General features: G+C 47.3%; 2 non-coding genes across 2 annotated transcripts; both read left to right on the top strand.

Annotated features, from left to right (window-relative positions):
- Positions 1–17,348: 17,348 nt before the first annotated feature.
- On the top strand, positions 17,349–17,428 carry LOC119035092 (small nucleolar RNA U2-19). The gene has a single exon (XR_005079710.2). It is a non-coding gene; the product is annotated as a small nucleolar RNA U2-19 (small nucleolar RNA).
- Positions 17,429–17,593: 165 nt separating this feature from the next.
- LOC119035091 (small nucleolar RNA U2-30) lies at positions 17,594–17,663 on the top strand. The gene has a single exon (XR_005079709.2). It is a non-coding gene; the product is annotated as a small nucleolar RNA U2-30 (small nucleolar RNA).
- The last annotated feature ends 54,426 nt before the right edge of the window (positions 17,664–72,089 follow it).

Here is a 72,089-nt window from a genome sequence, read left to right on the forward strand (position 1 = left end):
CTCATCTGAAGTCAGCCTGGGGAGATCTAGTTGGAGATTTGCTTGAGCCATGGAGGGAGGACATTTTCTCACTTCTTTTTTTACATCTCTCAGAGTTGACCCTGGTTACCAAATACCAGGAATGTTCTTCTGATGTGATTGGGGAACAGGATGTCCAGGTTAATGAATTGTCAATAAAGAGCGACCATTTGGATACTAAACGTACAGAACACGTGCTTCACACCCAGTTCTGATGCCACAGAACTAGGCTTTCTGAGATGGCCAGGACCTCAGCACTCGGGCTCTTCCAGCTCCTCAGGTCATCGCTGAGGGGCAACAGTTAATCTCGCGGAAAGTGGATAGGTAGTAAATTGGACAATCTCAGAAGACCAGAAAAACAAAGCTTTCACAGTATAATTCGGTGAAGTTTCTCTTTAAATTGTTAAGTCAGAGACATACCGTTTTGGAGAGATTATAAGGGAAGTGCACGATTTCCCCTCATTCCTAAACTCTAACGGCACAGCCCCATGGCCATCTCAGATGTGAGGGGAGAAGATGATCACAAACCTTATCTGCGTGTGGCCGTCATCTCCACTTTCTGTTCCCCTCCACCCGCACCATCATTGTCTGCACGCCTAGACTCTGGTATCCACAGTCTCTCATCCTCTCGGATAATAAACTTTTAATGGCTTTTGTGCTAAGGAGTGAAGATGAGAGGAGATAAAGTCCCTGCCCTCAGGGGACATTTATTTTAGCTGGGAGACATAAGCAAACTTAGATTCAGGGAGGCAGATGCTTGGAACAGACCCTGCAGCCCTGGGTGGGTTTTCCTGGCCGGAGCCTGGAAGGACGGACGGGCAGAAGGACCCTGGTCAGTTACCCAGAACGTCACTCCAGTGGATGCAGCTGGGCCCTTGGCTGAAATCTGGAAATGGCTCTGTTTTTGTCACATCTGTTCTGATGGTCCCCCACCTCTGGACATCACGAGGACAGATCCTGCTGCTTTTCCAGTCTTACTTAGGTGTTACTCAAGAGCCTCCTGCTAGCCCGACATCCATCACAACTTCACTCTGTCACTCAGTTTAAAGCTTCTCTCCCTCCCCTCAGGCTTGAAAATTCTAAAGGGTTCACATTTGTTTCTCTCTCTTCTTCTGTCCCTCTTCCAACTTCAGGCTCAACAAAGTCTGGGGCCATCGTCAAGAGCCATGGGAGGTGGCAGAGCTGACCCCACAGGCTTTGTTAGGTTCTCTAACAAAAGGGCACAGGCAGTGGGCGTGCACTCAGTGTTCCTTGGTGAGGGCAGTGCCCTGCAGCCCACCACTTACACCCCACCTCAGCTCCGCACACAAAGGCCACCCCTGCCCCCACCCCGTGGTCCTCTGCCCCAGCAAGTAGAGTTTAAAAGATCTTAAAAGAAATCGAAAACAACTCCAGCTAATTCTTTTCATCTATGTCCATTCTGGTCCCACTCCGCTGGAGAGACCCTCTGAGACCCTCAGAGGGACATAGGATTGTTCCTCTGCAGCACACTCCTCGCCCCACGGGCAAGAGGAGAGGAGGCCAGCACCTCCCCTCTGGCCTTTTTAGTCTTCCCAGCTCTAGGAAATCCACGTCAAGCAGTCTGTGTCCACCTCTTGGGTCCCCTTGCTTGGTCGGAGGGAAAGGAAAATGGCCAGGACTCCAGGACAACTGTCTCCCTACTACCTTCATCACCAACATTGACAATGAATCACTTAAAGCTGCGTGAGTGATACATTCAGAAATGCAGGACTTTAGTTTTGGGGGTTTTGTTTTGCTTTTTTTATTTAATGAATCCTGCCCCAAAGGTCCATCACCTTTCTTTAAGAAGAGGGTGTTCTTATCACCTATTTATTTCAATTGAAGGGGCCTCAGCTATGCCTGAGCTATACCATAACTAGGAAAGTTTGGTATTACCTCTCTGTTATTCTTTTTTTTTTAATATATTAATGATTTTTAAAAAGATTTTATTTATTTATCTTTAGAGGGGAAGGGAAGGAGAGAGGGAGAGAAACATCAATGTACGGTTGCCTTTCATGCGTCCCCTGGTGGGAACTGGCCTGCAGGGAACCGGTCTGCAACCCAGGCATGTGCCCTGACTGGGAATCGAACCGCAATTGTCTGGTTCGCAGGCCCGCGCTCAATCCACTGAGCTACACCAGCCAGGGCTACCTCTCTGTTATTCTTAATAAAAGTAATGCATAAAATTTGTGTAGAGCTTTCACAGGACACATGACCTTGTGTTCCATGTGGACAGCACCCCCTGGAAGTGTGTAGAGCACAGCTTTTATAGCTGAACTAGCAGTCTTGCACTTTATGTTTTGGAATGAAATAGTCCCTTTCACATATATAATAGTAGTAATTACTACGGAAAATGTAACAACAATTTGTTTAGCACCTAGTACGTATCAGTATATATTATACAGCATAAAGTATATATTAAATTTAATCTTCACAAGATGCCTTCTTTCAAATGAAGAAACTGAGACTCAACTTCTCATTCTGAGATAAGCAGCCAGAGTTTTAATGCAGCCGTGTCTGTCTCCCTAAGTCATGCTCTTTTTCTTTTTTGCTTTTGGATCCAACCTTGTATTTTATAGATGAGCAAACTCTAGCTCAGAGAGGCTGCAGGGCTCACTCTGAGTCACACAGGGTCTTCCGCTTTATTTCACACAAATTTCAGGAACTTGACATATCTTCAAGAAGGCGGCCTTAAAGGACGGTCTCAGGGAGAGATACCATAATGTTGAAACACACACACACACACACGCACACACACACACAACATGGCTCAAGCTCATTTGGACGTATTTCTGTTTCTGTTCCTTCCTGTATAGTTCTCTGGGCACCTCGGGAGCCCTGCATGTGATACCACAGGCAAGTGCTTCGGTTCTCTTATCCTGCACTGACAGGGAGAAAAGGGGTTACATGTGACATGGCCTCGATACCAAGTGAAATTGAAACCTATAGTCTAATAGTTGCACATTTGCTAAAATAAATATTTACTGATATTTTCTGGTTACAGGTAACACATGCCCATGTGGGAAATTTACATGATACTGAAAAGTATTAAAAATTTTTTTAAAGTAGCCCTGGCTGGTGTGGTTCAGTGGATTGAGTGCCAGCCTGCAAACCAAAGGACTGACGGTTTGATTCCCAGTCAGGGCACATGCCTGGGCTGTGGGCCAGGTCCCCAGTAGGGAGAGTGTGAGAGGCTCCCCTTGCAAACCACACATTGATGTTTCTCTCACTCTCTTTCTCCTTCCTTTCCTCTCTCTCTAAAAATAAATAAATAAAATCTTTTAAAAATTTAATGTTTTTAAAAAAGTAAAATATCATTACCCATATTGACTAATGGGGTTTATTATTTTAAAGCTGACAAAGGAAAAGTATACATTTATTTGCTCCATGTGTCTTCAGCCCCTAATTGGGGCTGAAGTTATGGACATTTTTAAATCCTTCTCAAGAAGTAAGCAATAGAACAGAGAAGATTGGCCTACAAAACCCAAATTCAGTGCTGTTCTTAGTCAAAATGACTCTTTTCCCTCAATCCTCAGTTGAAAGTCAGGCTCTTCACTCTTAGTCCAGAGCTAAAAGTGATTTACAGATTAAAGAAAACAATTCCTCCATTGTATTGGGGTCTCAGTAAATGCTCTGAGTTAAAATGTAACGAAACAGATGGACAATGTCATCAGGGATCACCAGGGGTCTTAGATTTTATGGGATGGCGTCTGACTGAAGAATTGAGGCAAACACATGGGGCGGGGCAGACGGCTCTGAGTCTGCCTTCCTAGTTGTGTGACTTGGAGCAAAGATTCTGATAGAAGTTGGCACCAAATATAAGGCAGCCCTAAATTTTCCGATGGGGAATCCTCCCATAATATTTTGGTCAATCTGAGCACGTGAAGCTTTTAGTCACAGAGTTAAAATTATGATATGCTTATTCAATTTATGAATTTAGTTATACATACATGTTTAAAGCCACTTATATAATATAGTAAATTAATTCATAAATACTGTTTTTTTCTACTCTCATACTTCATGAAACAGATCCATTCAAACTCTTCACATGCCTCTTGGTCATCAGCGTCCTCATTGTCCCCAGAGCAATTAATTAGGTGCTCTCGCTTTCGTTTGGATTGTTGGAGATTCTCTGGGACCCTGGATGGGATGCTGTCACTGGAAATTTTATCCCAAACCACAAAGTGCCCATTCGCATAGCATTAGTCAGTTCATGTTTTCATTGGTCTTTCCAACATAACTACTCACTGTTCTGCTTTTTAAAGTGATCATAAAAGGCTTGTTTATAGCAACTTACAGCATTGCAAATGTGAAGTCATATTCCCAGGAATAACTAACAAACTGTGTTACATTTTCTTACCTCCTTTTGTACTGAGTCCATGATCTCCCTAAGCTTCCAGCACCAGCATTAATTGAGGTCATTTTAGGCTAATGTCATCCTCAATCTGTACTATGTTTGCTGAATATAAAGAAATTTAGATAGCATTGGTGTAACAGGAGGTTGACATAATGCAAACATAGCAAGGACCCTGTGATACTGTGATTTACAGTAAGAAATAAATATACTGGGTCTTCATCCCATTTCTGGCACAGAGTTCCAAAAACCCTTGAAATTTTCTAAGTGGTAAGAGCCATAGAGATTAAATGGGTGTCTTTTGTTATTTCTATAGCAAGCCCCTTTCAAACACGCCAGAGTTTATTTTAATAAGGTGAATTTTGGAAAGCCCCAAAATAACCTTAGGATGGGAGCTGGTTGCCAGGAGAATCAACCAGGGGATTAGAGAGTTGGAATTTTTAGTCCCTCCCGCTTGACCTCTGGGGAGGGCAGAGGCACTGGAGGTTAAATCAATAACCAGTGACTAATGATTTAATCAATTATGCTCAAACCGACTGGTTACTTAGGCTAATGTGTCACGCCCACAACAATACTCGCGTGCTTGGAGTCATGCTCCACATGGTGATTTCAAAACGGGCAAATACATTCTGACATATTCAGACAAGATGCCACTCCACGGGGCAGAGCCTTGTAAGTTTCTGGTCCCGGTTCCAGGCCTGCGCTGTGTGAAGTCCAAACTGAGGCAGAGCTGAGGTTTGCTCTGGGAGACGGGTCTGGGCCTGGGGTGGGGTGGGACTTCTGGGGCTAAGGGTCACGCAGAGAGGGGAAGGGGCCTACACATTACTGAGACAACGTCTGAGAATAAGGGCTAACAGCCAAAAGTGGGCTGAGCCAAAAGAGCCAAAGAAGTGTAGAAGTTGGGTGGTAATTCCATGGGCAGGCCAGGACTCAGTTAGAGAGAAATCACAAGAAAACTAGTAATAAGTCAGGACACAGTCAGAAAATCAAAACAGAATTCATATTGATTTAAATGGGTTTCACTCCATCATCCTGTTCATTAAGGGGACTTGATCACAAGCCCTGAGGTGCAGGTGAGTATATGTGTGAGAGAGACTCCTGTGTATAATGGGGTACCAGAGGTGCCAGCTTCCTGCCCTTAAGGGGCTGAAGAAACAGGATCAATGGAGAAAGACAAAATAAACATCTGCTGAGCACCAGGCTTGACGGGAACAGCAGGGCTCCGGCTCAGCTACCAAAGGGCCTAGATTGGAAGCCTAGCTCTCCCGCTAGGAGAGCCCTGTTAGTAATACCTGTGCTCCCGGTTTCCTACTTTCAAATGTGGATACTAGTACCAGCCTCTGGGGGTTGTTGTGAGGACTACACGAGTTAATGCATGTCAGGTGGGTTAGAGAAAGCCACCAACGACTTACTATCCCCCTCCATTAAATAGTGGAGTGTATTTACCCTCCCCTTGAGCCTGGTCTGTTCCTATCACTGGTTTTAATTACGTGATTGGCAGAATAATGACTCACCCTGCCCAAAATGTCCTTGTCCTAGTATCCAGAACCTGTGACTATATCATGTTCATAACGAAGGGGAATTAAGGTTGCTAATCCACTGACCTTGAGGTTGGGAGACCCTTCTAGGTTACCCAAGTGACTAAGTGAAATGACAGGGGTCGTTAGAAATGAAGAGGGAGGCAGGAGAGTCAGAATCAGAAGAATGGAGGGTGAGAAAACCTTGACCAGCCATTGTTGGCTTTGAAGATGGAAGGAGCCACTAGCCAAGTAATGCGGGCAGCCTCTAGAAAACAGAAAAGGCAAGAAAATGGATTCTCCTCCAGAACCCCCAGCAAACACCACAGCCCTGATGGTACCATGGTTTTAGCCCAGTGAGGTTTCTTTTTAGATTTCTGACCTCCAAAACTGTAAGATAATAAATTTGCATTGTTTTAGCCACGAAATTTCTGGGTTTTGTTTTTTTCATCAGCAATACAAAACTAATTCAGGCCAATAGAACAGGACAGAGTTATGCCATATAATATCTAAGACTGGGTCTTAAGAGATCTGCAGCTTCCGATTTCATCCCTCTTGGAAGTCAGCTATCGTGTAAGCAGTCCACCTGTGCTAAGTCACCATGCTGTGAGGAAGCCCAGCCCTCCTCATGGGAGAACGGCAAGTTGCCAGACCAGCGAGTGAAGCCTTCTGGTCCTTCCAGCCCAGCCCAGCCAGCAGATGAATGAAGTGGAAAACGTGACCCCCAGCTGGCACATGTAGAACAGAACCACCCAACAGTGCCCGTCTGAATTCCTGACCAGCAAAAATGTGAGCAAATAAAATGGCTGTTGTCCTAAGCCCTCCAAGTGTCATTAGCACTGTTCTTTATGCTGCAATAGATAACCGGAACTGTAAAACGCTTAGAAAGGTGCCTGCCTCGTCATAGGCATTCAATATATATATTGATTGTTATCATACTAGTTAAGTCACACCTGTATAAACTTCCCAATAACCCTGCTAAATGAGTGTCTTAGCCCCTTTTGGCTGCTATAACAAAAACACTACAGACTAGGTGGCTTAGAATCAAAAAGAAATTTATTTCTCCCAGTTCTAGAGGCTATGAAGTCCCGTATTAAAGAATCAGTAAATTCCATTTCTGGTAAGGACGACCTTCCTGATTCACTGATGGCCATCTTTTCACCGTGTGTTTACCTGGAGAAGGGGTACGGAAGCTCTCTGGGGCCTCTTTCACAAGGGCACTAATCCCATTCATAATGACTCTACTGTCAGGACCTAATAATCTCCCCAAGGCCTTAACTCAAAATGCCATCACTTTGGGGATTAGTTTTCAACATATGAATGGAGGCATGGGGGCAGAAACATTCAGTCTGTAGCGGTTGGTATGACCCATCTGTGACAGTTGGGTTATTGTTGAACAAATACTGCTCCTTTTCCCCTCTCACGATGAGCAGAGTGTACTTCTCATGCCATTAATGCTGGGCTCAGCCTTGTGATTTGATTTACCCAATGGGATGTTAGCAGATATGACACTCACAGGGGCTTTAAATGTGCTTACACAGTGGGACTTCCCAACTTGGACTTTTGCCATTGCCATTAGAGAATGCCCAGGAGGCCTGTAAGTCACAAAGAGCAAGGGACACAGAACAGAGCCACCTAGTCACCCCCACAGACTTGTGAGCCTGGTAATACAACTTATTGTTTTATGCCAGTAAGTTGCAGGATGATTTTAATGCACAGTAGCTAGCTGAGACACAATCTTTAGATGAGAAAATGGAGGCCCAGAACCTTGTTTAAAAACAAGACAAAGCCAATGGAAATGTTCATAATAAAGGAAACTTTTTACTTAAAGAGACAAATGAGATTTCCTATACTAGTTCCTAAGGGCTACCATAATGAATGACCATGCACGGGTGACTGACAACAAGAGAAATGTGCTCTACGCAGTTCTGGAGGTTAGCAGTCTCAAATCACGGTGTCAGCCAGACTGCACTTCCGCTGAAGGCTCTCGGAGAGAACCCTCCCTTGACTCTTTGTAGCTTCTGGTGCTGCCTGGCAATCCTTGGTGTTCCTCCATTTGTAGACACATCACTCCAACCTCTACCTCACTGGCACATGGTCTTATTCTTTGCCTGTATCTGTGCATCTGATCCTCCTTATCCTTTCTCTTTTGAGGATACCAGTCAAGGGATTTAGGGCCCACCCTCATCTTAACTAATTATATGTACAAAGACTCTATTTCCAAGTAAGATCACATTCTGTGGTTCTGGGTAGACATGGATTTTGGGGGCACACGACTCAACCCAATGCAGCCTCTCCGTTTAACTGAAAAACCACAGATGTCATCAGACAGACTACGCTCAAATGAGAGCGTCAGGCACAAGATCCGAGGGGCAGCAGTGTAAATGCTGAGAACAGGTTGGGAAGACTTCAGGCAGAGGTAAGACTGAACCTTCACTTAGACATGTCATAAATCTCTGACAGTGTGGGAGCTACAAAAGAGTGTTGTTGAATGCCGTTTCTCTGGGCCAGCCATGGAGGTGAGCGTTGCTTGCTTTGAATAAAATTCTTAAGCGATTTTAGAAGGCCCCACAATGGGAGGCTGTGTTCTATTCCCTGGGTTTCTTGTTGGCACTTTTGTTCTGTGCTTCTGTCCTGATGGGCCCCTCCCTGCTCTAATGCCTGCTCTCCACAAGGAGACTCGTGTATGGAGGAATGTAATTCAGAAGGTGGGTGCCTTGTGAGTCTCAGCACAACTACTTTCGAATGCCTACAATCCGGCTATTTCAAAATCAAATCTACGTATGGACAAGACCAAGCCTGCAGTCCTCAGTTAAGACATTGTGCATGCCAAGTTCAAAAGAAGAAAACACTGCATCTTGGGCTAGTTGATCCAAATGCAAAACAGCGTGTAAAACCTCACTATTCAAAATCCCACTGATTCAAATTTTCTTTGACATCCATGGGCTCTGGGGTCAAGCAGACCTGGTTAAAGTCCCATTTCTGCTCCTTAAAGATGATAAGGCCTTGATATGTACCAGCTTTACTCCTCAGTTTGAAAATCTACAGACTAGTCCTAATACCTACGTCAGCAGGCTGCTGTGAGGATTAAATGAAGGAGTAAAATGCAAAATACTTAGAACAGTGCCAGGTCTGTAGTAGGGCCTCACTGTGTTAAAATGTTCAGTTCTGGGCCCTTATCTTTCTGGATTAGCTGTCACTGATCTCAGGAGAGTCTCCAAGTGTCAGAATTGTGCATTCTTCTCTTCTATCACCAGTATGTCCTGGGTACACAAGAAGGGTGGGGCAGGGAGACCCCAGAGTTGGAAGTTTAGAAGATTGGACAATGTGAAGACTGGGAACAAAAGAAACAAGCGCTAGTAAAGGATGCTCCCTCCGCCCCATCCTCCGTTGGTGGCAGTGGGCTTTTTGTCCCTGATGAAAGGAGGCTGAGGCAGTGGTGATCCTGCAGAGGAACAGGGGAAGAGTGAAGGCTTCCTGACCAAGGCAGCAGACATGAGGAAGGGGCGCGAAGGGGTCTGCAGAGACTTGGCAAGTGGCTCAGGCAGAAAGAGCCTGCGCTGTCCCCTGGAACCCAGAAAGGAGAGCAGACCAAGTCAGACAAGTGCAGTGGTGACAGAGCTAATCTGGAAGTGGGGCCGCTCTGTCTGGCCCACCTCGCATGGTAATTAGAGCTAACGTTTACAGAGCCCTTACCCTGGTTATATATCAGCTCACTTCACCTTTATTACAGCTCTAGGAGGGGTGAGTGTTATTACCTCCCCTGAGCCCCAGAGAAGGTGTGTGGTTACCAGTTCCAAGAGGAGATCCTGTGACCCTTGACCTTCTGGTGTTACACCCCTGAGTTTTCTTCTGTCCCCCTGAACCCTGGGTCTCTGACACTTAACTGTGACCCTGCCACTGGAGGACAAGTTTCTGCAACTCAGCCTTAGCACCCCTTTGTGCAAGCTGGTGGTATTTGCCCTTCGCTATAGGTAACGGATACTGTGACACTCCAACCTCACCCAGAGGTCACAAACCAGCCAGGCCTGCCCTCTGTGGCCTGTTTTCTGGGAGCTGGGAAAGGACGGGCAAGGTTCTGGTAGTAAAAGAGGGAGGTGAGGAGATTGCCCCAACCCCCAAATATACAACGTCTCCTGCTGTCAGGGAATCGAAAAGTCTTAAGGAGACAAATCTTTAGTTCTATAATTACAGTAATAAATTTAAAAGGCAAATACCACTAGAAGAGAAAAGTTGGCACTGTCTTGAACTCACACTAAGTCTGAATGATTCTGAGATCTGAGTTCAGAGCACAGAGAGAGCAGAGGCTGGGGCCGGGCTTGGCAGTAAGGACGAAGAGGACCCACAGGAGGAAGAAGAGGCAGACAGAAAGGGAAGGCTTGGTTTGATCAAAATGAATGGTAGTTCCCCCAGTTAGTCCTGTCTGGAAGAGCTCATGCGACCCGGCTTCTGAAATCTCCAGATTTCAGCCAGAACAATGCTGGGTAAGCAAGCAGCTGCCTGAAGGTAGTGGGGTGGGTGAAAGTGGTTGCACTCATTCACCGGACACCGATTGGCCGGAAAAGGAAGTGGGGGTGTCAGGGACATTATTTCCACTTCCTGGATACATAGTCAAACATGGAACAACTGAGTTCTAACCGGACAAGGCAATAAAATAGGCGACCACCGCAGGTGGTACCACACCCAGCACTCCGAGGGAGAGAGTAAGAGCTAGTAGTAGCGTTTTTTAAGTCTCCCAAAGAGCAGTGCCTCCTTGCCACCTTAAATCTAAAGGACTAAAAAGGCGCCCAAGACTACTTTTTTAAAAAAGCTAGTTCCAAGAGGGTTGGACACAACCTCTTTGCCTTTTAATAATATTAAATAAATGTGGTACGCTTAGTCAATAGGACACTACATGACCACTAAAGGAACCTGGCTGCTTCCCATGTATGGGTCTGAGATGACCACCAAGATAAATATGAAAAAAGCCAGAGGCAGAACATCTGGGTAGCATGCTACAGAGTGTACAAAATACATTTTAGTACATTTGTACAGAATAATAACATGTGCCTATTCTTCTAGATGTGTAAAATGTATCTAAAAGAACACACACGAGTGTGTATGAGCTACTAAAAATAACAACAGAGTTTGAAGTCAGGATAGTGATTCTCCCTGTGGGGGCCCCTGGAGAGTTTCTAGGGCGCTGCTCTTCACCTAGGGGCTGGCTACATGAGGCGTTCAATTGCTGAATGCTCACTCATCTGTGTTTATGACTTGTGCACTTTTCTGTTATATACTCTGACACAAATTTTTCAAAACTAATTTGGGACAACAAATATAATAAGGAAATAAATTATATGAAATACTGTTTTAAAATAATTTTGAAAAAAATGAATACAACTCCAAATTCACACAATCGAAGAGGTTCTCAGCCCCTTTCCCAACAGATTAGTCCTCACACACCCAATCCAGGACAGGGGATAAAAGAGGCTTAAGTTTCAACGTTCCCCAATCTGGCCTCATTTACTCTTCCTTCACACTGACCTCAGCCTCTTGTTTATCAATTGCTTCAGGACGGGTTTTTTTTGTTTTTGTTTTTTTTAAAACAGATTAAGCCACAGTTGTTCATCTGTTCAATGAAGTCTGCCCGCTGTGCAGTCTGTGGCCCCCCAGAGGTGGGGGTGTTGAAGAAAACCTGCCGGCTGGAAAACAGAAGGGGAGCTGTTTTATTCCATGCTGGTACTTTTCAGTGTCAGCAGGCATATTTCTTGTTATTTAAAAAAATATTTTTTTAAAGAGGTAAAGACAATTGCTTGATCCTTTTCATTAAAGGGTAAGAAAAACCAATCTTCCTAATACAGGATGGTGATATTTTTTCCTAAGGGGATCGCAGGTTGCCCCAGAAAGAAAAAAAAAATCCCATCTCTCTAATCCCATTTTAAAATGTGGTCCTAGGCATTCCCTTTGAGGGAAGTTGGGTGTTGGCCCAGCAAGTTCAGAGCAGCAGCCAAGATTCACTCACACCTGGGATGCATAACCTCCTGGAGCAGGGGCAGGAAGGAACCTGGCATTGATCGGTGGCCTCCTGCGTGCCAGGCACTATGCCAGGCACTTCCACCACTATTATATTCCTATCACGATAACTAAGAAGTAGATCTTACTTTTTTGCCCATTTCACAGAAGGAAACCCAACCTCTGAGTGGTTAAGGATCTCACCTGAGGTCATGCTCTATACATACCCCAAAATGTTATGGCTTCAAAGAACACTTTATTATTACTTTGGATTCTCTGGACTCAGGTGGGTGGTTCTCACTTGGGGTCTCTAGCATGCTGCAGCTAGATGTTGGCTGTGGCTACAGTTATCTGAAGGCCCTACTGAGCTGAATGTCCAAACGTAACCTTGTTGAACAAATACTGGCTGGGGTTGTTGCCCAGAGTGCCTGCATGGGACCTCTATCAGTGAGAGTGTCCCAAGAACAAGCATTCTGGGAGACCCAGGCAGAAGCTGCAAGTCTTCTGTCTTAGCATCACTTCTACTGAAACCTCTGGGTCAAAGTGAATCACAGGCCCAGCCTAGATTAAAGGGGAGAGGGAATAGATTCCACCTCTCATGGGAGGGAGAGTGGAAAAGAATTTGTAGCTACATTTAATCTATCACACCTAGAAAATGGTGAAGCCAGAACTTGAACTCAAGTTGGCCTGACTTTTTCCTTCCTTTACAGTCACCTTCAGGCTTAATTATGAACCTGCTCAACTATTGGAAATGGCCACTATCGATTCTGGTGTTCGAAAAGGAAGTTCAGTGGTAATGTCAACGTTGGCTAGCTGCCTCGTGATAAAGAAGCCAGTGCAGGCTGCACCAAGCTCTGCCAGAAAGGACCCCACTCTTCCCATGACCCATAGGAAACTGCTGTCTTATCTAATAAAAGATGAGAGTGTCTGGGAATCATTGAGCTCAATGCCTATAAAGGTTCTGAGATGCCAGACATGCCTCCTTCTGAAGTGGCTGATTCTTTAACCATGAGTTGGTGGGCCCTAGTTGAACCTGAACACTGTTAGGAGTTCTCAGGGATTCTCTAAGAAGTGCTATTTAGAATCCTGAGTAAATGTCTGTGAGCCTCAAAAACAACTTTACAATGGTTTCTTTTAGAAATAAGAGCTTGAGCCACATTCCCCTGACACCTATCCTTGCCCACTGTCCCCATGGTAACCCACCTCTTCAAAGACCCATCTGCATACTACTCATCTTTGGTCCATTTCTTCTGTTGTGTCCACTGCTTCTCTGCATTTCTCCACTGTGCTGTCTGGTGCTATAAGACTAAGGTATAAATGAGCTTCACTGGGGTATACATGAAAAGGCCAGTCACCCCAGAGCACCAAGGTTCAGTCAAGGCAGGTAGGTCAGTGAGGAAACATTCTATGGAAAAGTGAGGTATTCTCCCACAAGGAGTGAAGAGGGTGTTTCATTCCTTCAGTACCATGCAGATTTCATTCATCCCTCAAACATTTCCTTGGTGCCTGTGCTGTGCCAGGCTCCACCTTTGCCCTCCTGTCATCCTAAGCACCTCTTCCCCGGCCTCCCCTGCCTTCTCTCCTCTGAGGGTCTTCCAGACTCCACGTACAGAGCAGAGCCTCCTGCTTCCTGTGTTTACTGACTAAAGAAACTTTATCATTAATCTGGGAAAAAGGTTGTAAAGTCAAAAAAAGGAGGCAGCTTAAAGACTCCAAATGTGTCAAATTGGGAAGCGGAAGCTTGAGTCTGGCGCCTTAGACCACTCGGCCATCCTGACAAGCTCAAAATGTGTCAAATTGGAAAGTTTAAAACCTGATTATTCTTTAGACATGGACCTCAAAATGGTTCTAATCAATATTTATTGAATGATTAAGCAAACTTTATATTCACGCTATTGATAAGTAAAAGGGTTTTTCTAATAAACTAATCATTAGAAAACATTGCAAGAGGGAGTTTAGCTTAATTAAGAGGATAATTCTCAAACCTATTTTTTTTATCCACTCTGAATAATAGGCTTCATATAAATTTCAAGTGTACCTTAGATATTTGTTAAAGAAAGCCTGAGTATTGTTTCCATGAGACAAGAGTTCAAATCAGTTAGTTTGTGTTGGCACTTAAAAATGTGAACAAAAAAGGAAGGGGGCAGTCCATGGGAACTAACCTCACAGGGTGATCCAACCATAAATTTCTAACTGGGCAAGTCACGGTGGGTAGTCCCAGCCCAGGCCTGTAACTTCTTTAGTGAAAGGTTTTAAGCAAGTCCTGTCCATTGTTCTTGTACATCTAGGTTAACACACCTTTGAAACACCAGAAGTTATAATCCTCAAAGGGTGTATTAACCCTCGAGAGAGCACATAATCTTGTTCCAATCATCCTCACAGCCCCTCTTTAATTTCAAATGCACAAAAGAAGCTGCGAAACTCTCATTCTCTGGAGATTTGAGATCTTGCTCCCTGGCAAATGTCATCAGTTTGGCTCAAATAAACTCATAAAAATTCTCCACAGGTTTGGATGTTCTCATGTTGACAAAAGTAATAACAGTGAATGTATTTCAAGTAGCCCTTCTCCAAACCAATTCAAAATGGTTTGTATCAATTCAAAATGATCTTCATCGCTTTTTCGCACCATACACCAAATGTCCTGACAAAATAGCTCTTCAGAACAGCCTAGTGTCTCAACCTGTCAGACAGAGGTAGTAATGGCACCTGTATCATAGAGCGGTCTTTGAGAATTAAGTGCAACTGTGACTAGAAAATAGTTTGAGACATTTACACATTTTTTACCCTATATGTATTTTCTAGGGTCCCTTGCCTCCTCTCAATTTAGTCTGGAGTCCTTCCTTATCATCTGGAAGGTGTAGCAATCATTGTTTCAGGGGAGGAGCGATAAGGCAGAAAAGCCAGAAAACTAGATGAAAGAGTTAAGAATGAGGCCTTTTGACCTGTAAAAATTTAACCCTTGAATAACTGAAGCATCAAGTTTGTGCCATAAATATTAGAAATAGAAAAACAAAGAACTAGGCATTTAAAGATTATCAAGATTATGGAAGGGAGAGCAGAGGTGAAGAGGAGGCAAAATATTGATAACAGGGTCCCAGAGAAACGGGCTTGCTTCCTGGGAGGCAGGGTAAGAGGAATTGGTCAGGCAGAAGTGCTGAGAAGGCTCTTTCCAGATGCTGGAAACAGTGGCTTGTTCTCTATGAAGTGGGAGGCGGTTTTGAGGCGGCAGGGAGAACCACGGCTTTGAGGTGTGAAGCAAAGAAGAAACCCAGACAGGGGCCTGATGGAATGTAAAGTCTAGCAATTGGATTGGCAAAGTTGATTAGTATATTGGGACCCACAAAATAGAGGCCGCCCACAGAGGCACGAATCTAAGCCCAGGTCAGCCTTCACATAAAGGAGATGCCTATCAGGGAAACATAACACACACCCATCACAAGCCTCCAACTCAGCTTTAGTTTATCTTACCCTAGAAAAAAGGACCTACTAGCCTTATAAGGAAATCCCTGACATCCTAGCCAATCCTGTACTGGTTCTGAGTTGCTGGATGCTTCTAACTGTCCATATAAAAGTCACTCTTACACAAACATCTCTTGGAAAGAGTAATCCACTGCTTTTGAGGCACTGTCCTTAGCCCATTAGTTGCTTTTCCTTGACTAAAGGATATCAAACTCAAATTGTTTCAGTTTTGTCATTCATAGGATGCAATGGCAGATGCCACTATGGATAGACGAACTATAGGACATTGAGTCTGAGCCACTCCCTTTCACCTGGAACTTAGACAAAACTTGAGATAGAGCAGAAGCTAAAATCAACTGAAATTAAGTTTCTGCTACCCAGAAGAATGAGCATTTAAAATAGAAATTAAGGCGATTTATTCAAAAATAAATTAAATTGAATCATTCAATTTCTCATATCTCATCCAGACCTTGAGATTTACTCACACTCTAATGCAATGTGTGTAAGTGTCTGGTATACAATAAGTGCTCAATAAATGTTAGTTACTATTATTAATAGTACCTTTGATCCCAGGAAAAGATACTGAAGAAAGTCCTATTGTAAGAGTGAAACACTCTGCCCCTCTGACTCCGCCTTGTCCAAGCCGGCTTTGTTCCCAGGGCCTTCAGGCTAATAGCTTCTGCTTAGTCTTGCATGTAAACATGCTAATCAATTGGAGGAATTCTGCTTGCTGCTTGAGTGTAACAAAAACAGCCCCTTACCAAAATTGTCTCTCCTAAGGAGATAAGGAAGTATGTATAAAAATAATGATGTTTATCAAAGACTGCAAGAACCTTGTGACTGGATTCATATCCGCCAGCATGACCCTCCTCGAACCCTGGCTGACCCCCAGATATCTGCGGTGGTCAGTCACCTCTTGCTCTTCCCATTTCCCCTTCCCTTGAAAAGAAGCCTGAACTCTGTACTTTGGGAAGACAGGTTTGAGGAACTACTAGGTCTCCATCTTCTTGGTTAGTGCCCTCTGGATCAATAAACCTTTCCTTACTCCAAACACTGACATTTTGAGTTTTGGCCTTTTAAAGCATCAGGACTTTATAACATGGACTTTATACCAGTAACACTATGCCACACTTTAAGAAAGCCTTATTACCTTCTCTTCAAGAACCAAAGAAGGAAAGGGGGTTCACTTTCTTCTTGCCCACAGATACTCAAGTCAGCACTTTGAGCAGCTGTGGTAGGAAAATGGGTCGGTGATAACCTGGAGCGGACGGACAGCAGTGGAGAGTCTCCATGACTGTTGGGTGAGTTCCCTCTTTACTTTTCTTTCTTAAGATTGACTTGGCTACTTATGGATCTCTATAGAAACTACTGTGTACTCATCAAAGGCAGCTTCCTTTTGGGCATACAGTGAGTCTACCTATCACAGTCTGTCCTGGAACATTAGATGGGGTCATGTGATCAATTCTGGCCAATGGAAGGGGACAGAAGTAAGAGATGTCACTGCTTGAACCCTAAAAGCCTTCTGTGTGATCCCCTACAGCTGGAAGAAAAGGGCTCTGAGGACCTAAGAGACACACAGAGCTGCAGACAGGAGGAGCCCAGGTTCCTGAGAAGCCTCACGTAGGAGAGCCACAGTACAAGGACACTTAGATTGGACTGCCACTTAGTGAGAAAGAAGTTTCCTTTGGGCTAAGCCATTAAAATGTGGGAGCTGTTTGACAAAGCAGTCAACTCTGATACATACTGTATAAGTATTAGAGTACGTTTGTCAAATGCAGTTGTGGCTCCTACCCCTGTACCCCACTTTCAGCCCCGTCACCAAACTCGGCCATTTTTAGCAGCCTCCCCAGAAGTCAGTGTACGTGAGTACAATTGCAGTTTACTTCCCTCCTCAGTGTTCTTTGGGATTAGTCGTATAAAACAGTGATGCAAATCCTAGACTGAGGGAATTTTAGAAATGCAAGGCACATGTGTGAGGGGGTTTTCTGAGAGCTGCTTTTAGTGAAGTGGATCAAAGATGAAAATGGCCAAATCTGACCATCATAAGACCTTCCAATCTACCTGATGAGTAATCTCTATAGTTTTGAGAAGCAAAAATATAAAGTAATTTATAACAATAAGGGTGAGCACATGCGTGTGTGTGTGTGTGTGTGTGTATAAAGGTAACAATGGATAACTGAGAACTGGCTGATGGAGGAATCCAATTGGTGAGGAGGAGAACATGTACAATATATATGAAAGCCTGATCAGTTCTGAGCAATGATGAAAAGGTTTTACTACTGACCTTTGTACTTAAGAATGTGTCTACACTTGATCTGAGGTCAGAATTGAAAACAGCAAACAAATTAGGAGGAAACCAAAGCCTTGGCCAGCAAAGTACAGACTTAAGAAGCTGTGGGCTAGTTAGTACTGGAACCAAAATCAGCACCCACATCTTCAGAGCTCCCTTCAATGTGCCTGTTGATACATCTGGGTGTCTAGTATTAACAACTCACACTTTAGAATTAGAGCAAACTGTGTTCAAATTCTGGGTCCCCCTCCTACCAGGTGGACCATCTCAGGAATGGCATTTAACATCTCTACACAGCATTTAACCTCATCTATAAAATGAACACAATAATAACAGTACTTTCCGTTTAGAGTCATTATATCAACTAAACGGATTAATGCATTTAGAGTACTTAGTATACATCTGACCCTAATAAAATTTTATGATGTTCATTTCTGCTGTTATTTCAACGAATACCGAAGTTGTGTAAAAACAATGCAACAGCCCTCACAGAACAACACCCCGCACAGCTTGAGGATGACTTCTTCTCTGAACAGAATTCTGCTTTCTCTTGCTGTTGAAGGACTTTAGGACACACCACTCCAAAATATGCTGCTTTGGTGTGTTGATTCTTTTAAGCTGAAGACACTTGATAAACAGCAAATACAGAGAGAGACTCTCTCTGAACTCCTCTTACCTACCTAAAAACAGATCCTCCAAAAGGAATCCAATTGCCATAAATCCCCTCCGTTCTCCCCAGGATTTTCATCAACCTGGGAAGATTGACTCTTATCACAGGAGAGGTGACAAAAGTCCCTACCACACCCAGACAAACTGTCACACACTATAGTATCTCTCATCTATTTTTCTCAGCGTCCACTCATCTTTCCTAAAAATTATTTACTCTTCCCTAAGTGACCTCCATCTCCCCTGCCCTTTTTCTAATAAGTTGGCATATAAACTCACAAATCCCATTATATTTTGGGGTATTCACTTTTTTTCTTCATGTAATATTAAAAATTAATAAATTTATATAACTTTTCTTCTGTTAACCTGCCCATAGTCAGTTACCTCACAGACCAGCTGTTGGACCCAGGAAGATAGAAGGAAAGTCTTTCTTTTCCTTCACCTTATTTGGGAGGTTGATTCCTTGCCTTATATGCCTGTTCTCTGCCAGATCATAAATTTCTTGTCACTTTACCTCTTTCTGAATCCCTCGGGGCATAGAAGTCTGACTTGCACAAAGATAGGTGCTCCCTCGAAGCTTGTTGTGGATGCTGCAACACTCCACCAGCTGTTTTTACCCCAATGTTTACAGCACATTGTTCATAATGACCAAAAGGTAGAAATAACCAATGTCCCAGATGAATTGATGAACAAAATGTGATATAATTCATTTAATGGAATATTATTCGGCCTTGAAAAGGAATACAATTCTAACACATACTACAAAATGGATGAATGTTGAGAACATTATGCTTAGTGAAATAAGCCAGTCATAAAAAGAACAAATATTGTATCACTCAACTTATATGAAAGGCCTAGAGTAGGCAGATTATTTATAGAGACAGAATGTAGATGGTAGTTGTCAGGGGCTGGGGGGATGGGGCAAAGGAGAGTAATCATTTGACGGATACAAAGTTGCGGTTTGGGACCCTGAAATGGTTCCAGGAGGTGGATAGTGGTGATGGCCACAGAACCGTGTGCATGTACTTCATGCCATTAAACTGTGTGCTTAAAAAGGGTTAACATGGTAAATCGTTTGTTATGCCAATTTTACCACACAGCCCAAAAGAATATCAGAGAGGCAATATGAGACTTTTCTTATGGTAGGCACACCCGAGGCCTGCAAGATGAAAGAGTAGGTGAGGAGAACACCCTTTTTATAGAAAGGTGCTGGACCTGCTAAGCAAGATTAAAAAAAAAACAAAAAAACTGAGGCAAGGAAGGGCCAAACCCCTAATAGCAAACAACAAATAAACATTAAAAAAAAATTGAAAGTCAACCAACTAAATTTGAAGATCTACTTTGCTTTATTAAGTGATTTTTTAATGGAGTAGCATCCCATCTGGCAACTAGAAGGGCGCTCTGAGGGGTGAAACATGGGAGGTTTTATAGGAAGGAGGGTGGGAAAGAGAGCGATTAGCAAAAGAAAAGAAAGGATTATTGGGGTGAAGACCTTTACTCTTTTTTGGAGGGGGGAGGAAAAGGGGAGGGTTTCTATTCTAGATTGCCTCTCTTTCCATGGGGTGAGAGGGATGGAGAAGGTCCATCCATGGAACACGTTACCTCACTGGGTTCATCAGAAAATTCCAGACTGGTTGATTAAGATGACGGTATTAAATCCAGGCTTGGCGTCATAGGCTTTTAGCCTGAGCAACACCATTTTGGGCCAGTGGTTTTCTTTTTATCACAAACAAAAACGCACCACAGTTCTGCTCTCTGAACCCACCAGCCACTCACCATCAAGCAATTTGTTCCGAATGTTATTAATGAAGATACTAGGAATAGAGTTGTCCTGGGCACTTCCCTTCCCTCAAGCTAAGAAAAAGTGCCCAAGAGGTGGACCCAGAATGCTCAACATGGGTTTCCTGAGGATGACAGAACACGGCACCCCCAAAAATACACTTCGACGTAAGGATTGTTTTGAACTCAAGGCAACTAAGAAGAAGCAGATACAAGAAAAGCTCTCTGCCATCCCCCTGTTCACCTGAAAAAGGAGGGTACAAATTTGCTGAGTGTCCCCCTCCTCTCTATCAAGAACAGAAGTTAGTCACCGGAGACCACTCTGGACCCTTATCACTCCAGAGGAATCTAGACAACAAACCCTGCTAATCTGGCCCTTTATCAACCACAACTTTTCTCAAATATTTGCCTATTCAACCATTTGCCCCTAGAAGTTCAAAGCCCTTTTCCTCTGTCTTGTCACTTTCCTAAAACGTTATTGTTCTTTTATCATCTATGAGTGCTCCATGTCTACCAGTATGCATGTTAATAAACCCGTTTTCTCTTGTTATTCTGTCTTTGTCCGTCTAACTTACAGAGCCCCATGCGATGAACCTACAATGACTAGAGGGAAAGGAAGGAGTTTTTCCTGTCCTGCATCAGCAGCTGGGAAAACTAGAAAAGTTCAAAAGAGAGGTGCTGGCCGCACCTGCTCCTAACTGGACGGGCCTGGAGGCTGCCATGTCCGTACATGAGAAAGAAGCCTTCGGAGGGACTGGAAGCTTTCCTCATCTTAAATATTGATCTTGGTGGTCGTTAGCCAGGTATAAAAATTCATTAAGCTGTACACTTAAGTGTGTGAGCTTTGTTATATCTAAATTACACCTCAGTGTAAAGATATCACTTGCCAACTTACACCACAAAAAGTCTAGATTTAAATGGTATGGGATAAGGCTCAGGCACCAGTAATGCTAAAGCTCTCCAGTCTCAGTAGGGGCTGCACAGCACATCCTTGTGTCACTGGAAAGGAACCAGGCCAGAGTAGGTCTCACTCAGGCTGGCCAGTAAGTAGTGTGTGGGTTCTTGACTTCATGCAGGAAAGATCTCACAGCAGGAGGCCAGGTGATTTTGAGAGTACATTTATTAAAGCTGGGGACGGTGAAGCAAAAGAAGAAGCAACAGAGAGAGCCCAGGCGGCTTTGGTCCCCTAGAAACATTAGAAGAAAGAAGTGAGCCGTGGTGGAGCTGCTATTAGCTCACTGAGAAGTCAGCCATTGCTCCCCTTACTGCAAGTCTCCTGGGGTCCCTTAGAACGTAGGAGAGAAAAGTAGAGATGCATGCTTGAGAGGGAAGAAAGAAGTGGGCATGCTCTAGAGAGAGTCCTCGGTGGGTCTTCGTCTTGAGGGTTCTTACGTTTTCTAAAGTTGGGAATTTTAGAGAGGTCTTAGGGGAAGATCTCAATAGAATAGTCATCAGCTTTATGCTGAGGCACCAAAATGAGATTTACTCCTGTGACTTGGTCTGTCCCTGGGTGTGGTTGGCACAAATGGCACCAACTGGATTTCTGTTATATGTCTCCCTAAGTAGGGTGATTTAGGCTATGCACCCTCTGGCTGGGGAGGAGAAATGTAAACCATTTACTCTTAAGTGTCCTTGGTTAGGGAACTTAGAATTTTGCGATTTACTAGATGGCTGTAAACTTTTTGGCCATTTAACTATCCCCGTGTGCCTATTCCACTTGTCCTGGCTTACTCACCTGTCTCACTTGTAGGGGATGGCTAGTGACTGGTCTGTGCCCAGCCTTTGGAAGCGGGATTAGCCTCTGGGAACTAAGTGAACTACAGGGTTTGTAGGACAATTCATGGGGTAGGAGAGAGGACTGTTATATAATCTGTCAACTCCCATCTGTTCCCCTATATCCTTCTAAGAACAGCTCTCCCTTCTCCCTCTACAAATCAACTTTGAAAATCCACCCTGTAAGCCACCACCCAGCAACTCATCAGCTCTGCCTAGACATCTGAATCCCAGTGGCAAGGGCCTCCCTTAGTAACAGCCAAAAGGCTAAGGCCTCAGCCCCCAGTTCCTCTGGCAAGAACATCACCTCATGGTAAGCCAGTGAGCCAGAAGCTTACAACTGCAGGAAGTCAGGGTCCACAGCTTCAACCTGCCATCTAGACCCATGACCTGCAAGGAAGCAGGCACAAATGAGGCAGATGACACAGGTGATTCCAAAGACCCTGGAGAAGAATGAGCAAAATGATGATTTTGGCTCCAGAGTCCTGAGTAAATACAGTATAAAAGCTTGGTGACTATGGCCTGGGAAGTCATTAGAATGAGTATTTATGGCTGTATTTTATTTTGAGGTTGGCTAGAAGGCTTAAAGAATGGAAGATCCTTTGGCACCAGAAGCCTCACACCAACCAGCATATCTAAAAATTAAGTAGTGAAGCAAGCAGACAGGCTCTCTGTTACCGGACACTAATTTGGTGCCTCAGCTCAAAAATTCAAGATTCTTAGAACAAGCTCTTGCAATTAGACATTTAAAAATATCTAATGAATACCAATGCAGAGAGGAAAAAAGAAGAGATGTCTACTCGAGTGACTTGCGTGGCAGAAAGAGACAGCATAGGGTTCATCTGCAGGGCAGCCCACAGCGGAGACCCCCTGTTCCCTTTACTGAAGGTCAGAGCCACCCTAAACTACTTCCAGTTTTCCAGAATAACTTCCCAAAGTCTCCTAAGCAGTCAGGGTACATTTGAGACATCACCAATACCATTCTTAAATTTTCTCATCTTTACCTCAGACCCGAAATATAAATGCCAGACACCCTGTCATTGCCCTTGGCCCTTACCTTGTTCATTTCACAGCCTCAGTGTGGTCCTGCCAGTGCCCCTTAACCCCCTGGCATAGTTTCACTTCTCTCATTCTAATTGCTTTCTTTCTCTGTTCTTCATTTTCTTCCCTTTTCTTCTCTACTTCAGTCTTCAGTTAGAGTCATTTTGTGCCACACTGGTGATTTTTGCATATCTTAATATTTTCTTAACTTTTTTTACATTGACCGATATTTTTTATCTCTTAACTCTCTTTTAAAAACCTAAATAAAATTAGTTTTAAAACAAAACTTTATATCAATAGAAAACCAGTAGTCCTTGCTAAAAGAAAAGAAAAGAAAAGAAATTATAAAACAGTAAAATAAATACAATGAAGACAAGCTACGGTATTAAATTCTAACTGGATACTCTTGGTAACTGAAGGCTCTGAGCCAGAGATCTTCCCACTCTTGGTTAAAATAGGAGGTAGGAAATGCTAAGAGAAGTCTTGAAGACAGATCAGCACCAAACTGAGGTTTTGTCCTTCACGTAATCAGAAGCAATAAGGAAATAGCCTCATCAGTGTGTTATTTATTTAATTCTGTGTCCTTATATCATTCTATGTGGCCCAGGAGATCATGGTGTGAAGAATACTCTAGTTTGGACTTCCAATCAAGATGGAGGCATAGGTAAACATGCTTCGCCTCCTAGCACAACTACAGAAAAAATTACATCTAGACTACAAGACAACACCCAGAACCATCAGAAAATCAAGCTGTATGGAAGTCTGACAACCAAGGATTTAAGGAAGCCACATTCATCAAGACGGGTAGGAGGGATGGAGAGGTGGAGAGAGGTGGAGAGGTACAAAGCCATGGGAGTGGCAAGGAGCATTGGTGGAATGGGTGGTCCTACATTCACATGTGGTGGATAAAATTCAGGAAGGATACATTAGGAGCAAGTGATCCCAGCCCCAGACCAGATCACCCAGCAGCCCAGGGTTCCAGCAACAGGAAGTAAATCCCCGTAACTTCAGGCTGTAAAAACCAGTAGGGGTTGGGGCAGCAGAAGAAACTGTGGATTATCAAGAGACTTGTCTCAAAGGGCCCAAATGGACGTAGGACTTACGCTGAACCACCCCCTCCAGTATTCAGCACCAGAGCAACAGCTGGAAAGACTCAAGTGGCATATAGTGTGGAAGTCAGGAGACTAGAAAGAGGGACAGTACTTGGAGACAGCTTCCTCCCAGGAAAACCCCAGAAGCCAGGCAGTGACATTGTCCCCTCTTCAAGCCCTCCCCCCACACAGAGCCACAAAGCAGTGAAATGGGTTGCCCTACCTTTGACATCATCTAAGGCTCTGCCCCACAGAATTTATAGGTACACTCTTCTAGAACAGGCCACACTACTAAGACAGGGAGTCGAAGTAGCTCTACCTACTACACAGAAACAAACACAGGGAGGCTGCCAAATTGAGGAGACAAAGAAATATGGCCCAACTGAAAGAAGAGAACTAAACACCAGAAAAAGAATTAAATGAGACAGAAATAACCAATCTATCAGATGCTCAGTTCAAAACACTGGTTATCAGGATATTCAAAGAATTTATTGAGTACAGCAACAACATTAGAAAAACCCAGGCAGAAATGAAGGTTACATTAAGTGAAATAAAGAAAAATCAGCCCTGGCTGGTGTAGCTCAGTGGATTGAGCGCAGGCCTGTGAACCAGAGGATCGTGGTTCGATTCCCAGTCAGGGCACATGCCTAGGTTGCAGGTCAGTTCCCAGCAAGGGACGTGCGAGAGGCAACCATACATCGATATTTCTCTCCCTCTCTCTTTCCCTTCCCCTCCCTCTAAAGATAAATAAATAAATAATTTTAAAAATTAAAATTAAAAAAAAGAAAAATCTACAGGGAACCAATAATGGAGGGGATGAAACTGAGTATCGAATCAATGATTTAGAATGTAAGGGAGAAAAAGCATTCAATCAGAACAGCAAGAAGAAAAAAGAATTAAAAAAATATAGAATAAGAAAACTTTGAACATCTCCAAAACAGCAACATCCGAATCATAGGGATGCCAGAAGGAGAAGAGAAAGAGCAAAAAATTGAAAATTTACTAGAAAAAATAATGAAAGAAAACTTCCCTAATTTGGTGAAGGAAATAGATACACAAGTCCGGGAAGCAGAGTCCCAGTCAAATTGGACCCCAAAAAAACCACACCAAGACAGATCATTATTAAAATGCCAAAGGTTAAAGATAAAGAGAGATTCTTAAAAGCAGTAAGGATCCCTGACTGGCATAGCTCAGTGGATTGAGCATGGGCTGTGAACCAAAGGGTCACCAGTTCAATTCCCAGGCAAGGCCCATACCTGGGTTGTGGGCCAGGTCCCCAGTGGGGGCCACATGAGAGGCAACCACACACTGATGTTTCTCTCTCTCTCTTTCTCCCTCCCTTCCCATCTCTAAAAATAAACAAATATCTTTTTTTAAAAAGCATGAAGAATAAGCAGAGAGTTACCTGCAAAGGAGTTCCCATAAGACAGTCAGCTGATTTTTCAAAAGAAATTTTGTAGGCAAGAAGGGACTGGCAAGAAGTATTCAAAGTGATGAAAAGCAAGGACCTACAACATAGATTACTCTATCCAGCAAAGCTATCATTTAGAATCAAAGGGCAAATAAAGTGCTGCCCAGACAAGGTAAAGTTAAAGGAGTTCATCATCACCAAGCCCTTACATGAAGTGTTAAAGGGACTTATTGAAGAAGAAAAAAAAAAAAAAAGAGGATCAAAACCATGAACATTGAAAATGCAACAAATTCACAACTATCAACAACTGAATTTAAAAAAACAATCCAAGCAAACAATCAGAACAGGAACAGAATCACAGAAATGGAGATTACTTGGAGGGTTATTAACTGGGAGAGGGACAGAGGAGAATAGGGGAGAATGTGCAGGGATTTAGAAGCATTTCGTCTACAAAATAGACAGGGGGAGGTTAAGAAGAGTACAGGTAATATGAAGCCAAAGAACTTATATGAACAATCCATGGACATGAACTAAGAGGGGGATTGCTGGATGGAATGGAGGTCCAGGCAGAGGGCAGCAAAGGGGAAAAACTGGGACAACTATAGTAGCATAACCAATAAAATGTATTTTTTAAAAGAATACTCTGGTTTGATCCCTGCACCCTACCCTTTTGTCTTGCTTTCTCATTTCTTCTGTTTCCCTGTTTGTCCCTCACTTCCTCCCATTTCTGCCTTTTTCTCTCTCTTTTTAGTGGAGTAAGCAAGTCCTCCTGTTATCTTCAACTAACTGTCCATGGGGCGGGGCGGAGAAAGAATTCAAATCTAGAAAATGTTACCTGGCTCCTAGGCAGCTATTTCCTTGCCCTATGTAAGCCTTGCTTCCAGGGGCTGGCCCTCGGCCCCTCTTCCAAGCCAGCCTCCTGCTCTTAGAAGCCGACAGGACTTCTTTCCTGACACAGTTTTTTAATATAGTGGCAAAAGAGGAGCATCGGTCAGTGAGTGGGGTGCGGGATCCGGGTCAGCCTTCCCGAGCCAGCCCTCTGCCATCCTGGACACATGGTCCCTCCAGGCAAACTCAGAGAAAAGTAGCTCTGCTTGGGTTTGTGTGGACACAGGAACAGACTCATCCTGCAGCTGATGACCACGCCCCACAGGGAATGGCTGGGCCTAACGGATAAGGTACGATGTTATTAGGTAAAATCACAACTTTTATGAAAATGTAAAAAATGAACATGTGTTAAAGAATTTAATTTTCTCACATGATATGACAGAACCAGGCAGGTAGATGTTATAACTGGTCCAAAGGAAAAGTCAGAATAGGACAAATGTACATGGAGTATAAGGATGCTGAGATGACTTACAAATGAAGAAGACACAGTGTTTGGGTTTATTTCCTGCCAAAGCAGTGGGGATGAAAAGAAGTCAAATCCATACCAGATAGAACAGAATTTATATACCTATCAGTTACCTATAATTTGTAAAGTTGCAAAAAGATAATGAACAGGGCTTGACTCTCATAACACTAGAAGGCTACAGATGATACTGTGGGGAAGGAAATTTTTTCTCTACCCTTCTAGGCTCTTTTGGTCTAATAATTAAATCAACATCCAACAGATTAACGGAAGAAAAACAAATTTAATTACATACATGTGTGGCTCTGTAAGAATATGAGATCTACAGGAAGTCAAGCAATTGAGGTTTATATGTTACCCTAAGCTAAGGAGAGTCAGGTAGGGTCTAGGACTTCAAAGTGGAGAAGACAATTTATAGGAAGGCAGGAAGAGCAAACGTTTGGTGAACGAACTTTGCCATATCATTGCCATATCATGCAGAGATACTGGGACGCAGAGAGCACTTCGATCTCTAGGCTCTGAGCCTCTCTGCGTCCTACCTCCCCCACACCCCCACCCCCTTGCCTACCACAACGAATCCATGCCCTTTCTTTACAGTTACTTCTGGAGAGAGCCCTCTTTCTGGGCCAGGCCATCTCTCTCAATTCTTTCAGGTAGTTAAGGGAGAAGTAAGTTTTTCTTGAATCTGCTGGGTCTTAAGCACCTTCAGTTCAAAATAACTCCACATGCCAAACTGGCATCTTTTGGGGAGGCTTATTCTGAACCCTTGAATACATGTATATAATTCAGTTTTCCACTGAAACACTAAATTGTTTCTAAATTGTCTCTACATAAGTTCTTAACCCAAGGGAAACCCCATTTATTTGACCAATGCCTCCTAACCCAGGTCCTTTGGGTGCACACCACGCCCTCTACCTCCCCGCTAACCCTCACCCGGGAGGGAAGACTGGGAGCAGACGCTCACTTGTCAAAAGATGTAAGGGGAGTTGGAGACTTGGGTTCCAGGTGTGACTCATTCTTACCAGGAACGGCACCCCTCCCTTCGAGTCGCCTAACCCTCCAGGTCTGGTGGTTGAAATGAGGGCCCACAACCATAGTACTCTCTGAAGTTTCTCCAGCTCTGGAGTTCTCAAACTCCAGAAAACTAAAACGCTGATGTTCCTAAATCTCAAACTAGCTCAAGGACTTATGACAAGTAAGTGGCAACCCACAGGTTGACATTCATGCCTTACCACCTCAGTCACTGCCCTGAGGTAAATGTCAAGTAAGTTACTCGTTCGGGCTCTTCCTTTGTTTGGTATTCTTACTCACCCCTCCCACCACCACTTTGACAGCTTAGGGCCCCTGAAGAATACTGACTGATCTTTTTCACGTGGTGTGTGGATTGGGAGACATCCAAAGAAGGCTCAGAGAGGCCCTGAGGCCAGTTCAGGCCACACACTCGGGCCAGCCACGCCTCATGCCAGGAATAGTCAGGGCACGTGCCACTTAAGGGGTGCGTCCAGCAGGGCCAAATGGGGTTCCTCTTTGGGTCCCCCCACCGCTGCCGCCGCCGGAGTCAAGCTGGAAAAGACGTGAGTCATCTTGGGGGCGGGGCGGAATGCCCAAGGAGCAATTAACCTAACTCTCCCGCAGGGCGTGGGGGAGGGGCGCACCCCTGGAAACGAAACAAAGTTCTGATCCCTAGTCTTTTGGCCCCGAGTCTCCTCGCCCTAGGAGCTGGGGGAGAAGGAGGAGGAGCCAAATGGGAGAGTAGGGGGAAAGAATCTAGTTTCCAGTCGCATCAGTCCTCGGTTCCCCCTGAGACTGCCAGAAAAGATGCTAATGAAAGACCAATTGTGTGGCCCGAGTGTTTTCTTCGGACATCTGCCCGGGGAACTGGTCAGAAAGCTCAGGAGCAAGGTCACCAGCCCCATCCTATGGCAATACCTTTTGCTCGCTACTGACCCCTCCTGGGGTGGTGGGGACAGCTAGTGGAGCCCTGGAAGGCAGCCGGAGATAACCTAGACCTGGACACACTGACCACTGGATTTTAAAACCCAGCGTCTCTTGGAGTATGGATCCTGCCTAAACCTCAGGCCACAGATTCAGAAGCTTAAACCTTGGCAGTTTCCTATCCTCCAAGGAGCCCAAAAGCTCTTTCACACAGGACTTCTCTTTTGCCTGAATCTCCTTAACATTTTGTGCTGGAAAAATAGAAGGGGCCATTGAGGACATTTAGAAGAATGAAATTAACATACTCAGGTTTTAGCAGTATCAGCGGAGCCTCAGAGCAAGGGGTAGGTCTGGGAGCAAGGCTAGAGTCAGCTAGGTCTTTAACAGTTATTTACTGATGCCCTACTAGGTGCCAGCTCCAGTAGGGACGCTGCAGCAATAACCCCATTAAGAGATCTGGAGGGGCTGCAGGAGGACAAGGGCAGTGGGTGGAGAGAAGGGGCTGGGCCTCCTGAGGGGGTGCAGGGGGGGAGAGTGGAAACTCCACCACTGCCCCCTACAACTTCTCTCCCCCACCTCAAAGAGGCAGTTTTTGCCAACAAAGTAAATGGTGTCATCCTTCCAGCAAAATAAGATTCTAAGCAGAAGGGCAGGTGTGGGAGAGGAAAGAAAAATGAATTTTAACTCGAATACGGTTGAGAGATGGCTTCATTATAGGGCTGAGAAGGACTGTGGCGTCAGTCTGTTCAGAACCCTGCTGGGCCATTGCCAGGCTGTGAGCTTCCGAGAGATGCTTTGTCTCTCAGCCTCAGTTTCTTTACCTGAAAAGACAGCATAAAACACCTACCTCATTTTTAAAAATAATTAAATGACAGAAATTGCTTAGTGCCCAGCAATTCAGGAAATAAAAGCTTTAGACAAAGATGATGAGTAATAGACTGCATTGATTGTTACTCTGAGCCAGGCCTTGTTCTAAGCACACTACATAATTTCATTTAATCTTCTCAGTAACACCATAAGTAGATTCATTATGATCTCAGGTTTACAACTGAGGAAATGGAGCACAGAGAGATTAAGACACCTGACTGAAGTCACACAGCTGAGAAGTGGTAGAGCCAGAACTCAGCCTAGACCAGTCTGGCTCCACTGATGCCTTCACAGCACATACAAGTCAAAGCACAGAATAAAGGTCTTGGCACAAGCTACAGACTGAGGAGCTGTTAGAATCTGACGATAGTTGAAACCATGGTTATAAATGGAATCATCCAAAAAGAAATGTGTACAGTCGAGAAGGAGAGAAGGCAACATCGGCATATGTTGTACAGACAGAAAAAGAGGAGTCCTAAACAGACACTGAGTAGGAATAGCCAGAAAGGTGGGTGGGGTGAGGTCGAGGGCGGAGGGCAAGCTTCAAGGAGGAGTGGTGGACAGCAGCACCCTGAGCAGCCAGCTGTGGTTGGAGACAAGTCCAGGAATAGGTCCTTGAAGACTGTAGCAACAGCAGTGGTGGGGCAGAGGCCAGGCTGAAGGGAGAGTTAGGAGCAGACAGAAAACGAGATTTGTATGGTCACGGAGGGAAGGAGAGAGGGTGATAGAGGTGGGTGCCGAAGAAACAAGAAGTGGCCCCTGAGTTTCTGATGAATGAGTTGGGATGGAGAAAGGCTTCCTCCAGTGGCAGGGAAGGAGGCGCGTTCTGGGTCAGAACACAGGAGACTGAGGGGATTTAGGGCCATAGTCTTTCTTTTCTCCCCGCAGCTGGAAGTTAGCTGTAAAGGGCGTCCGTGAGAGTTAAGTAGGCAGTTTGAGAGCCATGGGAGAGATGTGAAATCAGCACTGCAGTGAAGGGGCCGACAGTGGTAGACCGGCCAGATTGGGTAATAGGACTGCCAAGCAGGGGTAAGCTCCAGTGGAGATTGGAGACCGGGCACTGGGAAAGACCACATTGTTGGATGCCTCACCAGCCCACCAAGATCACCCACCATCCAAGTTTACTCAGGACAGTTCCAGTTTACCACTTAAAGTCTAGAATCCCAGGAAGCTACTCAGTCTGAGACAAATCTGAACAACACTTTGTTATGCTGGCTCAGGAGTGGGAGCTGCAAAGGTAGAGTTGAATTACTGGTGGCTGGGGGCTTAGTGGAGAAATATGCTGGGGGTGGCTGGAGTGAGGACTAGATGGAGATGTCAAGAAAGGATGAAGGTGAACTACTGTAAGGATTCTGGGATGACATGAAGGACAGTTATGAAAGAAAAGAGTAGATATAAGTGGAAAAACAGGATGGATTATGGGACTCGAGTTCCTGATATGAGTGGAGAGTGGGCTTCTTTTTTTTCTTTCCCTTTTTAATGTTTATTTATTTATTTTAGAGAGAGAGGAATGGGGCAGAGAGAGAGAGAGACATCAACTTTTCACTGGTTGATTCCTGCATGTGCCCTGACTGGGGATCGAACCTGAAACCTTAGCATATTGGGACAATGCTATTAACCAACTGAGCTACCCCACCAAGGCAGAGAGTGGGCTTAATGGGACAAAAGATTTTCAATAGCTGAGAGGAAGCAGTGAGAATGCTTTGGGCTGTGAATAACAAAAACTTCACTCAGAATAGCTTAGATAATATGGAAATGCATTATGTCCCTTAACGGGGCTGGGCAGTTTTCAGGGTGGCTGATTCAGTGGCTCAACAACATAACCAGAGAATCAAATTCATTCCATCTCTCTGCCCAGCTACCTTCCATGCTGGTTTCACTCCCAGACTAGAGGCCAAGTGGACACCTCGAGACATGACAGCGTCCAGAGGAACAAAAAGACCATCTCTTCTTATGAGTTTCTCTTAGAAACAGAACCAGGTGACCTTTCTCAGAGGTCCCCTTATAGATTTCCCTTCACCTCTCATTGGTCGGGACTGGGTCACATGCTCATTCTAGAACCAATTGCTGACAAAATAGGCCAATCAGACCCGCTCTGGAGCATGGGGTACGCCCGCAGCAGCCCTTGAGGCACATGGCTGCATGGGTGACAAAGCAGATCTTGAAGAATTTGGAGTTCTGTTAGAAAGTCGTGGTTGTTCAGTGCAAAACCAACAGTGTCCATCACGGAGGCAGACTCAGGCAAGGGGGATATGAACACTATTATGAAAACTAAGCAACTTTAGTCTTTTGCCTGCTCAAACTCTCACTGGCCCTCTTCCAGTGAGACAGATTACATACTCATTAGCTCTAACAAATAGTGCAATCAACTTTTTATCATTTTTTCATAAAAAATCCCGTTTTGACCTAGTATATTAACCCCCTGATCCAAGAACATACCTCGGATTTTCCTACTTCCTTGCCTTGCCCAGTCCTTGGAGTAGAATACCTCCCCACCCGCACCATTACTTAGTAAGTAGCTGTATTCTACCCACCCATCAGAACCTGGCCCAAACCCAATCACTCAGTCTATAACCACACAATATTAGTACCATGAAGAACTTCCAATACCATCTGGTCCGGGTTCATCTATCTTCAGGGATCTCTGTGTAGACACAGCTCCTAGAGAATGGGTCCGGTTTTACACTTCTCAGGGGTCCTCTTAGCCCCTGCCACAATGACGGATACACACAACAGATGCTCACTAAGTACTTATTGACTGGCAGGGCAATCAATAAATGGTCACAGACTGAAGAGTAAGTGTAACCTGCCCTGCTTTTGAATCTGCAGACCGTCCCTCAGGAGAGAGAGCTGGGGAGGGTGGGCTGGAGGGGCTGGAACGGAGAGGCTGGCTATGAACCAAGGAGGCACTCCTGGGCAACCCTGGGATGCTGGGGTGGGGAACAAGGACTATAACAAACCTGAAAGGCATGGACATTATCAGCCCTCAAAGGAACATAGTGAAAAACAAATTATCACCCATGCTTGTCTTCTAAAATATACTTTGGTACCATCTCTGTTAAAATGAGGGCGCCTGCTGCCACTCTCTCACTGGCCATTTTTGCCCCGGCCCTCAAGTTCAGGATCTTTGGTGGGAAGGAAATGAACATGGGTCCTTGAAACGACCCACAAAGGCCTCCTGGTGAAAGCTGCCTTTTCCTGCTCTGGGAGGGATGGGAGGACTGGGGGTCGGGGAGAGGTCCTTTTCATTCTCGAAGGCTGCTGCAGCAGGAGGTCTGGATTTCCCCTGATTGTTTTTGATTTCCAAAGAGCCGGAAGGACCTTGAGGATTCTGGATCCATTCTAAGCTTGACAGATTGGTCTGTTTCTAGTGATTGGCGGTCCCAGCCAGGCTTGTTGATTTTGAGAGCTAATCATTGAGCAAACATTTGCTGAAGGTCTGCTTACTGGGGAACATCAGAAGAAGCTGCAGACAAAATGCCCCCGGAGGACTTCACAATGTAGTCGAGGCCTCAAGGGTAATGAACCCCGCCACAGTTAACAATGATAGGCCATCAGTGATCTGTGCGGTTCAGACTGCCCTGGTCTTCCCAGCACCCTCTGCCTCCAAATTCTCTTCAAAGACTCCACTGCCCCAGCCACTGGGGTGAACACCATTAGCTTCTGGTTACAAGGTTCTGAGGAGAGAAACCAGAAGCAGCAAGGCAGGGATCCAGCCTCAGGGGGCAGCCAGCTTGTTGGGAGGCAATGAGCCTAAAGAGAAAAACATACTGAGAGTACCAGTCAGGGACAGATGGACAGTTGGACTTTAAGTCCCTAGTGAACCAGGGATCCCCATGGCCACCAGCTGTAGCTTGGAACTTTCCTCCGACTGGTTTGGATGGGGTTTAGGACATGTACCCCAAATGATGGCACCTTGGCATGTTGAATATCTTAAGTTGAAAGTGTTTGAGAAAATGCATAGCAGGAAGGTCATTCTGGCCTCCCCTCCCTTCTCCCACCTGGCCTTTCTCCTCTGAAACAGATCATAAAACACTCCTGCAGAGATGCCAATTGCCAAAGGAAAGGAGCATTCTTATCTTGAAAGATTAAGGGAAGCCAATAAGAATCTTAACAGGCCTTGCTAAACTTCCTCCAGTCTCCTCCAGTTCCCTCACATTCTTTAACCTCTCCTGTTCCTCCAGGACAGTCCACTCATCATCAAACACAGCATAAGATACTCAGATCTTCATTTTCTTAGGGAGGCTCCTAAGAAACTTAATATAAGTATCACGTAAAACTTATATTAAATAAATTTCGTGCTCTTCTGCTACTCTGTCTTGGTCTGTTTAATTTTCAGACCAAGCCAGGGATACTAAGAAAGCCGAGGAAAATGTTTTCCTCCCCTACAGTTCCATGGGCCAACATATTTCCCCTGTTTTTCTTCTAGCTAGTGCAGGCCATGTCCTCACCCGGCACCGGCAAAGCAGCTCCAGGAATGGACACCCAGCTCTTGTTTAGTGATGGCTGAAGTAACTCAGGAGGGCAGCCTTGGAGGATGGAGAGGAGAGAGAGCCTCCCAGTTGAGGAGAACAGGAAAGAAGGCTCTAGACAGACATGAGCAGGGACAGTCAGACAAGCCAAGGGTGGGCCTGGGAGGGTGAATGTGAAGACCGGGGGCCAGTCGGTCCGAGCGCATGAGTGAACCCTCTCTCCGGGGGTCCCTGGGAGGGGAGCTTGGGCTTCTGCGGATGGAGGTGGGGCCCTGCCTGGCCAGCTGGGCCTCAGAGCTCAGCAGGAGGCCGGCAGCTGTCTGCCCCGTGCGGGCCTCCGGCACACTTCCTCTCCACACAGTAATCCCTTCCCGAGTTATGAAGCAGAGCGGGGCCTGCACACTCCGATTACACCGTGACTAACCAGTGATGCCATCCCACGGCCAGCTTTATATTGTCCACATTCCCTGCAACCTCTCCGTTCTTTCTACTTCCCTCTAACACTCAGCTTTTCTCATTTCTCATTTTTAAAATGTCTAAAAACTTGTCCACCGGGGAGGCCCTTGCCTTGGGGAGAAGTAGCAGCTAAAGGACCCTAAATCTCCACTTTTCAGAATTCATCTTGGACCCTGAGGCCAGCAGCTTCTGCATTTCAAACCAGACAAAGGCAGGGTTCTGTTTGTTCTCATGGCAACCCTGATTTACATCTCAGAGGAGCCTTCTGGATCACCAACTGGGTCCTGGGTGGTTTTCACTGGGCAACGTTTGCATCAAAGGCCTATTTGCCAGCCACCTCAGGGATATTCTGGGCCCAAGACAGCCCTCCTCCCCCACCCTGCCCCACCCAACCTCTGACTCTTCCTGACCTTGCTCCTTCCGGCTGCAGGGAGGTGGGGCCTAGCAGCCCTCCCCCACTCAGTCTTCCGTGACTCAGTGGGAGCCAGTGGCCACTTCCCCCCACCCCACCCACACTCACATTCCAATGTCCAGCTCATTCGCTTCTGGCGTTAGACCCACACCCACCAGGCCTGTTTAGAGTAAATAGTCATCTCTTTATGGGACAGTTTATGATCAGGGCCAGGCACATTTTGGAAGGAGTCACGTGCATCTTAGCCCCTGAGTGCATGCCTCTCTCTCTTTGCAGCTAAGAGCTGACCTTTGTGAATCTTCCTTTTGACTCCCGGCTGGCCTGGCACATTTTGTTTAAGGGAACTAGAGACTTATTTTTGGTGTCATACCTACCACAGTACTGGCTCAATACGAGTTAGAAGAAAAGAGTTTAAAAGGAAAAGGAGAGATAGCAATAGATGGAAAGTAATTAAAGTGACCTCGAGTCTCCCCCAGCACCAAACAGATCCTACTGAGGTAGGAGATAGTCAGCAAGGAGGAAACTCCGGAGGAGGTGCCCCAGGGCTAAGATAAAGGACGTCGCTAAGGGACAGAGACTCTGTTCTAAGACCAGCTGTTCCCAATTTCCGGAAAAGCTCTGACTCATGGTGACTCGTGGAGTCACCTGCACAGAAGATACTACAGGACCCCTGCTTCATCAGAATAAATTAACATTGTGCAACCCTCTTCTCTTGTGGCCAGCCAATCAAGGAAAATCATGGAAGACCACAGGAGCAGTAGCTTTAAAGTAGTACAACTACTTGTCCATGCGCAATAAAAGCCCACCACAACTAGCCAGGGAGGATCTGCCCTGTAAGAATAGAGTCCCTCCAGCCCCTGAGGTCAATCCCTCTGCTCAGGGTCAGCCTGCTCCCATGTTCTGTGGAGTGTTACTTGATAAATCTGCTCTCTTTCTGCTATAAACTCTGTGTGTTTGGTTCAATTCTTTGTCCAAGATCACCAACACCCCTGGTTACCTGTGCCCACCTGTGACACTGCCACTTCCACAAGGGCTCATTGGGGTCAAGTTAAAGGTGAAATAGGCGATGCCTGGACTGAAGCCCCAGCTCTGCCACCCTGAGTCTCAAGTGCCTTCCATGACCCACCTGAGCCTCCGTTCCTCACCTGTGTGTTGGGGTGACCGTTCCATATTTCATCAGTTCCAGGATATACAGTTTTTCACCTTTTAACATCTGAAACCAGGCTACATCTTCTGCTCAATACAAGAGTAGGGAATTATACCCCTGTTTGTTGCAGCGCCCTCTCCTACAGGACGAGCCCATACCCCGCCTGCTGAGCTCACAGGTGCCTTGCTCTGGCCGGCAGAGTATGTAAGAAAGTGGCATGTATCACTTCCCAGCTTTAAAGGCAATCAAGGTTCACCTCAACGGCCGGTAACAGAGGCTTGTTCCAGACCAGGGCTTCAGTAGATCCCACAGGGAAGATGATGTGGAGCTAACCTGTAGCCAAGGGGCATTTAAAGGCAAAGAAACATGGACCTTTCTTTAGCCAATGAATTTTGAAGTTCTATGTTTTGAAGTTCCACGGCACAGTATAGCTCATGCTGACTGGTACTGCATCTTCCAGTTAACTGAGTTTTTCCCCTTTGTTAGTGCTATATAATGGTGCAACTCATGATGAATGGTTTTGTTGATTCAGTGAAGCGCAGCAGCACCTTCCACCAAGTGAAGGAGTCGGTCCACGTAAGTCGCTGAGCACAACACCCTTGCCCAAAGTAAATGCTGGCTTCCTGTTAGCTGTCGGTACACGTCTAGCCCTCTGTACTTACCCAGTGTCCGTTATGAGTTTGGAGTACTGATCTGATGAAAGCTGGCAGCCCCCTTAGATCCTTTGTGAAATGAAAAAGGGCATAAATAAGTTTAAGTAAATAAAAACATGCTGTCAGAGGCTCTTGGAAGGTGGTATTTCAGATGGCCTTCCCATAGGCCAGACTTTGAGAAAGCCACCTTGTATGGGGAGGTAACTAAGAATGCTGATATATATTTTTTCTTATTAATTAACAGTGTGTCATCTGGGATCTGGGGAGGTGGAAGAAACTGCTAAATTGTGGGACGGCAAGGTTTTGGTGCAACAGAATAAAGAAACTCCATACTCTTTTAGACAGAGCCAAATATGAGAATCTTGAATTTTTATGAAATTAGGTATGGGTCACAGATCCAGTCTGAAGATAATAGACTTCCAGCTAATTCTATACCTTCTGTATTGTACGCCTGTGCTTTGGAACAGCTCTCCCCAGGAATCCGATAGCCAGCCCCTGGAGGACCAAAGGCAGGAGAGGGCCCTGCAGGCCAGACGGGGCCTCCATACAACCGTGAGGGCAGCCTCTGACTTCTCACAGCCACCATCCACACTTTCAACATCTGCTCCCCTGCAGCTCACCTTACCCACCTGCCTCCTCCTTCACTTCCTCCACTCGAGAAGATGACAAAAGTCATTCACCCTAAGGTATTAGAGACATATGCATTACTTCCTCAGGAGCATTTTTATTTTGAAAGGGAACTTAGAAACCGATAAAGGGAATTACGGAACAGTATGCAAGGCTGCGTTAGGAATCTGTTAATTGCACAAAACAGAAACTCATGTAAGGAAACTGGAATTTACGTGAAACTTGGCTGCAGACAGTACAGTGTGGCCTCAGGAGAACTGAAGAGTTTTCCCGTAACTGCTTTCTCCAATCTTTCATACTCTTTGGGGTTCCACGCTCTCTCACCTGCCTGCGTTCGCGTCAGTCTGTGCTCTCAGCAGACGGCTGTCCTCACTGCAGCCTCAGCTTGCACATGACCCCATCACAGCTACCTGACACGGTGGTCCCAGAATCTCATGACTATGTGACTTTATATTTCAAGCCCCAACACCAGCTAACTAGAGTTTCTCTGACCTAATTGTTGATTCCTGAGAGGGAAGATTTGGCTTCATGCAGCTCACAGACGATCCCACTGGGGTCAGTTGAGCATATCAGGTTCAATCAGCTGTGGCACTGCCACTATTGGGCCAGTCAGTCTCTCTATAAAAAAAAAAAGTGTGGTTGGTGTGTCATGCAGAATTTGGTTCTACTGCATGTGACAGAATACACAAAATAATAGCAGCTTAAAAAATAGAAATGTATTTCTTTCTCATGTAAGAGGGGAGCAGTCTGTGACTGATAAGGTAGCCTCTTTGATCACTGTCTTGGTATGTGACTTCTATCCTCACAGTCACCTCACAATCCAAGATAGCTGCTGAAGTTCCAGTCATCACATCACATTGGGGTGCAGGCTGGAAGGAGGAAAGGAAGAAAACTAAAAGCTCTCTCTCACTCCCTGCTCAGTCAGCTCTCTTTAAGCAGGCTTCTCAGGAATTCCACAAAACATTGCCACTTATATCATTACCAAAACCTAGTCACATAGCCACATCTAGCTTCAAGAAAGTCCAGAAAATGGAGGTTTTGGTTTTGGTTTTGGAAGACACATTGCCTCCCAGAAATCTGGCACAAAAATAAAATGAAATAAAGCAAGAGTGGGTACTGAGGGATTGAGAGACACTCAGAATCTCAGCAACAGTTGGGAAGGAAATACAGGACATCTCTAGTATGTTTTTAAATTTTCTTTTTTTTGTAAGAAAAGTATGTCACTTTAGAAATTTAAAAAAAAAATAGTAAAAGAATTGTTTAGGGGACAGAGAGAGAGAGAGAGAAACTGGAAAAGAAAGATCAGACCAGTGCTTAACCCAGAGGAAAAATTTCTAGAGGAGGAATTTCAGGCATCCGAGAGATGGTGATCCTTTAGAAGTGGGGGTAGACACCTTGCCAGGAACCCTTGCCATTCCACATGCACAAGTAGAAGGTCTGTCCAGCTTGTGTGAGAGTTTAGTGGTCATGGATGAGCATTCCCTCCTGCACTGGAAGCCAAAGCTCGTCTGTACGCCTGTCGACCCCTCGTTTCACACTGCCGTTCAGGGTGGTGGAGTGTGAAACTGGCAGTCCACCCGGTGCTTCTCTTTTTCTCACTGCTGTCACCCCTGTGCTCCATTTTAGAAGGAGCACAAGCCTGGCCTCCACTGTTTCAATCCTTCTCTGGCTCCCTGAGCAAGGCAGAAAAATTCCCTCACCATGGTTCTCCTTCCCTTATTTTTAGCCCCGCCTTCTGCCTCTTCCCTTTCCTCAGGTCCGGCCTACGAGAAGCTTCTGCCCCGAGATGCCCTGCCCTCATTTTGCCTATCTAGCAAACTCCTATTTTCCTTTCATTGCTCTACTCAAAGCCACCCCCTCTGTGAAGCCTTCCTTGATTGCCCACAACGATGGTCCCTTTTTTCTTTCCTTTTCTCTATGATCTTTTGCATACCCATCTCTACTAACAGGTCTGTCTTTTCTCCAATAGCGTGAATTTCTTTCAGGGCAGGTTCTGGGCTCAATTCTTGTCTGTTCTTCAGTGTCAAGCCCAGAGCCCAGCATGAACTAGGTACCTAGCATAGGGCATTGTAAGGCAGTGGAGCCTAATGGTTCCAAGCAGAGACTCTGGTGCTACCCCACCTGAATTCAAAGCCAGACTCTTCTACTTACCAGGACTAAACCTCTCCATGCCCCAGTTTCCCTACATGTAAAAGGGTGATCATGATACTTCCTCCCCAGCAAGTGTTTGTTGAAATTTAAATGTGGAAACATGTGCCAAGAGTTCGTTACACACTGTGTGTGAGTTGTGACTATTTTCTTTATATTATTTCTGAATAAGGTACTAGTGTGGCGGTGGAGCACAACAGCCCTGCTGCTCTGCAGCCAGCGATTTTGGTGAGGCAAGACTCTCCCTCTGGGGGACACAGGCTGAGGCTACTCAGAAATATTCTGTGGACTTCCGCCAAGATGGAGGCATAGGTGGAGACGCCGTGCTTTCTCTCACAACCAAGTTTAGAGACAACTAAATAATAGCAACAGAAAACACAGCCAGAACACAGAAAATTGAACTTTTCGGAAGTCTGATAACAACAAATTCTTCAGCCTCACCAGTAAGAGGGGCGAAACCAGCAGCTGGAGGAGTGGGGTTGCACAGGAAAACTCAGTCAGACGGACTCAGGTGCGCGGAATCCAAGCACAGGGTTGGACCTGGTGGGCAACTCAGCGAGCGACCGCGGGGCCAGAAACAGCGAAGAAGCAGGGCTGCGGGTTGACTGTGGTCGCGCTTTCGTTCGCGGATAGACAAGCGAGGGAGTGGGCGGTGAGACTACAGGACTGAGCAGGCCCCACTGCGAGCGGCAGCGGAAGGCGACGCCATTTCCCCGCTCTGATCCCGCCTCCACATACAGCGTCATAACCCAGCGACCTGAGTGGCCCGGCCCTGGTGAACTACCTAAGGTTCTGCTCCTCACCCAGTCGCGAGAAACAGCAGAGGGGGCCGCCATTTCCCCGCTCTGACCACGCCCCCAAATAAGCGTCACAACCCAGCGACCTGGGAGTCCAAGGCTCCCCTCCTCCTACTTAAAGGGCGCGAACGACCAAAAATGGCTCAAGAAGATCTCAAAGCCCCAGAGCCTATAAATCTAAGCGATGAAGAAATTGCAAAACTCTCAGACACACAGTTTAAAACACTGGTGACCAGGATCCTCACAGAACTGGATGATTATAGCCACAAATTAGACAAACATGTGAAGGCGAAACTAATTGAAATGAATGGAATTGCACAGGAAACCAATAGCGATGAAAAGGATACTGGGACTCAAATCAATGGAGTGGACCAGAAGAAAGCAAATAATGGCCAAACAGAAAAGAGTGAAGAAGCAAGAATTCAAAAAAATGAGGAGAGTCTTAGGATCCTCCAGGACATCTTTAAATGCTCCAACATCCGAATTATAGGGGTACCAGAAGGGGAAAAGGAACAGCCACCAGTGGAAAACTTATTTGAACAAATAATAAAGGAGAATTTCCCCAATCTGGCAAAGGAAATAGACTTCCAGGAAATCCAGGAAGCTCAGAGACTCCCAAAGAAGTTGGACCCAAGAAGGAACACACCAAGGCACATCATCATTACATTAGTCAAGATTCAAATGAAGGAGAGAATCCTAGAAGCAGCAAGAGCTAAGGGGACAGTCACCTACAAAGGAGTTCCTATCAGACTGTCAGCTGATTTCTCAAAAGAGACCTTACAGGCAAGAAGGGGCTGGAAAGAAGTATTCCAAGTCATGAAATCCAAAGACCTACAACCAAGATTGCTCTATCCAGCAAAACTTTCATTTAGAATGGAAGGACAGATAAAGTGCTTCTCAGATAAGACCAAATTCAAGGAGATCATCATCACCAAGCCCTTATTATATGAAATGTTAAAGGGACTTATCTAAGAAAAAGAAGTTAAAGAAACATGAACAGTGAAAGGACAGCAAACTCAGTTATTAAGAACCACACCTAAAACAAAAGCAAACTAAAAGGACAGCTAGATCAGGAGTGGAAACATAGAAATGAAGATCTCAAGGAGGGTTAGCAATAGGGGAGTGGGAGGAGGAGAAGGGGAGAGAAGGTACAGAAAATAAGTAGCATAGACAGTAGATAGAAAATTGATGGGGGGGCAAGAATAGTATGGGAAATATAGAATCTAAAGAACTCGAGACACATGGTCATAAACTAAAGGGGGGGGTAATGGTGGGGATGGGGGGGTAGGGTGGAGGGGAATGAAGGGGGAATAGAACAACTGTAATGGCATAATCAATAAAAATAAATAAATAAATAAATAAATAAATAAATAAATAAATAAATAAATAAAAGAAATATTCTGTGATGATGACACACAGGCAGGTGGACTTCCTGGAGAAATAAATTCAGGTAAGTTACAAAACACCATCTCTTTGCTTAAAGGAAATTGCATATTTCCCTGGCCCTTGTTCATTTGCAGGGAGTGCATTTAGTAACTCAAACAGAGTGTTGGAGAAGGCTTGGCTGGAAAGGGTTAATCCCAGAGTCTTAGAAGGAATTGGGCTCTAGGGGAAAGAAGTACTTCTAGGAATGGTGTTGGATGAGGCCTCCCGTCTCCACCTGAAGCACCAGGAGGCATCACCTTGGTGATGCGGAGTGTGGGTCCACTTTTTGCATTTATGTGGGGCTTTTTTTTTTTTTTCCTTCTGTCTGGTAAGTTTCAGTGAAACCACATTATGGAGAAATAAGGCACAGAGAAAGGGAAATGCTTCGTCAGCCAGGGCGGCTGGCATGGGAAGTTATTGGAAAGGTGGGGAGTAGTTTCCAGATTCATTTAATAAGAAATATTTATGAAGCCCCCACTGTGCCAGGCCCAATTCCGAGTATGGAGGGCTCAGTAGAGAGCAGGGCTGTGTGTGGGTCTCTGACTTAATGGGGGCGGCAGGCAATAATCAAGGAAGAGAACACGCCATATTTCACTGATTCTAAGATGCCCCGCCCCCCATTTAAAAATCTCTGAAATCAGAGTGGATACACCTTACCATTAGTGGTATGTCTTGAGATCCTCTTTTCTTTCATAGTGATACATAAAATAACGCTGCGCCCTACTGCTAATGGCATCTGAGACTTGATAAAATATAATAATAAAATTCAGGTGATGGCATCCCAACCCTCCTTGATACTGATTTATTTTCCTTTCAAGCATGTTACCGTTGCAACTCAAAGGACACTTCCTCTGACCTATTGCTGAGACTTTTAAAAGAAATACTCAGAATTTTAAAAGAAATACTCAGTACAGAATTTGTTTGGCTGTTAATAAGAGAAAGATCCAAACAACAGTGACTTATACTAACTTGTATAACCCCAAGGCTGGTGCAACTGCTTAAATAAATTATAAGGTGCCCCAGCTTATTCTGTCATTTTGCTCTACCATTCTCAGTGCATGACTTTAATCCTCATGGTCACAAGATGGCTGCTGCACTTCCTGGCCTCACATCTATGTTCCAGGCAGGAAGGAGGCAGATAGGCAAAGAGATAATTGGTCACTTTATTATTTTATTTTGTTAAGTCAGGGAAACAAGCTTTCCCAGAAATCTCAGTTGGCTAACTTTGCCTGCAGTCATGGGTCAGTGTGGTGTCACATGTTCATCCTGAGCTGGAAGGTGGCTTTTGCAAAGGGAGCTGAGGATGGAGAAGCAACACTGTTGGTGCTGCTGAGGAAACAGGACAATGCAGCTCCTGTGCATGCATTGTATATATGTGTATAATGCCACTGGTGGTGGGAATCAGAAGAAAGAGGGGATAACTTTCCTGCTCCTGAAGGGAAATTGCTAAACAGATTCATCCTAGCTGAGAAGGTGACAGAAGCCAGTCAGTGCACATTGAAACAAAGCCTGGGGTTCTTCATACTTGTCTCCAAATATCCAGCCAGCTTGAAAAACAGCATGATCTCATAGACACTGGCCACTTACTCAGTCCTAGATAAGATGGCAATAAACATTCCAGATCAGGTAACGCGACCCTGACTCACGGAGCAGAGACTTCATTCTGCCCAGAGAGACTGAAAAGACTCTGTCTAGAAGTCGAGTAGCTCCTGAGGCAACCGGATTGCTAGACAGGGAGCTGGAAGATGGAAAAAATCTCCTTAACCACACACTAGTGCCTTGGGGCAAGGACTCGAGTCTGGGGCAAGGCCCAGCCAGGTTCTCATATCAAGGGAAGGGGAAGTGGGGCAGGGGAAGGGGAAGGACTCAGGGCAGGGGTGGAGGTCGCATGTTGGGGGGACAACAATGAACAAAGGTGTCACCCTTTGACTACTTTCTTTACCAGTCAGATGGTCTTAGTTTTTTTATACATCTTTTCACCTTAGGCTTGGCAATTCCTTTTGGAAGTGACTGGAAAAACTAAATACATTCAGAATTTATTGGTACCTACAATGATATATTGCAAAAATGGTCACGATCCCTCTTCAGTCTCTTATGCTTACTGTTTTGAAGATGACTTTGCAAGCCCTCCCACCAAGAGCAGCCCTAGTGACTTGCTTTGCCCAGTACAATGCAGTGGGTATTATTTGTGTGGTTCTGAGCCTAGGTCTCAAGAGAAGGTGCCTACTGCTCTCTCTCTCTCTCCCTCTCTGTAAACGAGTGTGCACAGGCCAGGCTAGCCAGCCGGATAAGGAGGGGCCCAGATAAGCAGGGGCACTGCCCCGGTCAAGGCCATCCTACACCAGCCAGGCCCGTGCCAATCGTGACTGTCCTCGGGGCACAAGTGAGCCAGCTTAAGTTTGCCAACTCCAGAATCATGAGCTAAATGACTGTTGTTTTAAACCACAAAGTTTTGGATGGCGCTACCTGATACACTTACTACAGGGTGGGGAAAACTAGGCTTAGAGTTGTGAGTAGGAGAAACACACACTTTATTCTTGTATTATTTTTAATTACTGTGTTATTTTCCACACAAACAACTGTAAACCTACTTTGTCCCACCCTGCATGTGCCAGACACTGGCTATGTAAGTGTCTTATTTCTTTTAACCATATTAATACCTATCAGTGCGTAGAATATGTGTTTGGGGAGAAACAGCCCCCAGCCTGCCCCACAGTTTGCTGCTGTCTGCTCTTCCACTCTGACTGGATTTCTGTGTACTTATTTGCTCCAAGTAGCTTTCAGGATCTGAGGAAAGGACGAGACTGTTCTGTGGTCACCTCTGTCATTCCTCAGTCTCCTGTCACTTAAAGGTGTGGGGGGCTAGTGAGGTGGGAACCCAATCAGAATACACTCAACTTCTCATTCTGTAAGCGGGCCTTCTGGGACCTTTCTTGATGGTTTTAAGCATATGCAGATTCCCAGATGTCAGAGACCTAGAGACACTGTTTCGGTGCATTTATCAGACAGTCCCAGGGCATTGAAGGAAGACTGGAAGACACTCAATTCCTTCTATGAAGAAAGAAGTGGGAGAAGACAGAAGGTGGTAGCTTAAAGCCCTGGGCAGGATGACAGTCCCCAAAGCAGTGACCGTGCTTAAACCAAGGCAGCCTCCTGGTGCCAAGGAGGGAGGTGCGGCCTCAGGCCGGCCCCCTTCTGGGGCTTACTGTGGGATGCCACGGCCCCTTGGGGGAACAGACACTCACTTAAAGTCAAAGTGTCTGGCAAAAATGATAGCTTTAAATGTAAATTACAAATCATTACGGGTAATGTTATGCAAATTGCAATGGAAGCATTGGCAGTATTTTACTTTGATTTCATTTTTGCTTTTCTTTCATGGACGGCCTTGTCTAAAGTTGCTGCTAGGGACACCTTAGACACTGCTTCACCCTTCAGCTATGGCATTGACACTGTCCACTCAAGGAGGACAGGAGTGGAGGCCAAGGAGACTGGGGAGGCACCCTCCCATCCACACAGAGGGTTGTTTCCAAGAAACTGAGATGTAACTGTTTTAACGTCAGTTTCTTCACTTAACCTCTGGGCATGTTCAATTTCCATTGGGAATTGAAAGTCAATTTTAATTGTAAATCCAAAAGGATCCTTCATGAAATGCTAAGTGAAGACTTTAAAATAACCAGCCGGCTGGACTTGTTCTCTTTATTGTCTGTGGACCTCGGCTGGAAGAGGAAATGCTTGTAAGCACATTGGTCCTTCGATGGTTCAAACTCCAGCTCTGTGTTTTCTTCCCAAGGGACATGGGACAGTTGACAAGTGGTCACTTTTCAACTGTTTCCCCTTATAGCCACAGAGAGATAGGTATTGCTGAACTTAAGGTCTGTCTCTAGCAGCAAATTCAAAAAAGAATGGAATAAACAGGAAAAATACAGAAGTGTAAAAACCCTTTTTAAAGTTTTAAAGTGTTTTATATTAAACTTCTTTCAAGGAAGGAGGCCCAAATTGGCTGACCCTTGTCACCGAGAGGAACCCTACCAAATGCATTCCCCACTGCAGACGACAACTCCAAGGGGCGACTGCCGAGGGGATTTTTGACAAAGGTTTCCGGAGTCTCTAGGCTGAGAACCGTCTCCTTCTGGGGCTGTGTGGGTCTCACTTTATCTTCCTCTTTTTCAGCTCCTCTGTGGCCACCTGTTTCCGAGGAGCTCAGTGTTTGTGTTGACAAGGAAACCTAGAGGCTGAAAATAGAGCTGATTTCCCAGAATCTCAGGTACTGAGAGGAGAGAGGGTGGGGACTTCTTGGACATGAGTTCACATTAGCTGATGAAATGCGGCTGTCAAGGGCCCCATGGCTCCCTCCAGCTCCTGGTGACAGGGAAGGAAGCCAGTTTCACCGGGAGACACTGCAGAGGTTTCCACTGTGTGTGCATGGGAAGGGCTGAGCCCCCACAGGCTGGAGACATGGGCCAGACTCAAATACGCTTGTGGCTGTGACTGCTTTTCCTAATGAAAGTGCTCAGTCAGCTCCTAACTGTGGGAACTGCATTAGATCGATAGCTTGTAACTCTCATTTTGATCCCTGTCACCTGGCAACTTGAGGTCATCTGTGAAGGAGGTCTGTCAGTCCAGGAATCTCCTCCCGAGACCACTGGCTTCTGAAGCACATTTCTGATCGATGTGAAACTTACCATTTCAAAGGAAGCTTCCTAACTTGTCCAGATGGCCCTTCATGCATCACATTATACACTATCTAGGAGCAAGGTGTCCTCAGTTACTAATACTGTTCACAGCACACCTGGGTCAGAAGACAACCTTCTCCCGCTTCTTTGCCCAGGGTACTGACGCAAGAGAACAATAAGAGCAAACATTACGTATTATTTCTCTATTGCGGTGTAATGAATTACCCCCAAATTCAGCTGCTTCAAGCAACCATCAACATTTATTATCTCACACAGTTTCTGTGGATCAGAAATTTGGGACTAATGTAGCTGCACAGTTCTGGTTCAGGGTCTCTCACTGAAGTCAACATTCAGCTGAGGCTGCATCATCGCAAGGCCTCACTGGGGTTGGACGGTCCACTTCTGAGATGGACTCCCTCACTTGGCTGGCAACTTGGTACTGGCTGTTGGTAGGGAGTCTCGGCTCCCCGACTATGTGAAGGTATTATTTTGATTAAATTTTAAAAATATTTTTCAAACTAAGTAAATAAATATTCACCAGGAGGGATCAAAACCCTAATTTCCTCACCACTATAATTTTGTCTACTTTTTTTACGCTGCCACCGGGTCTCCTCTGCTACATGTCTCTCTCCCCCCCTGAGCTTCAGGCCCCTCAGGGTCAGGAGCCTCGGGCTCTTACTCTTTCCAATGCCCACCCCCCAACCCCCACCCACTTCTCCTTCCTCCATTCTCCAGGAGTTTGCCCCAAATGACACAAGCAGAACATGCTCAATGTGAAGAGATTTCAATAGAATCCCTTTCTACCTGCAATACCTTCCACAGTGGGGAAGACACTGACTCAGGAAAATCTCAACCCACGTCCAGTCAGAGTGAGCAGAGACCTGGCTCTGTGTCAGTGGTCCTGGTGTGATTCTTCCAGAATGGACTGACACCTTCAGGGGTGCAGAGAGGGGGGACAGTGGGAATAAAGGAACAGGAGCAGAGGCCCCCAGGATTTCTTTTCCGAGCAGGGTCAGGGCTCCACTCCACCTGGAGATCCGGGCAGAGTGAACATGTCTAAAGGTGGCCGGCCACCCTCAAACACGGTCCTGGTGGCTGCCCTGCGACTCCTCACAGTGGGGAAATCAATCCCTGTCAGAGCTGTGGGAGGCACAGAGTAAAACAAACCCTTCTTGTCTAAAAGAAAAAATGTGTTCTCTCCCACCCAGATTAGTCCCTGTAGGTTCCTCTCTGCACAAGCACTGGCAGGAAGGGGAGGAAAAAGAGAAAGAGGAAGGAGGGGGCATTTCCTCCAGCAGCCAAAGCAGCCGCTCTGCCGTCCCTCTTCTCCGGCCGTTCCAGACAATCCGGCTCTGCTGCTTGTCCAGAAAATCCTCTCGCATGAGGCGAGAACGTACTTCTTCCCTGCTCTGCTTCCCCGTCTCTGCCGCTGCTCGTCCACTCCCTCCGGGCGGGATGCTCTATTCACTGCGCTCTGCTTTGGCCACACCGGGTGGTCTTCAAGACTGAGTAGGTCGGACTCCTTTGGGTGCTCAGGAAAGAAACCCACTTCGCATTAGCTAAAACTAGAAAAGGAATGTGTGAACACAGAATTACCATATGACCCAGCAATTCCACTCCAAGGTATATGCCCCAGAGAACTGAAAACATGTATTTAAACAAAATTATGCGTGAATGTTCAGAACACCAGAATTCATAATAGCCAAAAGGTAAAACGACTCACCTATTCATCAGAACAAACAGAATGTGGTAGGCACATCCATACGGAGGAATACGACTCAGCACTAAAATGGAAGGAGGTACTTAAACGTTCTGCACCATGGATACACCCTGAAAACGTCACGCTAAATGAAAGAAGCCAGACACAGAGGCCACATGCTGTATGATTCCATTTAAACGAAACTTCCAGAACAGGTAAAGCCACAAAGACAGCAGGCAGACTGTGGTTGCCAGGGGTTGAGAGGAAGGAGGGAATAGGAAGTGACCGCTCGATGGGTATGGGGTTTCCTTCTGGGGCGACAATGACACCTTGGACCTGGATGGGGCAATGGCCACACGACACTGGGAATGAACTTGGAGCCACTGCACCTTGAGTGCCAATGGTGGATGGTTAGCTTTATGTTATCCGAAACTTACCTCAATCAAAAATTAAACAGCTCCATGCTTAACAGATAAAATGTAATGACAATTAAGGGAGGAGGGGAGACGAAAAGAATGTATAGGCCCACGTAAACAAAATGTCCAGAATGCAGCCTGCTGGCTTCGGACCTGGCGAGATCCTGGGACTCGGCGAAGCTGCCCAGGTTTGTCTCCATCTCCCAGCTCTGTGTTCCTCCTGGCGGCCCTCACGTGGTGGGGGGAGAGGGCCGCTGCTGGTTCTGGTGTCACATTATGTTTAGTGAACAAGGGAGGAGACCTCCTCCTGGCCGGTCACGTATCAGTCCCTAGACCAGTCATCCCGGCCAGTATGGAGAGCTCTGACTGAGCTGGCTCCTCATTCCTGTGGTCAGTCTCCCCTGCAGCCAGCCGAGGATGGAGGTGAGGGCAAAGGTGCGAGGTCATGGGCTGAAGGGGTTACTGTGGAACAGGGAAAGGATGATTCACCAAAGCAAAGGACGCTGGGTAGCAAATCTGTGTAATCTCCGCAGAAGCTTCACCGGACTTTCTTAACCTCCTCCCTGGAAGATCCTTCCTTCTCTCCCCTCCGTGTGCCAAGGATCAACTCCTCAAAGTGTCTCTGACCCCTCAGCCTCCAGGGACCTCTCTCACTGGCATTACTACATTCAAAGGCAGCATCCCGCCCAGAGTTGGTTGTGTTCATTTGTTCAGTCTTTTCAGAGAGGGACTTGGCACTGTGAGCGATTTTGAATGTTCTTATCTTCTGACCCTGTAGTCAGGCTTTTAGGAATATACCCCAAGGACAAATTCAGCAAGTGTGCAAAGACATATACTCATAGAGACAGCCTTTTGGTAATTGTTGATAATGGCAAACATGGAATCACATAAAGATCCTCAAAAGGGGAGGAGTCAAATAAATTATGGTGAAGACAAATGGAGAACTTCCATGCAGCTGTTTAAAAGGATAACAAATATCTGCACTTATTGACTTGACCATGAAACTTGATTTTTTATAAAGGACATAAAAAGAAAATATAGCGTGACCCCATCTTTAAAACACGTAACCCTGGTAAATGAGAGGGAAGACCATAGCTTCGGTCTATATAGAGACTCAACACATAGCTTAATGGCCAAAACTGATGCAGAATTAGTTTCATTACTTAATCACATCTCTGGGAGAACATCAACAGGGCTCCAGGCCACAGCCCTATCAGCCCATCTCAGAAGCCCACTCCACAGGGCCCAGTTGTCTGTGTCCTGCGTGGCTCCACGGCCTCACCTGTGCCACGCTCCGAACACCCTCTTGAACCCCAGTCCGTAAGGCTTTCCCTACTCCGGGCATCTTCATTGTCCCACTTCTTTCCTTTACTATGTACATCTACTTATCTCTTCTCAGCAAGTAATAATCCCTCCTCCCTCTAGAAGACAGAAGTCGGGGGAAACCGTGCAGACAAATTCAGGATTTTCTCCAGTGGGCGGGGGCAGGAAGAAGGCTGAGGCTTCTCCTATGTTAATGATTTTAACTCGTATCTGCACACACAGAAAATAGTGCAGGAAAATACACAAAAGCATACCAGGGCTATCACTGGTTGTGGGATTAGAAGGGATCTTTGGCTCCCTCTTTTATACCTTTTGTCTGAGTATCTTTTTATAGAGCGTGCTCTACTTTTGTGTCCAGAAAGAAGCCTTCGGACTGCGGCTCGTTTCTCGTTCCCCCCAAGATGCAGCAAAGACAGAGGCTTGACGTGCTGGATCCATCCTCAATGCAGGATTATTTCCTTTTTTATTTAATTTTAGAACTTTTCAAAGGTGAGGACCTTCACACATTACAAGAAATATGAATAAAAGATAATTCCTTCGTAGGTTTGTAAGTTTTACCCATAACATACTACTGTGTGGATTCATTAACAATAAAGCAAGCTGAGCCCTCGGTGTAAGAACTGAGCTTGTTCTTAGAGTCCGGAGCTGCCTTCCCTGAGCAGTTGCCCTGGCAAACGCTCCTTCTTCAAATGGAAGCTGACCCATGCAGCCCGGCCACTTGGTGTTGGCGACTCCCCACTGCCACGCTGGAGTTTTCACAGCCCCTTGTAAGAGCCTCCAGTGGGTCTGAGTGACATTGGCCTTCTGCAAGACCAAGGGGGAACTCCCACCTCTGCAGACCCACTGGCTCTATGGGAGCCCTGGGGTTTGAGCAGGGTAAAAATTACTCGCTGCCTGCTTTCCTCTTCCTGCCGGGTCCCTCCACCACCTCCCCTGGGTCCTCCCTGGCCAGCTCTGTTTCTGTGTTTGGGCCAGGCAGGGAGGAAAACATTTGGCTCAGCTCCTTGTTTGTCAAGAGTCCAACATTACCAGGGGTCTCGCCTGGTTTTGAGTATTTCCCCGTGCCTTTCGTTGCTCCGTAGTCAAGTTTCTAGCCAGGATTTCTTGGCTCTGGGAAAGATTGAGTGCCTGTCTGAGCCTTCCAGGCCTGGGTTTCATTTGCAGCCGCCTGGCTCTGACTGGGTGACAGCCCCGGCCCTCCCAGTCAGCCCGTCCCCTTCTGCTTGGCCAGCAGAGCAGGCCCTTTGTGTCTCGGTCTTGGTCTTGGGGCTTCGGAGGGAGGAGGCTCCCGGTTTCCATCCCAGCCCCGTGTCCTGGGTTTACTGCAGCCCCAGCACGGGCTCAGGGGTGGCACTGCCTTTTAAGGGTGAGCAGCTCCTCCCTGCCTGCAAAGGCAAGAATGTCAACCCCAGAGAGCCCAGCCCCTAACTGCTTCTAAGTCAGACTGGGACCTGTTCAGCACCTGGTGCTTTCCTGCTAGAAATTTTCAGCTGTTCTGATCTTTCACACAGGCGTTGGCAAGGCTGAAATGGTCTGGAAGCAAATGAATTCAGGAAGCCTGCAGAACATCAGGCCTGGCTAGTGGGCGCCTCTCCTTGCTTAAGGACCCCTTCTGTGAACTCCGGTCACTTCCTGCCTTTTGATTCATCTGGGGCAGAGGCCCTGAGGGGGCTGCCTGGCTCCCGAGTCCAAGTCTCCAGGAAGAGAGAGCAGCTTACCAGTGCGACACTGTCTTCCAGGCAAGGCGCTCCAAGGCTGCCAGCCCAGTGCAGAGAAAGGGTCTGTGAGCCGAGGCCGCGGGTTCCAGGAACCAACCTGGCAGTCTGTTCAGGACACGGGTTTAGAAGCAAAGAACTCAGCAGACCCCTACGTGTCTTCATCACCATCGGCAACCCACGTCTTTTCATCATAGGAGTGTGGGGAGGCTGTACATGTTAATATAATGCTTCCTTGACAAAAGACTTCCTCTTCTTAAATATTCTATAAGTATTTCCTGAGCTGTCTTTCAGGTACCATGATCCAAGGCACGGATGCGTACACTTACGGACGTGCTGTCAGGAGTGCACAGCTGTGAGCGCTGGAAGGAGGAAACAGACAGTGTCCGTGAGGCTTTCCCGCAACACTTCCGACACTCCGGAAAGTTGTGGAGATACAATAGGTGGTTGGAAGGGTGCCCTGCCTGCTCCCTCCCGCCAGCCCAGCACATTTTTCCAGCTCCTTCCCCCCGGGCTGCTCAACCCCAGCAGTTGACTGCAGCCTCGGGAGTGGGGAGCCGCAGGAAATTCAGTACTGGGGTGTTAAGGAAAGCTATGTTAGCGCTTCCTTTGAACCCAGGGAGTTCCCCGGAGGGTGAGAAGGAGATGCAGCTCTCGTCTGCTGCAGGGGCAGGTGGTGACAGGTCTCAGTGACTTGGGTTTGGCTGTTCTCTGGCTAATGCGGGAGGACTTTCACACCCTTCACCCGGCCGGGTCCTCTCAGCACCCCCTCACTGGTGGGTAGATACTAGCCTCAGTAGCAGATGAGGAAACCGAGGCTCAGAGATTCCTTGACTGCACAAGGTGTCTCGGCTGGTAAAAGACCCAAGCAGGAGCCTAGAACCCAAATGTCCTGACTTCTGGAACGCAAGGGACCCCCCCCCCCTCCCGCGCCCCAGCAGGGCCCTCTGCGCTGATTGTGTCTTGGCCTAGCATTTCTGCCTCCCCGGGGTGAGGGGCGGGGTGGGGGACAGAATGCGGGTATGTCCGGGCTAGGTTGCGGGCAGAACAGCGCCGCATGGAGAGGGCGGCCAGCGACCCCAGGAACGGGAGCTGGAGGCCCCTGGCGGGGTCGCAGGCAGGCAGGCCTTTGCCTCCGAGTCCCCAGTTCCAGCCCGGCCAGGGAGGCGGTGCCACCAGAGCCCTGCGGCTCCCGACGGAGGCTCTGCCCACGGCTATTGGCCACTGGGAGCCCGGGTAGGGAGGGGGGAGCGGGCCAAGGCGTCGGGTTACTCGGGCGGAGACGCTGCGGGCCGTGGGGGAGGGGCGGGCACGCGGCAGCTGGCCCGGGTCGGGGTGGGGGTGAAGAGAGACTCCCCTTCCCCACCCCCTGACGGCCCCATTCTTGGCCTTAAAGAGAAACCATTACCGCCTTTGTATCCAACTTAATCAACAAACCGAAGAAGCGCCCTTGACGTGTCAGGTGCTGTGTGGGACCTGAGCTGGCAAAATGACACAGCTGGGGTCCTGTCCAAACTTGCCTCTAATTGAGGAAATAAATCCACACGGAAAAAAGAAGGCTGAAGACACTAGGAAGTTGATGATAAGGCCTAACTGAGAATCGGGAGCAACCGAAGTTATACTGGTTCCTGGAAACAAAATCTATTCCCGCCCCCAACCCCCACCCCAGAGTAATCTGAGAGTCTGCACAAAGGGCCAGGTGTGGCCTCCCGGAAACTCCCACCAGGGCCTCCAATGGCCTGGGAGGGCCACCCCACCTTGGCACATGCCCACGCTCCTCTGCTGCATCCCCTAGCCCAGGCCCACCCCTCCTCACCCTCCCAAACCCTACCCCCTGCCTCTACCCTCAATCTCCTGCAAGACTTGCACCCTCGCCTCCTTCTTCCTGAAGCCTTCTGTCCCCCAAGGACACTGCTGTCTGAGTGACCCTCTCCAAGAGAGCCTCTCTTCTCCCTGGGGCCATGCACCTCACTTTCTGGAAACGTCTCACCACTGAACCTTCTAATGCGTTCTGTCTACCTCCCCAACCCCAGGTCCTTTGGAATGCGTGTCATCGGAGTTTACCACTCCTCCTAGTTAGGGTCACCTTGTCATCCTCCTTGTCGCTTTCTCTGTCCCTTGATGACTTTAGAACTGGGCTCTTTCTCTTCTACTGTCATCATTCTTGTGATTTCAGCATCAGTGCTGATGACCTGCCCAATACCTAGTCTCTAAGTCCCTAGACTGCGTTAGCCCTCACACTGTGTTCCTCCTGACCTGGCCGGGTGGCTCAGTTGATTACAGCATCGTCCCCTATATGCCAAGGTTGCGGGTTTGAGCAAAGATCAGGGCACATACAGGAAGCAACCACTGAATGCAGAAATGAGTGGAACAGCAGACTTCCCCCCTAAAATAAATAAATAGAAAATATATATATATATATTCTACTATATATATATATTTCTCCTGCCCCATTAGTTTCCTGATAATACCCTAGGCAGCAGAACCATAGTGGCTACAATGACTCTAAAATCTGATGCAAAGATCCCACCACCTGCCAGCCCTCCAACTCACCCCAGTCCTTCCCCTCCACCAGCTCCCCCACCGGGGACCTCCAATCCATTGCTCTACAGTTTCTTCACTATTTATCCCCCCTCAGATCTTTCACTTCACAGCCAGCTAAGATTTCATGATCCAGGTTGTGAAAGCTCCCTTGCAAACACTCTTAACTTCCTTACACCGGTCTCTCCATCGAATTCACCTGGCCAAAACCCAACTGCGGTTAAATCAAATTGTTTACCTCACACCTGCGATGGGGCATTTGCAGACCACTGAAGAAAATTACCCAGCTCCTCCGGATGGACTTGCTTCACATTTATGGCCATAAATTTCAAATGGGCTTTGAACTGCTGGACAATCCTACTACAGTTTCTTAGAAAATTCCTTTTCACTCTCCACACGGCAACAATTTCATGCTTTCTCCTCTCTCTGCATGTTTTCAACACTCCTTCCTCTTTCAACTCTCTGTCTGACCTCAGACTGTCCTTCAAAGAGAAAATAGGTACAATCAGACCAACTGTCTGATCGTCCTCCCACCAAAGCCACCAGAAAGCTGGCTGGTCTGCGTTCTCTCCCCCGCTCGGTGCCCTGGGCTCCTTCCCCTTCCACCAGCACAAGTATTCCCTTTCGGCACATTGGTGCATTGTCAATTTCTTCCTCTCGACTAGATCCTTCCCACTGATGGAAAACAGGACTTAATCCCCTAAATTAAAAAACCTATTAGCCTTACCCTCACACCTCCATCAGGCTACTGCACCATTTTCCCGCCCCTCTTCAGAGCAGATGTTCCTGAGAGAGCTGTCTGTACTGACACTCCGCTTCCTCACCTGCCATTTTCCTCCACCCACTCAACTGCGCATTTACCTTTCGCATTCTGTTTTCTGTTGTAGCTCTTAGCAAGAACGCCAGTGACCTACATCTCCACTAGACCAGGGGCCGGTGCGTGGTCCTCCTCTCATCCGGCCTCCCAGTGGCACTGAACGTGTTGGATCATTCTGTGGTAGACTGAATTATTGTCTTAATGCTTGTCACTCCTCCCTGTGTTCATATTCCTTTCTGTGTGATATGACAGCCCCTCCCACTACAAGTAGGGGACACTTTCTTGCCCCTTGATTTTGGGCTTGGATAGGTGACCCGTCTGGGCCAGTGGAATGTAGGAGGAAGTGACGTGGTGTCAGTTTTGACACCTTAGGAGCCTGTGCCTTAGGAGGCACTTTCTGTCTTGCCTTGGACAATGTTATCATCGTAGGGAAAAACCTGCCCTGACTGGCCTGTGGGGCAAGAATGATGCATGACGTATGTAGAGCAGACTCAGACTCGACAGCAGCCTGGAGCCACCTAGCCAAGGTCAGCCACGTGAAGGTGACCTCTAGCTGACCTACAGATGCATGAGAAAAATATTTACTATTAAATGCCACTGCGATTTTTGTGGTTGTTTGTTACCCAGTAACTGTGGACCAATACACCCTCCTCACAGAAACCGTTCCTTAGGTGAGTGTCCTTGTAATCACAGTTTTTTTTTTTGTTTCCCTCCAAAGTCACAGGTTGTTCTTCTCAGCATCTCTGTGCTGGCTTTTCCTCCACTAGATCTCTACATTTCAGAGTGGCTGCAGTCTCGGCCTTCTCTGTCTTGTCTTTACTCCAATAAGTAGAATTATCCAGGCCACAAATTTCAATACTATCTACATGCTGGTTTTCAAAATTTAAGTCTGAAAGCAAGATGCCCCTGAACTCTAGACTCAAACCCGTCTGCACATACCCACCTGAGGTCTGATAGGTCTTGGCATGCCAGAAAGAACTGCTGCCCCCGCCCCCAACGTGCGCATCTTACCCACCTCAGCATCACCCTCAACTCCTCCCTTTCATGGGTCAGATCATCAGCAAGTCCTGGGTACCACACCTTCAAAACTGGTCCAGAAACCAGGACCACATCTTACCATCTCCACAACCCCAGGCCTGCTTTTATCTCCTCTTGCCAGGACTTTTAACTATTCTCCTCGCCTCCTACCCAGCCCGTGCTCTGCAAGGCACCCCAAGTGATCCATCGAGAGAGAAAAAATCTCTCCATTCCCAGCTTAAAACCCCACTCAGCCTTCTCATCGCAATCAAAATAAAACCCATAGTCCTCACCTTGGCGGATGGGGACTTGATGATCTGGTCCCTGCCTATGTCCCCAGAGCCCCTCGAAGGGACTTGTTCACATTGCTCCAGCAACAATGGCCTTCATACTGTTTCTTGGACATAAGCGGATTTCTGCTTTGGGGCATTTGTACTTACTACCCCTTTTGTTTGGAGCGCTCTTCCCCAGATCTTCACAGGGCAGTGTCCTTTCCTTGTGGACCAAGGTCGCCAGTGTCACCTCCTCAGAGGCCTTCCCCCGTCTAAATAAAGCACCGTCACCTTCCCCACCAGCACCACCAAGCTTCATCAGCCCTACTCGATCTCACTGACTTAGCTTCTGTGTAGTACTTATCAACACGTAAAAGTGTTTGGCTTTGTGTCTACTCGGTTCCCTCCCACTATAACATAATATTCTTGAGGGTGGGTATTTGCCTCGATCTCCCATGTGTTCCCAGGTTCCAGAACATGCTTTGTGCATTGTGGACGCTCAGTAAATACATGTTAGCTGACTGACTGATGCCAGAACTGAATGAGGCGGGTGTCCCAGGAAGGCAACTGCACAGCCAGAGAGAGGGAGGCTGGAGAATTCCAGGTACGTGGAAGGGACCGTAAGGGGCCAGGCTGGCTCCGTGTGGGAGTGGGTTCGGACCTTCTCCTTGGGGGGAGGGCATGAGCCCTTTGAATTAGTGGGTGCTACGGATATCTGTGACTCGAGGACACGCCATGTCCAAGCAAAGGTTTTAGGATGATTAGTATGGTTAAGGGCATGTATTTCTGAGTGTCCTTAACTGAGTGCTGTCCTGTGGGAGAGAGAATTTTAAAAGACAAAGGCATCTAGAAAAATCTGGGAGCTCAGGGGAGTCAGAGGTGGGCCCTTGGAATCCAGATGCAAGAAAAACCCATTACCCAACCTTTTGGGGACCAGTACTGAGCTTCCCGTTTGGAAGGCCGCCCTGGGTAATTAAGGGTCAGCTGAGCACACAGCAGACACTCACACATTTGTGTTAACGAACTGGTGCCCGAGTCTTGGGCTCTTTCTCACCCTCCCCCAACACACACACACACACACACACACACACACACACACACACACACGACTAAATTGTATTCTTCACCCAGTGACTGAACACGGCTTCACCAGACCCCCACCCCACGGATATACACCCTGGACCCAGCTACTTGCCTTCCCAGCCCCCTCCACCCAATTCCATTGTCAGGGCTGAACAAAGGCCCAAGGCATCCTGGGTTAAAGGATTTTAACTCTGCCAATCCCAGGAGGCTCCAACAAGAAGCAGCTTCCTGCAGGAGAAAAGTGACTGAGAAATCTCCCCAGGGGACAGGGGATTTCTTTCTGGTCTGAAAAACAGAACCTAGCTGCCAATCAAACACTCCCCACAGAACCTCCCCCAGCCCCTCACCCCGGGGATTAGGAGCTTTTCTCTCCCAGGGACCTCCCAGCAGTCAAATGGGTCTTGAGGTTTTTTTCACTGATGATTTCTGTTTGCCCCAGTCAGTCTTGTTAGTTTCCACTCAAGCCCGAGGAACCGTCCCCACCACCCCCATCAAACAGGACTCCCTTTTCCCGCCTCCTTGTCTTCCTGCCGTCTGCCTTCCTTTCCTTGCCCCCTGCGCCCCGCACTACTGCCCCCAGAGCTCCCGAACTGTTCCCCACCCTCGTCCCGTGGCCCTCGGAACCCCGCCCCGCGCCCCTGCTCCCGAGGTGCAGGGGCGAACACCGCCAGAGCCACGGCTGCACGCTGGCTCTCGGCTGCGGGTGCGGGGCTCTTCCGCTGGTTCTGCGCCTCACCGTCCGCCTTGGCCACTAGCTTTCAAATCTGGCTGGCCCCACAGGATCCCGTCTTCGGAAGAGGAGAGCCTGCGGGCGGGCTGGTTCTTAGGGAGAGCATTTCCAGGCTCCAGGTTCGGCGTGCTTGTCTCAGGGTGCCTCTGCCCTAACCTGGGAGTAGCGCTTGGGGAGCCCTTGCTGGCTGCTCTGCCCCAGCCCCAGAGGTTTCTGGAACAAAACTGCAGTCGGTGTCAACCCCCATTGCCCACTCTGGAACTCAAGTTCAGCATGCATTTTTTTCCTTAAGTTTTTCACGCAGAAGAGATGCCAGGTAAATTAGAAACATGTTTGGGAAAGGAGTGTGCAGTAAACGCTGGCATTTAAACAACACAAAAATGCCCAGGCCAGGCCACACGCCCAGGCAGCGCGGCACACCCAGTGACGGTACAGCGCCCTCTGGCGGCCTCGCGGGGCTCCGTCGTTCCCCACCCCCACGCTCCAAAGGGAGGGAGAGAGCCGCCCCCCAAATCCGAGAAGCGCGGGGACAACTTCGGAGGAAGGGAAATTAAAAGTGTCCGACACCAAGGACCTGAGAAATGCTTTCTGTGTTTCCGTGGCTGGCACCGAGGCCGAGAGCCCAGGGACGGAGCCAACTTAAAGGAAACCATTGTTCCACTTTCAAGGGCTGCCTGAAACTTTACCAAAACAACATCATCCGTTTACCTGCAGGCTTAGATTCTTCTTAAAATTCAAATGCCTCAAGGAAGGGTAACTCTTTAAAACAAAGGCAGATGGTAGAGTGTGTCCAAAAATCACCAATGTCATCACCAATAAGTCATACCAATATACGTACATTTTATATAGTAACGATATTTAATAAGTGTCATCTAATCTTCTCTCTGCCCCCACCCCCATTGTTAGGTGCCCGGGCTGTCTCTTGTCCCCTGATCAGCAGTGTGATTTCAGCCTGGCCCCCTCGCAGTGCCACTCCCTCACTTCAGCGGGCCCCAAGTTTTCTTGTCCCTTGTACATCCTAAACATTTCTCCCCTCGTTCCAATCTTCTCATTCTCAGCAGCTGCTACTTGAGTTCAGGCTCATGCAGTTTACTGTTTGGATCACTGATACTCCGATGGGGGCAGCTGGAGTCCTTCCATGGTACACAAGACCCCAGGGAGAGCCCAGGGGGCTGTCTGAAGTCCCCTTTCTGCCCAACATGCAACCCCACTGCATCTGCTACAAAGCAACCACCCTGTGCTGGTCCCGGATTCTCTTCCCAAAGTCAGCAAAGTGCTCTCACTTTCAGCTTCTTCTCTGTCTATACGGAGTTTGTCTCCAGAAAAGTATTGCCGCTCCTCCATCTGGCGCAAGCCAGAAAAAGTAGGGGTGCTGGGTTTTTGAGGAACCCAGGCAGGTTCTTCCCCAGCTTCCACCCATTTTCCTCTGAATCCCTCTTGGGGTTTCCACTTATCCACACTGTCTGGTGCTATTCCTCCAGCTTCATATCCTCTGTCTCTTTGAGGTATTCCCTGCTGTATTTATCGCTACAGAAGAAGCCACCCAGTGGCTTAAAACAATAAACATGTATTTATTTGCTCATGTCTCTGTGGGCCAGCTGGGCAGTGTCTAGCCTGGCTCTGCTGGGCTCACTGTGAGTCTGTGGTGAGCTGGCAGGTCACCGGATGGTTTAAGGCCGTGCTCACGCATCTGGTGGTTATCAGGCTGTCCTCGGGGGTAAAAGGGGGACTGGGCCAGGTGCCTCTCATCCGGCGGGCTGTCCTCCCCAGGCTTCTTCCTGGGGAAGCAGGGTTTCAAGGATGGGGCGAGCAGAAGCGACAAGGTTTCCTGAGTCCTGGACTTGGCACTGACACACCCTTACTTCCACCACATTCTTTTGGTCGAAGCAAGTCACAGGCCAGGCCAAACTCAAGTGGCGAGGAAATGGACTTCAGGCCCTGGTAGAAGGAACTGCAAAGTATTGTAGCCATTTTTGCAATCCTCCATACTTGCCCTCTTCTTTCTTGGAGTGCACTACCAACACAGTAAACACACTTCAAGATATCTTACCCCTTACACACACCGAAGACAGTCAGGCTATCACGGTGCTGAAGCACACACGCCCAGCAGTGCCTGGGTTCAAACCTTGGCTCCACATTTATTGGACATGTGACCTAGGAAAGTTACCTTGCCTCTCTGGGCCTTGGTTTCCTAATCTGTACATTAGGAATTGTTGTAAATATTAAGTACATTCATCCATGTTAAGTACTTGAGTGCTGTCTGGTACATCCTAAGTTCCCAATAAATGTTAGCTACTGTGCCATGGGACTGCTGGCTGCTAACCACGGTGGCTGAGACCACCAGCACCACCTTCCATGGCTGCCCCTTCCCGCCACTGCTAAAGCCAGCAGCCCTCAGCTGCCAGCCCTGCTGGTGCCACCTGGTGTTCACAGTGTCCCAAGGAGCTGCCAGTGAAACGGCCCGGTCAGTTTTTACCAGCTTCTTCACCGAAGCCTCCCACTCTGCAGCCTGGACACGTTAGCCGTCACAGCGCCCAGCCCCTCGGAAGTTAGGCAGACCTGAAGTTTGCTTCTAGCTCTTCTTCCAGGCAGGCTAGTCCATCTCTCCGGGTTTCTCTCCCCATCCGAGAAATGGGAGAGCATGACGCGCCTCCCACAGGGCGCAGAGAGCACAGCGTGGCGGGGTGAGCCTGCGCTCGGACTGCCGGCCCGCACTGGACCCGGAACCATGTTGGCCCTGGAAGCACCCCTCCCACTGGTGCTGAAATATTTCCATGGATGAACACGTTCCCCACAAAACACCCTTAGTCACTCATTGAGCCCTTAATCTCCCAGTCCACCAAAACGGACCCTGATCCTGGGGAACAAGCTGACCTCTCCACGAAGTTGCAGGTTTAATGCCAGGTCCCCGCCCCCCCCCCCACGAAGTTGCAGGTTTAATGCCTGGTGCCCCCACAGGTTTAATTGCCTGTGTTTCATGGCAATCTAACGTCGCTAATATTTTGCTCATGACTTGGCATAGTAAGTGCCCAATAAGTGTTTGATGAAAAAAAGAAGAAATGAATGAGGGTATAGGAGAGAAAAACTCTCCCTCTACCCTGCTAGGTCTATGGAATAAACTGCCTATAGGAGGATTAACAGAAGAAAACATATACAAATTTACTGATTTTTAAATATTATGTGAATAAGGACATCAAGGGGTGGGGGGGAGTGACTACCTGTAAGAGACACGAGTTTGAGAGCAAATATACCATCTTTGTAGGGAAAGAGGGGATGTGGATCATTTAGGGGAGAGAGTAAATAATTTTTAGGAAAGATAAACGGGCCTCAGAAGAATCGGTGGGAGACAAGACAGTGTGCGACAGCGCTCGTCTGGGTGTGGCGTGGCCTTCTCGTCTCCTCTCCCATGATGAGTAAGAGTCTATCTTCCTAGTCTGACGAAACTGCCTGGGAGAAGGGAGGGGACGTGTGACCGCTGAGTGCCGTGGGCAGGACCTATCTTTAGGCAGGTAAGGGAAGTTCGAGAAATTCTCTCCCTGTGTTGCTTTTTTTTTCAAGTTCCTTCAAGTCAAAAGAATCACTGCCCCAAAGCGGCATGTTTTGGGGTGTCATGTGCTGAACTCTGTCAGGGACTTCACTTCATTCTGATAGTTTGCCTTTCCCTTGGGTAAAACCAACTTCTGGGTAACGTCCAAACCAAGTCAACCCAGCAGGCAGGAGGGAAGAAGTTCACAAGAACTGGGAGTAGCGCGGTGCTCCTCAAACTGGCTGCCAGTGGCAATGGCCAGGGAAGCCCAGGCCTGAGCCGAGAACTCGGACGTGATTGGCATGGGGCGGCCAGAACCGGAAGACGGCCCTGATGTATGCACGTGCATCCTTTCCCCGGCATCCAGTCTTCCAGATCTGACAGTAAAGAACCTCACATTCCATTGATGGTCGTCATAGAGTTCAGACCACAGTGGAAAATGAATGAGTCTGGGCAGGGAACAGAAGGGCACCTCCAGCCCACTTCCATTACCTAGTGTGTGTTGTGGTAGGCCTCGGCACTGTTCACAAACAGGTGCGCCGTACAGAGTGAACGCAGAAGCCAGAGGCACAGTCTGAGGGTGAGGGCGGCTGGCTGCGCGGGGGATTTCAGGGGCCCACGGACTGTCCCTAAGGAGCCAGGGTTCCAGGAGGCCCAAGAGAACATCTGAGCCTGTCAGACAGGTGGCCATTCAAACCAGTGGCCTGCGGAGGGGACAGGGGGAGAGGGAGGAGCAGCTCCTTCTGTGACAGTGGGACTAAATTATCCCACGTGAAGTTGGAGGAGGAGGCAGCGGGCTCCTAGTATGAAAAAAGCTAAGTTCATAAATCTGTGTTTTGTTTGTTTTGCCTGCTGCACCTTCAGCTGGGCTCTTTTTTTTTTTTTTTTACTTTTTAAAACATTTTATTGATTATGCCATTACAGTTGTTCTATTTCAGCTGGGCTCTTTTGAGAGATGGATGTGTAACCATCGGCAAACACCTTGACCCACACCCAGATTAGAAGGATGGCAGAAAAGTATAGAGAAGGTGAGTGGGTGCTCGTGAGCTTGTGGGTGTGGGCAGTGCTCAGGCAGGAGCTGGGCTGGAGTTTGAGAAAATGGGACTCTGGTTGGAATGCATAGTTCTGAGATTGGAGAGGAAGACTGTCACCTTCATCAGATGAGATTTGTCAACCTGGGCTTTCAATTTAGGTCTACGGGAAGGGGCTGGATTATTCAGAGGATGAGGGGAGTAAGGCAAAGGCTGTGCCGATTCCAAGCTGTGCCCTCGAGTTTCTCTGTGACCCTCTAATGCACAAGCTGCCCCGCACGGGCTGCAATAACCCTGGAGGCAAAAGGGTGGTCCTGGGCTGTTCACAACAGAACTGGGAGGCTTCTTCAGAACTTGGCCCTGGCCCATCCCAGAGCTATGTACTTTCTAGGTACTGGACTCCAGAGATGGGCCCTGGGGAATTCAAAATGTCAAATATGTGTCTTCAAGTGGTTCCAAAGTGCCTAAGGACTGAGGGCCTTTGTAGAGCTGATGTGAAGAAGAAGCCCTGTGGCTCCCAAACCGAGGGGTTGAGAGCAGACCCAGAACTTCAAAAGGCAGCCTCTGCCTCTGGTTTCTGAGGTGGACCCAGAAATCAGTATTCTTTGATTATGATCATCAGGCAGATTAGGTGTTCTTGGAGGGAATTAAGTGGGAAGAAGCTTTCCTGATCTGTTACTAGACTCCGGAAGTCTGCGCTTGCCACCTCTCATTTGGACTGGGGCGTTCTGCACGGACCCCTGAGTGGGACTAGGGGCGTGGGGGTGCTGGGGCCTTTGTGCTCCCACCCACCGGCTGTAATGAGATACAGCTGAGACAGAACATTGTGAGAGTTTAAGGGGTGCGTGTTGGTTTGATAGACTTAAATATTGCAAAATGATTACCACTATAGTGTTGGTTAACACCTCCATTACGTCTCATAATTACCATTTCTTTTTTGTGGTGAGAACTCTTAAGATCTGCTCTCTTAGCAACTTTTGAGTCTGTAATACAGTATCATTAACTATAATCACCATGCTGTGCATTAGATCCTCGGAACTCATCCATCTTATCACCGAAAGCTTGTTCCCTTTGACCAACATCTCCCACTCCCCACCCCCCACCCCCCACCCCTAGCCCCCGGCAGCCACCATTCTAGTCTCAGTTTCTATGCGTTCAGCTTTTAAAGATTCCATATGCATAAATGATATCATACAGTCTATGTCTTTCTCTGTCTGGTTTATTTCACTTGGCATAATGCCCTCAAGTTCCATCCATGTTGTTGCAAATGGCAAAATTTCCTTCTTTCTCATAGCTACATTATAAATAGATATAGATAGGTATAAATGATATAGACATAGATGCTGCATCTTTATTCACCTGTTGACGGACGCTGGTTGTTTCCGTATCTTGGCTATTGCCAACAATGCTACAGTGAACAATGGGAGTGCAGATATTTCTTCTAAATCCTGTTTTTACTTCCTTTGGACATACACCCAGGAGTGGGAATGCTAGGTCATAAGGTAGGCCTAGTTTTAATTTTTTGAGGAAACCCCATGCTGTTTTCCATCGTGGCTGCACCAACTTACATCTCAAGTTATGGAGGTGCCCTTTTCTCCACATCCTTGCCAACGCTTGTCATCTCTTGTCTTTTTGACGATTGCCACTCTAACAGGTGTGAAATGAGTGTTGATTCCCATGTTAGAATGCAGATTGTTAAAAACTCACAAAATGAGTTCAAAGTCTGCAGAGTCTCTGCATCAGAAAAGCAAGACCCTCCCCAAGGAGAATAAATTTCCTCATATGCTTTTGGCCTCAGAAGGAGCTTCTGCCACTCTACCAGCTACACTTCAGAACAGCCAGCAGTGAAAAGTCAGCTACAGTTGAGTTCTAGTGCTCACAGAATGAACGCAAGCACTATGCACTTTGTGCCAGCTGAGGCCCTGCTTTCTGGGTCCCCTGGTCACGGAGACCACATCTTTGCCAGTCGGTGAACTCCGAGACGACCTGGCCCTTAGCCCTCAACAAAAGCAACCTTCCTTTTACACAAAACCCCTCGATTCTTATCCAGAAGTAACTCTGCGTGCAATTTATACTCTGTTTAATACCAGAATGGGCAGGGGGTCCTCAAAGTCAAAACTGTTTTCACAGTAAGATGTCATTTGCCCTTTTACTCTCATTTTCTCATAAATGTACAAAGCTACACGCTTTGGGAAAACTCAGTTTGATATCACAGCCGAGTGGGTCCAGAAGCCGATAGGAGACTCCATCTGTCTTTTATTAGGCTGAATACTTTAAAAATTTACAGGAATGTAAAATGGTGCCATACTTCTCAGTAACATTTTTTTGCTTTGGAAAATACTGTTTTTTAAAACAAATTATATTAATGTAGGAGGTTTGTCAGTGTCATTTTATGTAAGTAAATAAATACATTTTTTAAAATTTAAGTTTTAATTTCTAATATGGTAAATATTGGGAGGTAGAACCTATGTAAGCACAAAGTTCCTTGAGGTCCTCAATAATGTTCAAGAGTATGAACGAGTCCTGATATCAAAAATATGAGAACCACAAGCAACAAGTGCTGGCGAGGATGTGGAGAAAGAGAACCCTTTTGCACTGTTGGTAGAAATGCAGACTGGTGCAGCCACTGTGGAAAGCAGTATGGAGTTACCTCAAAAAATTTAAAAATGGATTTACCTGCCTTTTAACCCAGTAATCCCACTTTTCAGAATATATCCAAAGAAATCCAAAATGCTAATTTGAAAGAAGATAAGCGCCCCTATGTTTATTGCAGCATTAATTACAATTGCCAATATATGGAAGCAGCCCAAGTGTCTGTCAGTAGATGAGTGGATAAAACAACTATGGGACATTTACACAGTGGAATACTACTTGACCGCAAAAAAGAAGAAAATTTTACCCTTTGCAGCAGCATGGATGGACCTGGAAAACATTATGAAAGGTGAAATAAGCCAGTCAGAGAAAGACAGGTATCACATTATTTCACTCATGTGTGGAATCTAATGAACAAACTGAACTAAAAAGCAAAATAGAGACAGACTCACAGTTAGAGACCAGGGTGATAGCTATTAGGAGTGGGGAGTTAAGGGGCGGAGGGATCCAACAAAAAGGGAAAAAAGATTCCTTTTTTTCCTCGTGTACAAGCTCCCCCTTCCCACCAACAGCTGGGCTTCCCCTTGGTGACATCAACACCTCTCTTTTCGAGGACAGCTGCCTCAAAGCTCCGCACAGCCCCACACCCGGTCCTCCCTCCCTGACCTCCAAAGAATGCGTTCCTTTGACAGAGCTCAGCGCACCTAGGATGGCGCAAGGCGTTTACGTACATTCAGGGAAGTCAGGGACGAAAACACAGTCACTGTCCTGAAGGAACTTCTGATTTATGGGAGATATGGACAGGAAAGCAGCTGTCTGTGAATACCTGTCATTGCTTTTTGCCAGCAAATACCCTGGAGGAGAGCGGGTGGGTATTGAGTCAGCCTTCCCGCTGCCCCAGATTCCTGAGATCCCGGGGCCCGCGCGCCCCCTGGTGGCCATGCCTCGTCAGTGCAGCCTTTGCCTTCTGGAGCTGCGGGAGGCGCAAGGGGGTAAGAACGCAAATTCTGGGATCTCAGAGCTAGGGCACCATCACTCTAAGGATCCACCTCGGTCCTCGGAAGCCTTCTGTTCTGACCCTCTGTGTAGGTTTGCCCCTTGATGAGTAATTCCGGCCAACTTCTGCCCCTGTACCTGCCCTTTATGGATGCTGGTACCAACCCCATTAGTTAGTGACAGAGATGTCACGGTAGAAATGGGCGGTGCGGATTGGACCCAAGCCCAAGAAGAGCGAGGCCAAAGTTCCAGCTCTTACTGCCATGCCTGATAGCAAATAATCTGACCTCTAAAGCAGCCCTGAACATTGGCGGTTGGTGGATACTCTACACCGGGGTCAAGTTTCTTCAGGAGGGGGAGAGTGAGCCTGGACTCTGAACCTCACCCGCGTAGGCTGCCTTCCCGCTCTTCCTGGCTGCGTGGTTGTACTTTCTGCACTCTATCATCGGGACCAGCACCCCCGAGACCCCCACCAGGCCTTTCTTCCGGGGACCTAGGGAGCCTCCTCTTGCTGTTAAAAGAACTCTAGTAGTCCACTGTAAAAATCCCAGAACTCCTCGAAGATGAGCACTTCCACTGTGATCTACTCAGCACACAACAAAGGAAGCCCTAAGATCGAGGGAAAAACACCAAAGTGTCTCACTTTTAATCAAACGCTAGAAATGCAGAATGAAAACACCCTCAAACTGAGACCAGTATTGAGGGTTGGGGGGAGTGGAATTTCAGGGGCAGTGAGGTATCCTCAGGCACCTACCTGACTAAGGGTCCCTCCTGCAGTTCTGACCCAGAGTCCATTAGCAGGGACCTCTCTGTCCCATAAGTAAGCTCCACCATCTTAACCCAGTGGTTTCCATGGTAACCACCAAAGAGTGGCCCCCTTTTCTTTCTTACAGATATTCCCCCCCCCTCCCTTCACCAGTCCCTGTCAGGCATGGCCTACAACTGGATTCAACACAAATATTACTCATACGGGTATCATTTACCCCTTTTGGCACATGTTTTAAGAAAGTACTCAAACTGTTTCTTTAATTTACACGGAAATACCCTTTAAAAATAAACCAGAAATGTCAGGTACATGAGGGTTTATTTTATTATTCTTTTTACTTTTGTGTATGCTTACAGTTTTCCATAATTAAGTGTTTAAAGAAAAATGTTTTCCAAGAAGATTTTGAACAAAAAAGAAACATTCAGAACACTCTTCTTTCAACATTCCTGAAGAAAATATTGTCTTTGTGAAGAATGCTAAGAGGTTACAACATAACTACCATTTTCTGCAAAAGGAAGTCACAGATGATTTGGGGTATGGAAAAAATGATGTAGCTTACCACTTCAAATTTGAAGTACATTAAGAATATAAACAAAGCTTTAGGGTATAAGGCAGTAAAACATAGATGTTTGGGCCTAACTTTTAAACTCAGTCATGTTGCCCTTCTTCCACAAGCCCATTCCCATCTTTTCCCCACGCAGCCCGTTCACCCTTAGTGAACTTTCAAACGTCCTCGGTGAGAACCCCACCAGTGAGAACACCTGTGGCTGGAGCACTAAGGCAGAGGTGGGGTCGACCCTGGTCCTTGGGCCAAGTCTGGCCTGGGGCCTAGTTTTATAGGGTCATTCTGCTGAGAATGGTTTTTACATAGATAAAAGGCTGTAAAAAGCAAACACGAGGAAGACTGTGGGACAGAGACTAATGCCCACCCTCTGGCCATGTCTGAGCCGTGAGCCATCTCTGCGGCATCTCTGCCAGAGGCTGACCGGGCCCCTGGGGAGCCCTGGGGAGCCCGGCTTTTCTTCCCTCCAGGCAGCAATGACGGCGGAGAGGTACAGCCAGGAAGTTGCCATGCCGACAGGGAATTGAGTTCTTAAAATAGTCCGCTGTGCTCAGGCATTTTGGGGGTGGGTGGATTTGGAGAGAGAGGGGTGGGGAGAGATGATAAAGTAATGAGTCAGACCCAACTGCTGACAGCTGCTCCGTCATCCCTCCCGCAATAGGAGGTGGGAAGGGGCTAACTCTCTAAAACTAGGTCTGAAAGAGGCACTTTCTATTCAGAGTCTGGAGAGCTCTGCCTCCTCACACCATTTTCCTGCCTGATGAAAGGAAATCCCCCTCACCGCGTCCCACCCCTCCCACCCCTGCGCCCATCAGAGAACCAAGTAGGAAGAGCCCATCTCTGAGAGGCAACGTCTCATTCGGAGGGACTGCTGTGCAGGGCGTGGCTCCTGGGAGGCCTGAATCTTACCTCGTCATCACCAACTCATCGTGGGACCAGAGTGGAGGTCTGTCACTAAAAATGTGACTCTTACCCAGACAGACCAGGCAATCAATGCTCATTCTTTGGAAATCCCTTATCACCTCTTTGCGGAGCCCTCCATTCTCAGAAAGGCAAGCTAAGTCCATTTTGGGGTTCTTTTTTTTTTTTTTTTAGTAATAAAATATATATAAAACATAAAGTTCACCATTTTAACCATTTTTACTGTGCAGTTCTGTGGCACTGAGTACATTCACGTTGTTGCGTAACTATCACCACCGTCCTTCTTTAGAATTCTTCATCGTTTCGCATTCACCGACTCTACACTTGCTCCCCACTTCCTACCCCGCCCCCCAACCCCCGGCAACCGCTCTTTTACTTCCTGTCTCTGTGAGTTTGGCTATTCTAGGAATTTTATATAAGCTAAATCACACAGTATTTGCATTCGTTCTTTTGTGTCTGGCTTATTTCACTTCACCTATCTTCAGGACTCATTCATGTTGAAGGAAACATTTAGCCCAACTTCATTCCTTTTTTTAAGGTTGAATACTATTCCATTGTCTATATACACATGTTTTGGTTTTTCATCCATAAGCAGCCTGGATGGGGTGCCTGTTTCATAGGCCCAGCAACCCACGTTGAGTTCCTGACCTCACCACTCTGGTCAGAGAAACCTGACCCAGTGGATCCCCAGCAAGACGTGGGTGACCGGCCGCATGCTTCCTCCGGCCTCGGGGGCCCGCCTGGCCGAGGCCCAGCCCGCTGCGGGCGGGGAGGAAGAGCAGCGCACAGGAAGACAGGCGTGGATGCGACTGCTCAGAGGGAAGGGCCTGCCCATGCCGGTCACCTGGGAAGAGGAAAGAGAAGGGGGCGCTCCCCTCCTGCGTTCCACGGCCTGGGAAAGCACCACCGCTGGGAGTCTCTGCCTCAGAGCCGGGTCAGCTCTCACCTGCACAGGTGGGGACATAATTCTTCACCGTGGCTTCTCTTGGCCGACACACAATGCTACCCAGTGTCCCCAACAGAATCCTCTCTGTGACACAGAGGAGCTCCCCGGAGCGCGTCCTAGCACACCCCTCAGCAGAGGGCACTCCCGGGGTCGGCATTAAGACTGTGGAGGGGGAAGGGCAGGGCAGCGGAGTGCGTCTGGATCACCACCGCCATCACCGCCACCGTCCTCCTCATCACCATCCTCACAGCAGTTTCAACTGACTGAGCGAGGCACTTCATACTCACCTTCATGTTGCGTGTTGTAACCCGAAAGTCAGATGGGGGCTGCTTTTCCCTTGAGATCCATATGAAATCACATCCATAACTGGCCCCGACAAACACATCCGTCCAAAGTCAATGGATATCCAAAGCCCTCGCCCCATTTCTATCAATTCTGGGCTGAGGTTACAGGGATGAGGTTTTCAGTGCTCATGGCCAGTTCTACCTCATGGGCTCCCACTTTTAAGAGCGGTTTTGTGTCTTCTGAGAAGTCATGGCTGGTGTGACACCCTCCTTTGGTTTCCACTACCACAGCCCCCACACAGACGGCCCTGGCGAGGTGAACCCTGCTTGGAGGTTGAGGCGGGCCCACGCTGCAGTCTTCTGCCGCGTCCCTCATTGCTTTGCTTTCCCCTCAGCTCTGTGCCTGATCTCCTCCCTCGTGGGTTACTTGGGGAGCTCCAATTATTCTCCCTTTATGGTGGAGAGAAATTCAGCTTTCCCAGCCCTTTCTCCTAAACGCATACATCCGACTCGGAAGAGCGGAAGACCTCTGCTGGACACAGTCAGGTGGGTCATGAACAAGCAGCGTTATGCCCCTGCCACCCTGAGAATGTGGATACTTACTGTCTCCCACTGCGGGATTAGCAATTCCCCGAAGGCAGGGACCTTGTCGTTTTGTTCTCTGTAACGTGCCCTGCGCCTGGCACAGCGCTCAGCCCCCCGTGGTCACTTCTGAAACTGGTCAAAGTCCCTGTTTGTTGGAAAGAAGTCTGTCCCCCCCGCCGTAAGCCAGATAAACCCAGTCTTCAGGAGCAGGAAAGGTTTAGGAGAGTGATTCATTGAAAAGACTTACCGTCCTTCTATGGAGCGAATATTTGTGGAGTATCTCTGGTGTGCAGCGCACGGAGTGTGGCCTGGGGGGGGGGGCGAATAACCACTCTGCCCTCGAAAGTTCCACTGTGGCGCGGACGACAATCACACATTCAATCGCCACCAAAGCGGGAATTACTGAGCATGGACAAAGGGATCTCAGAAGGAATGGATTCTGATTTGGGGTGGGAAGGTGGGTTGAAAGGGCTTTCCAGAGGATAAGACACTATTGCGGGCATTTGAGGCAAAAGTGGAGAGTGGAAGTGCCCGGCGCCCTGCGGGGCTGGGAGCAGTGCACACAGGAGGCAGTGAATGGGAGGGAGGCTGCGCGGGGCTCCCAGCCAGTGTTCTAGCTGGACTCGTCATGTCTGTCCCCACTCCGTCCGCACCAGGGGAGCACGGAGGGCAGGGGGAGTGCGAATCTTTTAGATGTTTGCTTACTCCAGCCAGGCTCTCTAGCCCCCGGACATGCCAGCTCCCTGGAGCCTAAGAGAAAAGGCAAGGGTGGACTGAAATGAGAAAATACTTGTGTGAAGGAGGCAAAAGCAGCTGGAAGCACAACACTCATTTGGAAACAGAATGAATAAATCAGATAAAATCCTAAATAAATATCTTGCATGGCACTAATTGCGTTTTAAGAGCTGCCACTGGAGAACAGATGAAGTGATGCCGTATTTCATTAGAGGCTTTCTTAATTCCATGGTATTTGCCAGCAAGCCCAATTAAAGCACTCTGTAATTAAAGACCAGTTCTGGGTCCTGTAATTCAGAGCATTATCAAAATATGACGAGAGGCGAGGACATGGAAACACACCGCCTTCCTGAGGTCCCTGGAGGTCACGCAGAATGTGGATTTTAAAAGCTCAGCCTTTTCAGCGCTCCTGCCGGGGTGGGCGTGGCCTGTCCACATGGCTGTTTTCCTCGGGACAGGCGACCAGTTATCCTTTCTATCATCCCACAGGAGTGTGGGTGGAGAAGTAAACCAGCTCTTTTTCTGAAATGATTTTTTATTGCGATGTAATTCTCATAACATAAAATGACCTCTTTAACATATACAAGTCAGCAGTGTTCAGCATATTCACAATGGCGTGCAACCGCACCACTAATTCCAGAATATTTTCACCAACCCCAAAAGAAACGCCATTCCCACTAGCAGTCGGTGCCCAGTCCCCCCGACCCAGCCCCTGGGAACCGCTGATCGCCTTTCTGTCTCTGTCAATGCAGATGCCCGCTCGGGACATTTTATATAGATGGAATCACACAGTATGTGGTCTTTTGTCACTGTCTTCCTCCAAATATTTTCCAGACTCCTCCATGTTGTTGGGGTGCTTCATTCCCTTTTACGGCCGAGTAATACTCTGTTGCCTGGACATGCCACCTTTGTGGACCCAGCCACCTGGTGATGAACATTCGCCTTGTTCCCCTTTTAAGCTGTTACAGGCGACGCTGCAATGAACGCTCACGATCCCGTTCTTGCACGGTCGTGTTTTCCGTTCTCTCAGGCTGCGAGCCTCGCAGTGGAATTTCTGGGGCTCGGGGCGACTCGGGGCTGGAGGCGGAGGAGCTGCGGGACGGTTCGCACAGCAGGGGCGCGGCTTGACACGCCCAAAAGCAACGCGTGGAGCTCCCGGTTTCCCCACGTCCTCCCCAA

Source organism: Artibeus jamaicensis, unplaced genomic scaffold (assembly GCF_021234435.1).
Source record: "Artibeus jamaicensis isolate MK-2021 breed Jamaican fruit bat unplaced genomic scaffold, CSHL_Jam_final contig_3175, whole genome shotgun sequence".
Classification (NCBI taxonomy): Eukaryota; Metazoa; Chordata; class Mammalia; order Chiroptera; family Phyllostomidae; genus Artibeus; species Artibeus jamaicensis.